A 62526-nucleotide genomic window follows, 5' to 3' on the forward strand; every position below is an offset into this window, starting at 1 on the left:
CTGTGCGATCGGGATTGTGGGTGATCGATTCGGGTTGTGTCCTTTCGTATCCTGCGGATTGAATTGCGATTTACTTACGGCAAGGATATGGGCCGCTTTGTCCATTCGTTGATTTTTTTTCACCCCCTCTTACCGCTCGCCGATATTTGCTGGTCGTAAAAAGAGAAGTTCAAATATCCGTCCAGAAAGGTCGGGAGAGCAGGAAAAAAACGCAGATTGTCGTTGTTTGATTCCATTTAAATGAAAACCTCAAACGCCCAGCGATGGCAAAGCGGAGCGCCAGATTTCACCGGCAGTCGAGAGCAGTTTCACTTTTGTTTGTTGGAAAACTTTTTCGGCCAGAAATACGCGCACAGGAAACGAGTTTTTCAGCAGGGGGAAAGAAATACATGGCACAGACCCAGGGCTACCGGGAGAGGCAAGCATAAAACTTGGCATTCAGTTTCACTTTCGTTTCGAAAAAAAAAGTTCAACTCCACGCCCCACCTCTCGGGCCACACTCGGTTGCGCCTTCCTTTTGCCAGCGCAAAATTTCTTCCGGGATCGAAATGGTTCACATTTTTTGCTCCCTCGCATGCCACGCCAGTTCTTTTGAAATCGCGCCAAAATGCGCTTCATGGAAATGTGGTATTTCTCTTCAGGGAAGAAAGAAAAAAAATACACCGCCTGAAACTTTCATTTTCAATCCTACTTTTCCCATAAAAAATATGCTCCATTTTATGTTGAGGTCCAAATTTTGTTTTTCGGGCCGCATCATACTCTAAAAAAAAGTCCAACATTAAGCAACGAACAATTTTCACCTACGGCCGCCTAACCGGCATCATTTTTCAATCTTTCGTTCTGGTCCAGAAAAGCGCTGCGAAGCGGGCCAGGAAAATTATTTTACAAAAAGTGAAAAACGGACGATTGGCGATCGATGATGAGATGAAAAATTGTGTGAAAACACAAGTTTTCGGCGGCGCCGTGCGGACGCGAAACGGTAGCGCTGGAAGGAATCGCGCGTGAAAGGGCTCCCATAGGGCAGCGCAACAAAGCCTTTCCATTTTTTCGGGAGATCGCACGATCATCCCGAGTGTCGGTTGGACTCCAGCTGACCAGAACAGGTTGATAGTAGAAAAACAACATGCGTGAGAAGTTATTTGGTCCAACGATAAAATTGGTTATTTTTATATTTCACGAGTTGGGAAAGGTCAGCCGTTTGAGATATGGACCTTATGGATAAGGCCTGGACCTGGGTCAACTCTCACGTTCGAGGTTGAGCCCTCTTGAACTCTACTCGTTCTACTTCACTAGCCGAACACAACAAAGTCTTCGCAACTGGCGTCTGCAGGATGTGTGGTATGGATTCCCGGAATCGGTACTCCGATAATGAGTTATCCTTCAAGCCCTCGAGCTACCTGTTAAAGAGCAAGAGGTTAGACAAAAGGATACGTTCCTGGACGCAACATTCGGTGCAGTTTTTTTAAGCTACCGAAGCCGCCACTGCAAATCCTGGCTTCGAACTAATGATCCCCGGCACCGGTAATTAATCGAGACGATCCCGACGCTCCATTCGGTACCCCCTGGTGTGGGTGCGCCCCTTCCGTCACGCTCCGGAAAAAAGGAACCATGAAGCCGTCGGTGAATTCTGCAATTTTTCCAAACCAAAAACCGTATCGGAAGGATCAACACCTTTCACGCCGTCTCGGACCCGGCTCGGGATCGAGGTTTGGATCTTGGCCGGCAAGTTCCTTTGAATTCCTTCCGAAACCTGTCAATCAACGGCCCGGTTACATCCGCTAGCTGCATAGGCCGCATGCAGGGCAAATGGGTACTAATCTCACCTTCGAACGCCGTTAACCCGTAACATGTCGATGAGAAATTGCAAATCCTCGCGCAACAACGGCACACCATAGGTCAGCGCAATCCTTCGCTGCTCGCAGTTTCCCAGGGATGGGCAGCAGGAAGTCACTGCGTTAGAGCTCTCGAGTGAGGAGGGCTTGCAGTCGTAAACCTTTTTGTTTGCATCCTCCAAACAAGGAGCTAGCAGGTACCGGACATCGGAAAATGGTCGGCCGGTGGATGCTATATGAGAAGATTTTTCAACCATGCGTACGAAGGAGTCTGGGAAAAGATTGCGTCCTTTCAGACCAGACCAGACGAAATCCTTCTGCAATGGACGAGAAAGTGCCAGGTCCAGCCCATTGGCCAAGTGTTTTCTCCCGAAGGCCTCGAGTGTTTATTATATCTAATGTTTTTCACAGGGAGGACCGACTGAAAGATGAAACTAGAGGAAGCGAAAGAGCTGGGCAAGAGGTAGGGAAGGCTTCCGTTGAAATTTGAAGCTAAACCTCTACAAGACACTCCCGAAATGGTCCTCTGGCCGCCAGGCCTGTCCAAACATCCTAGTCCAAGTCCGTTTCCGGGCATGCACTTGCCCGGGTTTTGTTTTCCAAACCATAAAACACGACCAAGTGGTGCTTCAGATTTAACGAGTTTAGCAAACTGTCAACTCGATCTCTTCTAAGCAATGGGAAATGCGAGACCAGTGCGAACCATGGAAAGCAATCGGCTCGGGCGAAGGCATGCTTCCGTCTAGATTCAGGGTCACGATCTTATGGTGCATCAAAGCAAGATGCAAATGGGAAAACACTTTGACATTAAACTATCAGTTTCGTTCAAAATGTTTTGGTTGGTGAAAAAGCGGAATATAAGGAAAACATTGTGTTTGGGTTGAATTGGGAACCCAAGGCTGGATTCAAAAGCGTCAAATTTTGAAACGATGCTTATTGCATCCTCTTAAGGCAAATACAGTTTAATCTGTGAAAATTATTTTGCATGTATCGCTTCATTTCAAGGGCATACTTCAGAACCCTTCAAAGACCTAATTCCTTTTACCTTCTGTAATAACACATACCATTCTTCCAGTTGTGAGAGCACTCTCAATGGTATTGCATGTTGTATGCAAATTGTTATCTTTTGAAATGTCCTTCAAACATGAGCTATCAAAACTGCTTCCAGAGCTTCCAAGAATCAGCCTTCTTTACTTTAAGTGTGCCATTTCTTTGCCATTACAGGGCAACTTTCTCGACCTTGCGAATTGTTCCAGATTCACAGTGGGCTTCACGTTTCCCATTTATGATATACGGAAACATAAACCCACACGCTACTGAGCCTCACCTTCAGTTTCCTTCTACGTAATTGTCCCCTCGGAAGATTGCGATCCGCACGTTTACTTCGGTGTCTCCTGTTGCACCCGATTCTGTAAGGTTATGCAGAACCGACCGATCATCTTTGTGCGACATCTGACAAACTCCTACGATCGGCACCTTCGACTACCCAACACGCCCGGGGTTCAGCTGTTTCGTGAGGCGATCGATCGCTCAGGTCGTCTGCATCTGCGCCCTTGCGCTGTGGTCGATTACCCTCCGACGTGGTTTCATCTTTCCTTCCGTACGCCCGGTTGCCTGTACCTGAACGTTAAGAAATCCCACATTGTCGAACGGGGAATGAGTTTTTCTTACAGTTCTTAAGTAAATTGCAAAACGTAAATTACTCCTTTGCAAACGAGCTGCGAGTGAAAGAAGGCTTCAACTGATCTTCTGATGAAGAAGGAGAAGGAGGAGGGAAAAACAAAAGAAAACCATGAAAGGCACCGAATCGGATCTCGTTTCTCTCGAAGAAACGGTTCCGTTCCTTCTACCAGAGATCCAGTTGTCAATCAGTTGTTGCAGTGAAGGCGGTCCGTTACGCCGACTCGTTTACGTTTTTTTGAATAATAAAGCCCCGGCTGAGGGATTGAAAGCGATTAAGTTCGCACCTGCGGACCGGTGGAAAGTCTGCTTGCAAATTTTGCGCCAAAGAAAAAACAAGAGAAGAGACAGGCAAGAGATGCTTGTCTTCACTGGCCACACTCACTGGTTGAGGCAATTAAGACGCAGAAGTGTTTGCTCGTGCAGAAGTTTGCAAGATCCTTCCTTCCTCGAGGATCCGGGTGTACCTTCATTACCGGTTCTTTTCATCGGGGACAAAAAAGGCTGCAGCAAAGGTTTGTCTTAAGAAGATTAACCAAAATGGCTCGAGCGTTGCTCTCCTTTCAATCTTTTCCCGGTATTTCACCGGTACCACCTTTCAAGCGGACGATCGGCACGATCCGAAGCTTACGGAGTCATGTTTACCGAAGAAATTAGTTTTCCTCCGGCTGCTGAGATGCTTGAGATGGCCGAGCGAGCTGGAATTCTGCGATTCTATAAACTTCGGAGGAGGATATTCTATCACACACAACAAACAAACATGTTTGCCAATGGAAAAGTGCTACCATGTGGGTGATTAAATTTCAGGAAATGTCTATTATAGCCACCGCAATTAAAACGAGCGATCGACAGTTAATTGAACATCGACGATTCTTGACTCGAACCGGGTGGCCATGATGGGTTCAAAGAAATGAACTTTTGAATAGACGCTTCTAGATCGATCCTCCAAAGACGGTCGCCAATACTTGAGTTACGTCTTTATGGCCATCCACTGCCAAATGGTACAGCTCTGGTCCCGATATCTTCCAGGAAAAATTCTCCTTTTTCGAGCAAAACAGGAAGAACTTCGAAAAATAGTATCGAATCATCCTTTGAGCGTGCATCCTTTGGGTTGGCTGAAACACGAAACGACCCACTTTGAATTGTCCATTCCGTCCCAATTTTCTTCTCCAGCAGAGATGCGCTGCTGTGGAAATTGCATCCACAAGTGGAACCTCAGGGCGCTCCGGGAACGAGCGTCTGGTCGTTCGATCTGGATAGACCTTTCGATAGTTTCCTTTTGTTTCGATGCACTCCTTCCATTGTTCCGGAGCATCCACAACCCATCTTTTGTGAGGGCCTTTCGCTTTGTTTTTTTCTCCGTTCGAATCTTTTACCATCTTCCAGAGACGAGTCCTGCTCATTACGAGTTCGGCCAACGTCCAGCGCCTGCGATTGCGTCTGGACAGTGCGTGCCGATCTTCTTTCGCCACAGGTTTCGGGTTGCGTTTCTAATCTGTAATTTTCGGTCGAAGCAACAGGCCGAGGAAGATTTTGCGCCTCTCCGAAGCCTTTTTCTCCTCCGAAGCACACGGAAAAAGCTGCAAACGAAAGACACACGGGACAGGACGAGTGAACGACAGTTTTCTTTCATGTGTCCATTCGAATGATTTATATTTCGCCCGCTGTGGGGCCTTCGGTCCTTCAGTCCCAAGAGCCGTTCATTTTCTGCAATTCTGCATCGACCTGAACCGAACCAGAACCCGAAAAGGATCGAAACACGGGAATTGCATAGCATCTTATCTACCCTTGCCTACCAAACCTTTAAGCAAGTATTACAGATTCCCACAGCACACATACACGCAATGTGTATTTTGGGAAACAACGGAAAGGATAATCGACGAGCAAAGGTTCATCTCAACGTCGATGGGAAACGATTCCAGGCAGGTTTTCGCAGCAAATGAGGAGCTCAAGGAAAGAGTTATTAATCATGTCGATGGATGTAGTAATCTTTCATTTACCGAAGGGTTCGAAACGAATCCTTAGTTCAACACAAACCAAAGGAAAATTTTTCAAAATAATTATCAAGATTATAATAATTAACCGGTCTCATTGAAGTAGAAAAATTACGAAAAAAACAATGATTTATAAAACAAGGATTGAACAAGCAAAATTAACACCAGCTAAGGTAAAGGTACCAATAGTGGTGCACTTAGTACTGTAAGTAACAATATGATGTAATTTACAAGTGTTAAGAACACAATATTTTACATATTTGTACCTGTTATGATCGAAACACGACTTTTCTTCTGGAAACATCTATTTTCACCGTAAAACACTAAAAATAGATGAAAAAAGTGTATATTTCTTCCGAGTTGGTTGCTCTTATAATGGTGGTATGGTTCCTATAGTTGTGGTATCGTGTTTCTATTGTGGTAGTAGTACTTGCAAATTACTGAATATATTTTGAGTGTGACTTATTTTTTAACCATATTTAAAACGGACTGGCCAAATTACTTAGGCAAATGCATTTTCTTGGTCATAGACCAATGGATTGGCCTCATAGACCTTTTATAAACCAATGCATTTTGCAGTGATTTATAGCCTTAAGGAAATCATGGCGTACCTGATAAATTCTTAAGAAATCCAGCATATCAGCGCAACCTGTTTGGAAAATATTAATTTTGGAGCCTTCATTTATTACAAAATGGGAAGGTTTATCGTTTAAACACTTCGCAGAAGATCAATGAACATTTCATAGAAGAACAAATATCTCCATTGTATTTATTTCGTCGCTGGAATTTTGTTCCACTATTGGTACTAGCACCACTATAGGAGCACATACCCTAAATATAAGACTATAAAACAACTAAATTTTTGAAGAATACAATTTCTGGGCATGACTTTTCACGTACACTAAATTTGACAACATGCTCATATGGTTTTCCTTTTCCCAACGCCAACGGGAACCATTTTGCAGTCGAAGGGAAAACATAGCCAAAAATCGACACCAAAGCAGAAACTGACCAGCTGATAGTCTCTCGCAGCCATCATTTCCCGAAATCGTTGCGATGGACGATGCATTTAACGACCCTTTCATAGTTCAGCGCGCTGATGTTGTCATTGCTTTTCACGATTATGGCACTATCATCCACCCGGCCAAGCCTTCGGTACATGTGTTTGTGTGTCTGTGTACGGGTTTTGATCGGGTTTATTGTTGCCACTACGTTGGCTACTGAAGCCACCGCGCAAAAACCTCCGACATTAACCGGCTGGCGGGAAATGGATGTCCATTCGGGAGAAAGTGAAAAACTATAGTTTGAAAAATATTGCACCCCTGGCGCATTTTTCCCCCTTTTTCCTTCTATTTTACAACCGGACCGAAGGCGCGATTGCGTACGGTTCGCACCGGATGGCATCGGGTGATTTTTATATTCGCTTCGAATGGCCGGACTTTGGCCAAAAGCCCACCGACTGGACCCTTGTTAAACATATGTTTCGACTCATTTCTGCGCGCGTTTTTCGATTTCTCGTCCGTTTTACCTATCCTTTGGGCTTCCAATTATCCTTACGCCGGACTTTGTCGGTGTTCGAATGGTTACTTTTCGGGTCCAAGGGTTTTTGGACAACACAAAGTTCTGCAAGACCGTTTCGAAAAAAAAGGATGAGAAAAGGCCACACTGGTCAACACGAAAAGGGCTCGAGGACCAAGGTTTTACGCAAAAGGATGGACACATGGAGAGGAGGGCGAAGAGATGGTAACCTTTTCCGAAGAGAAAACACTCTGGACAGTCTCCTTCATTCAAGGACGATGTCGTCGCTGCTCAAGCCAAATGACCACCAAAAAACTCTGGTCAACGTCTGGAATCGGCGTATCCGAGGCGTTCTGCTGCTATCGATTCCTCGAAATTAGAACTCGAAGCTAATTTATCGTTGCCCGAAACCGGCGTCACGGCGTGGAAAAGGGATCGGGAAAGGGTCGCAGATCCTGTTCGGCCCACGGTTCGATCGATAATGCAATCTCCGCCGGGAACTCGGCAGACTCGCGCCACGCTTCCAACTTGCGCATCAAGGAACACCTTGCGCCGGAGGGACATGTGGACAGAAATTAGGACTGTTGTGTAGCTGTAACTGGACTGATTACAACACGATCCTATACCAGGACCCTGTTTCGACAGGGTGTTAGTCCAGGTGGTTCGAGGTTGTACGAGACCACTCGAAAAACAGGTTAACATTTTAAAATAGTCAAAACATGTTGAGAAAAACAACCACGTGTCGTCTCATGAAGCAAAAGAGCTTGCTCTAAATTTTCTTAAAGGAAAAAAGTGTGGTGTTTAAAACATTAACGGCAGAACAAAGACAACTCCATGTCACGATGGCACGGATAAGAAATATAATATAAAAAGCATCCAAAGAAAGGCACACTTGAGGGATTTAATCATTTCACACAATCTTTGCATCATCAACTGTTGCTGATTGATTGGAAACCCAATTTGGGGTACCCGGGTGTCCCTGGAACAAGATGGCTATCCCAGACTAGTCTTCCAGTCGCTTTGCTGGAGTGTCCACCTCTTTCAGGGCTTTTTATCCTTGAAAATATAAAATGGCCCTTTCACCCATAAATAGGGCATCATGACGAAGCCGTTTCGCATTCGGGGCCCAAGTTTTTGCTTCGATTCCTTTTCCGAACTCATCCAAACGCACACACTAATGTTGGCTGCCTAGGTTTTTTTCTTTTTTTGTTGTCTGTACCAATTTGGGTGTGTATGAAACTGAAAGCCAATGCCTTTTCCACCAACAAACCAAGAAAAAAGAAACCAAACTCGGTGCGTTGGCGTAAAAAAGCAAAGTCCTCATCATCATCATCATGCGCTACGGGCGCGATTGATGAAATCATCTTCAATCACATATTTGCTGCCGGCCACTTGAACATCCAACACCAATCCACACCCTCCCCACCCACTCGGGATACCAGTACGACCCGTGGTAATGCCTACCAACCCAAGACCAGCGTGGGGGGGGGGACAGAATCGATCCGCCACGGAGGTAATGGTGACAATTTCTTCTTCTCCTATAAAAAAAGAGAGCGATTCGATCCATTTTGCGGTCGATCCGTTTTTTGATGGATAGCAAAAACCAACACACGGCCCCCGAAAGCCGCACGAAACGACAAAAAGGCGAGCCACAGCTCGTCGACGAAAATCCCAGTTTCGGTTAAAAAAAATCTCCAGCGATGGAAAATGTGTGCACTGATGCCGTAAAGGAAAATGATTGTCATCAATTGGATGTGTTCCTCCCGGTCCCGGTGGAACAAAAACGACGGAACGAGCAAGTACAGTACGGCGGCCAGTGGAGTGGATGATTTATTGCTTATGCCCTGCGCACAGCATGTGCCAACATGGACGGAAAGCGATGCCGGTGTGTGGTCAGCCAGTCCCGCCACGAATCGATCACGAGCTGGTGGTGGTCGTCGGCTCGAGTGCTGAGTCTAATTTGTTTGTCACCAAATTGAGCCATTTTGAAAGGACATACACACACAGAAACGTAACAGCGCAAGGGAAGGGGTAACTATTGCTTTCTTGTTCGGTTCGCCATTCTGGTTGTTTGCAGAATGAAAAGTAAGATTTTTCCTGAATGAACGCATCGCGATTCGAAACGCTCCTCGAAGTCATTGACGATTCTGAAGGACTCCTTTCAACTTTCAAACCTCAAGATTGGGAAGTCCTCGAGCAAGAGTTTGGCACAGGCATCCGCACATTCGCTTCGCTCGAGCTGATTAACTCGTCATCGATCACCGAAGATCAGCATGCCCTTCTCTCGTCAGTCCGTCGGCGGCAAACGTCGCATTGAATTTTCGAAAATGGACGGCCCTGCTGACCACCCAACCAGCGCTGCCGTCCAACGTTCCCGTGCCAGAAGGGCGCACTTAAAACTGTGCAAATACTGCCGTTAATCACTCGAAAAAGCGCCGATTGCAACCGGAGCAGCATCAGAAGTCGGTACGGGCCCGGACGGTCATCAAACACTGATAAGGACCACGTCTTGCGTGAGAGGTGAACCGAAAACCGAACCCACCATCTTCACTCCTTTATCTCCACCACCACGGCGGGACTTTCAATATTTGACCGAGCCGGACTTCATGATTCGAAAGGGCAGCGAAACGGAGGGTAAACCGGAGCTGGTGATAGTGGGACGACTGTAAGCAAACGTCACAATCTGACACGGCGTGACATTACTGACCAACATAACTGTCCCCCTCGAGGGGGGCCTTTTAGGGCGCTATCAGAACCGCCGGCCCTTCATTGAACACTTATTGACGTATTGTTTTCATATTCGGTGGTTAATTACGCCGATTGGGGGCGATGAGGAGGGCGTAACTGGGAAGTCTCTAGCCGAATAATTGGCGATTCCACGTAATCGCTTATGTCTTCCATTGAGAATCACCCACCTGAAGACTGTAAGATTACTTTGTCTATTATACAATATGTTTACAAAAACACAATTTCTGTAAATATCTCCCTGTTGCATAAAACGCATCATACGTTATTGAGAAGTTCATTTGTTGATACCAAGAACAGGTCAAATATACGTGTTAATGTTGGCTGGAAATTTGTTAAAGTATTTTTTAAACCAGCCGATAACAGATGGCAACAGGTTAACGTTTAACTACTCTTCTAATTTCTTAGCTGCTCAACTTAACAAGTGTTGCTAAATCTCTCTCGAGACAAAGATTGCAAAACAAATGCGATTTTATTACTTTCAACAAGCATAGTGCAACAAAAGTGTGATGCATCCTCCAAAGTGTTGAACAAAACACATTTATAAATGCTTGAGATGATTCTAATTATCGCGCATGTTGAAAACACTTCATATGCAATCCCGTCCGGTGGCAACATCCGTCATTTAATTCCGCGAACACTACACTGCAGTTAATCAAGCATGTCGCAAGTTCATATTTGCATACCCCCCGCTTCGTCGTAACTCGTTCTGCTCTTCTCCTCTGCATGGACTTATCTTCAGAATAAACATATTTGAAAGCAAAAATAAATTGCCTCCTTTCGCAACGATTTGCCGCCCGGATTCGTTTGAAATTGCCAATCGACCCATCAAACATTTCGTCGACAGCCATCGCCGGCGGCCATTGGCAATTGTGTATGATCACAAAATTTTGCCTCTTTCACCGGCGTGAAAGGAAATTGGAAAAAGGCTAAAGTGCATTGGCCGACCTCGCTGATAAGTCCCACACACGCTCCCGGGTGCAGCCCGCCGAAAGCCGTCAAACTTCATCGTCGAATATCGCTTGCGCATCAGCTCGAGCCGCCATCAGGATTTGCGAACGGATGCAATTAAACCCTGGCCGCAGCGAAAGGAACCGAAGGAAACATAAAACAAATGGACGAAAGGCGCGCTCATGCGAAACGGTTGATCTTTCGCAACGTCTTGCGGTGGAATATATGTTCCTTTTCCCCCACATGTGTGTGTGTGTATCTGTGTGCAAAACCTGAACTAAATCCATCCAGGGGTCTGTGTTGCCCCTTTACCACGCCATAAGATGACGCCTTGCCGTTGGTTGCTTCGCGTTTGAAAAGATGGCCAGTTCGAACGTGATAAGCCCGGATGCAGCAATGCATTGACCCTATTTTTTGGAGTGCTAAATTTGTCTAAAAAAATAATAAAGTAGAAAACAAAAACCGTGATAAGAACATTACTTCAGCCAAATGGCCACCAACAGTCGAAACGAAGCGCTCTGTTGTACGTGATCGTTTGATTTTGTATTTCTTTTCAGCATGAATAAATGATACCTCTTTCACTTTCGCAAACCATGTATTATTATTTTTTGATTTGCTTTTGGTTTGACGCTAGACTGAAATTGAAACCGACCGGGAACCCAGCTGCCGCTCGGTTGATTAGAAGCATTTACAAGGAAAACAATCAAGCCAAACGGGTTTGGCCAGGGTAATCAGAAGATCGTGAATTGGCAAGCGATCGTCATTCCGTGCATTGCATCATGCTACGATGACTTTGGAGGTTTGATTAATCTGGGAGTTGTTTTTTGTTACAACGACAACGTGTAGACGAAAGAGTTTAAGAGTGGAACGCTTACCCATCATTAGTAGCAATGGCGGGAAGTTGTAAAATAACCTCGAGAAGATGATTAAATGCCAATTTTATACACGTTCTCCCCTACATTTTTCTGCCTTCGATTAAAAACCGATAGCTCTTCCTCGATGGCCTACCAACCGGCCCACAATGATAGCGCTTTGATGTACCTACAGCTGTATCTATGTACTTCCCGAGTGGTCTCCTCCTGCCACTCGTCGACGGAGACCCTTTTCCAAACGGTACATAACATAACTCAAAAAGCCGGTTAAAATAAAACTACCCACCACTTTCGGTTGGCGTACGCCAAAATTGGCGAGGTGTCACGTGGCTCAAAAGCAGAAAATAAAACCCCTTCCCAGTAGATCCACACCCAGCAAAACCCCTAGCGTGGTCTCAAGGGGGCAAGAGAAAAAAAAAAAGAAAATAAAACCCCTTCACAGAGAGAAACCAAAAAAAAAATCTGCACGGCGACAACATGCTGGAATAGGTGATTTGTCGTTAATCCATTGCCGATTGTCCATGGTCTCTCTATCATCGGCGGAAGGGATTGAGTTAACAAATATACGATCGGTAAATAACGGAAGCAAGAAAAAATAGAACGAACGAACGGATCGAAAAAAACACACACACACGCAACCCTTAATCGATAATGTTGTGTCAATTTTTCTACAACGCAATCATTCGTCGATTCCGGGGTGGCTACCCGATCGCATCCCTTTCGGTTCACGGCGTTGTTGTCAGTATTTTTTTCGTTCTGTTTTCGATTTTGATCCTGTTTTTGAAAATTTTGGCACTTCTATTTTTTCCCTTCTATTTTTCCAACCCTAATTTCCAGCGGAAAGGGGGAAACGAGTTGAGCGTAAGGGTTGTTCTTATAGTGTTTTATTTTGCGCTCGCGCGAGGGGTTGTCAAACACCGTTTTCTCCCATGTTTTATATATATTAGTTGCTGTCCATGGCCTCGTTCAATTGTTACCGAGCGGTGTCAGACAAAAGAAAGCTCTTCACGGTTTCCGGTGGTTTTTTTTTTCAAAATTTTGGAAGTAAAAATTTGTTGAAAATTTTCGAAAAAACGGATAATTAGTTCGGGGCACGCGCCACCCCGTTTGTCACCGTTCGGGCAGATTGTCTGTCGATAAAGGGGGAAAATGGATTTTTCCGATACCATGGTGCTGGTGAACGGATTTCGATATTTCGGTTACGAGTTAGAGTTTCGTGTTGCATTTTTTTGTGTTTAATTTTTGGTCAACCCTAGTCTTTTTTTGAAAATCTATAAAATATCACAGCGTGGGTACAGTGTGGAAAATCGATGAAAAATGACAGCAAAAGCGGGTTCTTATTTTGTAACGGTTTCCATTTGTAGAGCAAAACGCTTCTATAACGCAATTGGGGCTAGAATGAAAACCCGAACTTAAAGCTGGTCTGTTTCAGGAAAAAAAATTAGAGGAAAGTTTTCTATTTAAACGTTTTATGAAACATATAACATCATCAAACATTTGATTGAAACATTAGTAGAATAGTTTAACACTTCACTAGAATAATCCATAATGAAAATGAAAACCAAATTAAAAGTTCATCAATTGATTGTGAAAAATTCCGAGTAACACATTGCAATATACGAGAGGAATTGAGAAGACATCTGCGAACAGAGCTTAATCCCTGAATTCTATTCTATTAGCATGAATTATTTTCCTTTAAGTACGGGTCAAACCAGATAGGTTCAACATTCATTTTACAAAAAACCCAACATCTCTAAGTGCAGCTGACAAGATGGAACAAATGTTTTCATCCAACTTAAGAGAGCCATATTTTTTGGTACGTGCTACGCCAAACCCAAGCGAAAGCTGTTTTTTAAGTGAGTGTATGTCCAACAGTAGGAAAACATAAAGAACGAAGTCCGCCATTCATCGCATCGCTTCGACAACACAGGAATTAAAACATCAAGACCTTCCGGAATGCCACCTTTACAGGAGGTCAATCGGAATCGGGCCCTTAACGGACACCGGACCGATACAGCGCCCTACTCAGGGGCTGGAAGGACCCATCGTCGGTAAATCTAATCTTTTTTCATGCTTCCGGAACGCCATTGGAAGAGCATAAAGTGCAACGGTTTAAATAAAAAGGGACACAAGGGCGAAGGAAGGAACACCAAAACCCACATCTTAAACAGATCGAACCACTCGTTACGCAAGATGTCCAAGTCATCCCTGTTTCGCTGTCCAGCTGGGCCAACCGACCGCTGGGCCCACAATAAGAGGTCGCTACCATCTTGGGGTGGAAAATCTTCCACTGCTGAAGCGCGTTTTTATGACAAAAATCAGATGCAGCTTTTCGTTTTTGTGCGGAAGGGCGAAAAAAAGTGGACAATGATCGGGATTAACCGTTCGAACCTCTTGGGGTCAGTCCGAACACCAAACGGTAGCCGGTAACGATCAGCAAAATCCAAAAAGCAGGGAAGGAAATTTTACTTTTGGCGCGCATTTAATGCAGTTGTTAACAAGCAGCACACGGGGTTTTCTGGTAATTTTTGCGGCATTTTCAGTTCAAATGAAATTCTCGTAGGGTAAAAGAAAGTCCAGCGGGAAGATTATGATTTTTCGATTTCGCTCTCACCCGAAAACCTTGCGCGTTCTCACGAACGCCACGGGTTCCGTCAACGCTAACGGTTTTGACCAGAGGAAATGGCTGACGCGTGGAAATATGCATGTACATAATTTTCTGCCCTTTTCCGCATGCAGAAGAACACATTTTGCCTCCCGAAAGGGGACTGATTTGGTTGATGAAATTGTAATATGATATGATTTTCCCTGATGATGACGATGACGTGTGAACGCAATAATCACGCCCGGAAAAGTCCGTGACAGACGTGCGAAAAATTTATAAAAGTAAGCAACACGCTAAAGGGTCACTGAGAAAGTGAACAAAAAATGTGTGGACGTTTGCTAAAAATGCTATGAAATCTATCGTTGTGTTCAGCGGAAGGTTATCTGTCCATTTTATTTCTTAAGCAAGCCGGATTTTCCCGAGTGCATTCCCATTCGTTAGCGGAAGGTTTTTTCTTTAGCGTGCGACCAAAATGGTTGGATCCACTAAAATTGAACCTTTTTCCAGGTCAATAGGCGCAAAACTGGGCATCACCGTTGTTGTCCTTGAGGCAGCACCGGTGAAGTGTAAATGACAGCTTCAAATTAATACGGAGCGCAGAAAAAAGCACACGTCGTCCAACTGGTTTCTCCGAGGAAAGTGAGAAAAAACCCCTGCTCCATATGTGTGCGATTCGACGCAAAAGTTGAGCATAAATTTTCGCCCCAACGGAAAACTCCTTCCACCTTCCGAAGTCAATCCGGCCGCTGATGATGATAGTCCCCGGAGGTTAAACGAGTTCCATTTCCGGTTATTTTTGCCTCCCTTTTGTCAGCGAACACAGCCGCGCATTGCGGGCTGGAGTGGAAAAGTGAAAGCGGAAAACCTCTTCAGCCTCTATCCAATTGCGGGCGAGGCCCATTTCGACTCCTTGGACTCCGGGTCGACGCAAAAAAAATTGTAACATTTAAACCATTTTCGAAAGGAAAATATCGAAATCAATTGAGCAAAATGTCAACAACACTTTCCCAGATCCACCGCTCCGTTCCCCGGCCGATGTCCTTCCACGCAAAAGGACAGCAAAATCCTTGACCGAGACACTCATCAAAACCTTTCCCGAGAAAAAAAGAAGAGAAACCGTTGACCGGTGTTTTTCCTTCCTCCTCCTAGCGTCAGCAACTCGCTCTACTTTCCCGTCACGCCGTTCTATCCCTTCCATCGGTTTCATATTTTTCGGTGACGTTTGAAATAATATTATCATTCACTTCCGTTCCATTTCGGAGGTCACCTCGAAGGACTCGGATGGCATCAGCGTTCATGGTGATCGTGAAAGGAAAAGGAAAACCCGGTAGGTGATTTAACCTTTTCTTCATCCCTGGCCGCATTGTCGTTTGGGCTAAAATTCCGGTCAGCTCTTTCACCAATCCGTCCGGTTTTTGTCAGACATCCAGCAGCAACAACAAAAAAAGGGAACGACATTGACGGAAGTTATCCGGTTTCGTTTGGCGAGAAGAAAGGACTGGCAGGATAAAAGAAGGAAAAACTTAGAGCAAAAGGTATGAACACTTTTTAAATCGTTTCATATTTGGCCAAAAATTTAGCCATCCCAAGCATGTGTGGAGGGTGGTGTATGACAAAGAAGCAAGAACGACGGAGAGTGAGACAGGGCAAAAAATACTGGAAATCAATCAACAACAACCCTCCATCCCGTTGAAGAGCAGGACCTTCCGGTTTCCTTAATCCACTTACACAATACTTTCCCCGCGCCGTGGTCAAGCAGTAGAAATCTGAAGAAAGCGAAATCCTCCGGCCGGATGGATGGACCGGGGAGGAGTTTTAACCGGGAACAAGAGCCGGCAAAAGTTTCCCCGATCCGAGAAAATTGCAGGCGCAACACCTTTGCGTATGCTGACGGAGGATGTAATAATTGATAAACGAGTGCTGGCCGGTGTAGGACGTTGAGGGCAACGAAAAGGAGGAATGTTTAAGCTGGCAGGAAGGAAACCCCCTGACGAGTTGATACGGGGACGGGGGTGTGGGTGCGTTTTGGTGCGTGTAAGGAGCTGACACACAATCAGATCCGTCCACTCCATCCGAAAACGAACCACACCTCGAAGTGGTTCCAGAGCTTCGTGCGCGGAAGTAATCTAAGTTGGCACCTTCTGGACGGACATACCTACTCATACACACAAACACACACACACACGCTGCCCGTGTCAGTTCGTTTCCGAGCACACACGCAGGGTTTTCTCTGCTGACACTCTTTCATTGAGGCCAGGAAATGTAGTTTCCGTAGGCCTCGTGTAGGTCGATATGTCAGATGCAGGTATGTACGAGATAAGAGACTTTGAATGGACTTGGATTATCACAATGGTGGGCGAAGGTGGTGGGATATCTATTGAAGGGAAGGTTCTGATTCATCGCTGAAGTATTCAATCCTGAAGAATACTTTCTAGCCACCAAAGTATTTATTAATTTTTTCTATGACAGTTCTTGGTCATTTCCAACGAAAATTATATTTATCTGTCAAGGTTGTAAGAAGTTCGAATTCATGATATTCTTGGTAGATGATACTGATTCGCAAACTTGGGTGTGTCGTCTAGAATAAGATCACCCTTTGCCCCGTGATGAAGACCCCAGACCGCAAAAGTAACTACCGATTTTATTTTTTCTCGCAGTGGTACACATACTTTGATCAAAGTTATTATAGATATACTTTGATATTAAATAAGCATTGTTAATCTTCTTTCCTTTTATCTTAACATGCTCTCAATTTACGGGCCACCAGCAAAAGCATTGTTACTTTTTAAAATTGTTTTCTTCGTCGCTGTTCAATAATGTAAAGAGATTTAATAATTTGAGAGGGATTTAAAAAACACTGGCCTCGAAAAATGAAATTCTCACACTGCAGCTATTTTTATATATAAAAAAATCTATTAACTGTAAACTGCATTTGTATTTACATAAAAAAAGAAAAACATAACATTTATCGCAGAAAAACAATAAAATGAGTAGTTTTCAATAGGTCTGGTTGGTTTAGGATTTGGAGTCCATAATTAATAGAACAAAAGAATTTTATTAACTTGTTCAGATTGCTTAAATCAGAGTGATTATATTCAGATAATGACATTTTGAATATTGAAACATGTATAAAGGATTGCAAGCTGTTTTAAAGAATAAGTACAATTTTGGCCATAGGAATAGAAACATTTAGAACAATGGAAATGTCTGGAGGGCCCCGATTATCCAACCGCTTGGGGCCCCCGAACGGATCCCCTTCTGCATTTTGCTTCCTTTTTTTGGAACCCTACAGCAAATGCTCTCTTTTCCAAGAACAACAAGTGATCCGATAAGCTCGAGGAAGATGCTTTTTGCCTTCGAGAGGGAAGAAATTCATCCTCGGAAGACTGCAAGACTCATCCCACCGAGGACAGAAGAGGTTGGAGTTCACCTCGGGGGCCTTGAATTGAATTGTACAAACAATAATCTCCAATTCGAAACCGCATTCTGCTTGCACTCCCCCTCCTCCTAGAGCAAACGCATTATCAACCGGTTACTCAAGGCGCACTTTCGGCTTTCGGGTTCAGCCTCCAAACGGAGTTATCAGCGCAAGCAGCGCTGAAGGCACTCTCGGGTTGGAAACGGATGCATTCGTCGCGGCGGGTAAGCGCGAAAATTCACTTGCCCAACCACTACCCCAACGCTTGGGCGGCTTATCATCATTAACAGCTCACGACCGTGCCCATCCATGCCGCCATGCACTTCCCCTTCGACTTGCCGACTCTCCGAAAAATCAACAAAGTCGTCGACGACGGCGAACGTAGTTATGTAAATGCACCAGCAGAGCATGCACCTTTATCAGTGCGCACCACAGTGGGTTGCTTCGCTTCGCTGGTGAAGACGTTCCAGAATCCTGTGGCGATATTTAGTGCCGAAGGCAGCCCCATTCGCCCCTTCTTGCCACCTGCGTACCGCTGATTAACAACATATTGCGTCCGACCAGACCGATTTCTATTCTAATACAGCGCATTCGCCGAGCGGTTCGCTTGACATTGACCCCGGCCGTGGGTTTTTCTGTGCGAGTTCAACCAACCTCGGGGAGGCTATTTTTGTTCCACGTTCATTACCGTGCTTCCATAGATAGGAACACTCCGATTGCGATATCATTCGAATTGAATCTTCTTTCTGGTTATGATGTTTCGATTTGGTTCAACAATTGCAGCAATTCCACGATCTTCTCGAGCAGAGCGCCCATTGCTGACACTTGTTTAGTTGTCACCAGTTAAACGGAAGTTAGGTAAATCACTTTACCAGTGGCCGATCCTGCTGGGCGCTTTTCCACTCCTCGTTCCGATTTTCCTTGCACCGTTTGCAACCAAGCCACCATCTGCCATCGATCAGCAGCAGATCGGCTCGTGTTCAGCATCTTTCTTCCTCTCGACAACCAAGAGAGAAAAGTAGGCATTAGAAAGAAGAGGAAACGTCATTAGCTGTCGATTCTTCCGCATCCCGTTCCGTGTTTTGTTAAGGGTACCGTTTTGCCCCCTGCAATGGATGGAATTTTCAAAAATATTTTTTTCTTTCATTCGATGTAACGTTGCCGCATAACGGGGTACTCGTCGAAGTGAGAAAACAGTAGGAATTCAAGTATTAGAGTGAAAGAGATATGAAATTGGAGAGCTAATATTATGACCAAAAAACTTTATGATGCACCTATTCTTAAAATATAAAATAATACTATTAGAATGAGAGTATGAGGGCGATTCAAAGAATATTTAAATATTTACTTTTCACGTTAACTATAAAACAGGAATATGTTTAATCCTGAGATTCTAAAAAGTATTAAGCAACGAACGTTACGCAGTCTACATTGAAACGGGAAATGAAATTCTCCATGCTTGCATAATGCATTAATTTAGCAATTTATAAGTAATCAATACAGGCACAAAACAATTTCCTCTTTTAACTATTTAAGTATATTATTGATCGATCGATCACAAAAATTTAAGCTTGCTCAATCTTATCTTTGGAAATGATTCTTCATTATCTTGTATAACATTGTTTGTAACAATCATTAAAAATGCCATTCTAAGATTGTTCAAGAATGAAATTCCAAAAATAAAAAAATATGGCTCCAAAATTGTGGCGAAAACATGTAGCATCGACCGGAAACTATCATCAAGATGATAGATGAGATGGATTCGGAATAGATGTGAAACAAATTTGAAACATTTGAAAAATACACAAAACAGAAGCTCAAATGATTTACTACGCCCTTCCAAGCATTGTAAAACAAAAGTAAAACAAAAAAGTAGCACTTAAGTTTTTCAATGTAAGATTGCCCTATATTCGATAAAATACTGCTTATGAGAAAAATTACAATAACCTTTAAATTATTCAAGGGTCATTTAATCTAAAACCTAGTGTACGTAGGTACGTTTGTTAAAATTAAATAACGTAACTTATTTACTCTCAATTCTAAATTGGCTGACAAAACGTACATAAAAACCATCCAAAATACTTCGTTTAAAACCCTAAAAAAAACAAATGACAGCAAAACACTCGGCCTCAAATTTCAAACTGCATTCCATTTTTTGCACCGCTTGCAGTTGCACTGCACAGTTCAAAAAGTGCAGCAAGGATGCGCTTTCCTGTTGTTGTACGCTTCCTCAAATCACTTTCGGAGTGGTCCTTTTTTGTCTATCCCTCTCCCCATTGGTTCTTCTGATCTGACTACATCATTTTTTATGCTTACAGTTAAATCTAGTTTTTCGTTTTTTTTTTCAAAAATATTCAATCCACAGCTCCCTGTTCCCCCGCCCTCCTCGTTCAGCAGATCCCTTTTAGAGCCTTGATGGGTGCTCGAGTGATCCCACCTGCTTGCTGTTTGTTGTGTTCCCTCCGCTCGCGTTCCATGTCAGTCTGCCCCTGCACTCTCACCTTACGATGCACAATGCACACCCATCCTGTAGAAGCACGCGCGCATCACACCGTTTGTTGCGTATCAAACCCGGCAACGAGGACAATAAATGATTCGATAGCGACGCATCCTTGAGACAAACTCCGAGAAGGAAAGGCAACACCATCCGCCTGGGGGAATACGAAAGGATATACACACAGACAGCCACACATGTGCTCACAGTCAATCAATTGCTTTCCCGGTGTCATCGGCGGAGAAGATTCCCGGTTGTGCACGCTTGCTCGTAAGGCCAAAAGGCAGCAGAAGGAAGATTCCTACTTGGGGCAGCAAAAATATAAAAAACAGGGAAGAAAAACAACCCCGACGAAGGTAGCATTAAAAAACGATCTGCCGTGGCACGAGGATAAGAACACAAAAAAAACTCACCGCGTCTCGGAAGCAGGGAGGAATTAAGAAAAAAGGAAGGGAAAACACCACGCACCAGACTAGATCAAAATGAAGAAGCCGGTAGAGAAGCGGCAAAGACAGTGAGCACGAAAACGGGGAGAAACGTCTTTAGCGTGTGCGCGATGATCACGTGCGCGTGTTCGCATTCGATCTTTTCCCCGTCTGTTTTCCCGCTCCCGGTGTTCGCCACAACGTTGGGGTTCTTCGGTTGATATGTTTCCATGTTGGATGTTTTTTTTTATAAACGCTTCCCTCGATCTTTTTTATTTTTATGTTCTATGCTCTTCCTTCTCCCCACGAGCTCGGGTTGCGCACGTGTGCAGCTCGATTATGTAGTTTTTATTCCTCTTACTTAGTCCATGATGTCTGTTTTTTTTTCTTTCCTTCTCGCATCGCGACGATCGCGAGGTGAAGATGCTTCGACCCTCCATTCGCCGGGAGGGAAGAAGCGAAGATCAATGGTGGTCGATTCGATGAAGATTTAGATTCGTTCGCTCGTGCGATGGAACGAAAGGAAGGGTTCGCCTGTTTTCGGGTGCCGCTCGCGACAAATAACGATAAATAGTTTGACACTTTGAGCGGCGTTTTTTATTAGCCACCGGCCGTTTGATTTCTCGTGCGGAGAATTACTGTTTTATGATGCTGCCAATCAGATTACGGATCGTTCAGGAGGGTGGGAATAAGAGATTTGGGAGACAATCAAATGTGATTTTACGTCAGAAAATTCATTAATTGTTCAGTTATTTTCTCTATTCAACATTTGTATTGAATTTTATTGTCATACTGATCGCCATTTAATGGTATTAAATGGTGAATGATTTGACGAAGCTTGTTTGGTGAAAAGTGTAAACAGTTATTTGCATGTTTATCAGTTTGTGTTGTTAGTTCATATACGAATACTTTGATAATATTTTGCTTTTTATTTACTGTAACTTTAAAAAATCCTGGGTTTTACTTTGAACAAATCGTAAACATTAAATTGAAAAACAAATCCTTTTTTTATATTTGTACAGCCAGGTCGTATTGTACTTGTAGTATCATAAACTTTTAATCTTTTTTTATAAATGTTCAATTTCTAACTAACATTTTATTTTGATTTATCTTTTTACATAAATTTAAATCATTACGAAAGCCATGATTATTTTGAAACAATGTAAAGTCGAGCTGTAAAGTAAACTGTTTTTAACACATGTTTTATAAATCTTTAGTAATTTTTTTTATGTTTTTCACATTTCACACAATTGGCAGAAACCTATCACATAATAAAAATGAGTAATATCTGTAAACGAAAGGATATTCCATATGAGTCATTTCATTTGACGTTTACAATGGAGTCTTATTCAATTGTGTTAAACCCTTTTTAAAAATCTTCAATAACCAGAAGGCAACTATTTAGGTTTCAGGAATTACATCACATCTATAGAGAAATAGGAAAATGAAGAACCAGTCATCGATAGTTGAAAGAACCGCATAAGAGGTCTAGTTTTCCACATCGTCATGCTGATGGCACATTTCAGCGTGAGCGATCAAAAAACCGGTCACCATTCGTATGCATCGGACGGATGGAAATCCTCATCGCAGCTGTCGTCTTAAAAAAAAAAGATAATTCACTCTACGCAAAAACGTTAAGAAATTTGACCGAAAATACTGGAACGGAAAATGGCTGTCCGAAAAAGGCGACAGCACCTTGAAAAATCGCGCGCCCGCTGCACGGAACGGAACAAACAAACCTGTCCAGGCACGACGACAGGCTCAAACAAATCCGGGCCAGCGGACGGGACAAAAAGTCGCCGCCAAGCCGACCAAGAGTGGCCCGTTTCCTGCCCGGAGAACTATTACGTTTTACGATATTTGTTTAAATTACCGCACCGTTACGCGCTTTTCGTTCGCATGTTCGAGATGGTTTGTTAGTTTGGTTTGTTTTTCACTGCTTTTTTGCTCATTTCTCCTGGTTGTTTTCTTTGCGGCTAGCACAGCGCTCCGGGGCGTGTGGGGATATTCCCAGGACGGGCCAGGAGGGTATGGCACTAAAAATGTTTCACTTTCCTCACTCTGGCCCGCAATAAAACAATCGGGCTCGCAAAAGTCCGAGTTCCGTCTGCGCTGGTTCGTCACAACAAGTCCCTTCGATCTGCGGGCGTTTCTGGCGGGCGAGAGGTTTTGGGAGGCTGGTTTGGTTTATTATTTGTTGACCCTTCGGTGCATTGTTTCCAAATTTTAATCCTAATTGTAGGCCCTTTGTGCCGCCTGCCAAATTCGGGCCGATTTTTGCGCCCACCGGTTGGCGGAGGATACCCCGATGCCCTCGGTCCGTTTTCCACCCCCGACGGCCGAACTGGAAGGATCAAGGGTGGAAAACCGCTGGACGCCCGAATCCGGCCGTACCGTTTGTGTTTGTTTTTATCTGATATTATTGGCCGGTACCTCCTCCGGTGGCCGCCCTTCCCCAGGTCACGGTACCTCTCTCTCTTTCTCTTCCGTCCTAGCGTCTCAAGGGGTTGCACCGGTGGTGACGGGTAATGAATGTCGTAATTCACCCCGACAGCACCTACACACGTTCACGAGTTTCACGTGAACTGGCCACATTTGCCTGCTCAATTATGGCGGCGAGGCGAATAAAATTTCACCCTGGCTTTCTGCTACCCATTCGACTTTCCCGAGCATCGTTTCGCCGTTCAGAAAATAATCATAAAAAGCCCGCACTGCTTCTCGCTCTTTCATACTCTCTGTTTTCCTCACACACACACAACGCACCACACCGGAGGGAAAAAGGGGGAAACAGGGCAAACGGTTTACCCAGCCTCATTGGTAATAAAAAATACCTATTCGGTGCGGCCATTAAAAATCAAACGTCAAATTTGCAAACGTCAAAAAAGCATTAGAGCATTGGACGAGGTCTGGCCAGAACCGCTGTCCTCTAGGTGTCTCGGTTTTCGGAACGAATCCCCGGAGCCGATTGCCGCAATAGATGGCCGATACGTTTGGGTCCGATCTGGATCAGAACCCTCTAGCCTTGGAGGGGGCGTATTGGAAGAAGTTTTGCTAAAAGAAGGCAGCAAAAAAGCAGCTTGTAAAATCATAAAAAATGACCGGTTGTACCGAGGCAGTGATTGAATTGCGGATGGTTTAATTGCCCTGCGGGCCATGCGTTCAGCTAACGGTTCGGGGAAAGGTGCATTCTCAGACACGATCGGGCAAAAAGGCAACGGTTTTTTGATGTTTGACTAGATTGCTGGCAATGTTTGAAAACGGAAAATTAAAGTAAAAAAAAATAGAACAGTTTAAATCAAGCTAAAAGTCACCCCGAAAATACCCGAAATCGAGTCGTTGTTAATCTCATTTGTTTAGGTTGCTCTTTCGCGAGCAGTTGAATTAATTGCAAATTTATGAACCAGAGCAACTCGATCAACACTATTTGATCTACACTAGCATACCCGAGAAGAGAAAAATCTACCTCTCCAAGGAAACCCGTCATCCTTTCCCTTCAACCCCGAGCCGAGGGGCGTGGGTAGGACAACTCCTTCCCGTGTACGAAACAGTTCGGAATTCGCTCACATTTCTGCCCGCCGCGGGCCGATCGTGTTTTGAAAACATAATTACGAACTTCGAAAACAAACTCCTAAAACCGATTGAGATCCGTAAAAGGGGTCATAAAATTAAATTAGATGAAAAGCAAACAAGAAGGGCAAAAAACAAACTAGACTAGGCTGGTTGGAGTTCTGGCACGTAGAAGGGTCACGGAGAACGACGGGTAGACGGGTTACTTCTCGAAAAGAGACATCGTAACTATCGCTCGGGGGTAGATTGTCCCTGCGGGAGATGCCAGAGAAATAGTTTACGTAGATCGAAAACTGGAAACACACTCCAGGAGGAGGAGGAGGAGAAGGAGGAGGAGTAATGGGAGCAGGCAATTGACCATTGTTTTCCACCGCCGAAACGACCGACCGGCCAAGGTATGTGTTTCCCGTGCGGAGATTATGTTTGTTTTGCCAAAACAAAACACCCTTTCGTTTCGGGTGGCCCAACCCCGTTCGGGAGGACGCTCGTTTGGAGGGATACATTTCGCCCGCAACCATGTGCGGGTATGTGCGGGAAGCGGTGGTTTTGCCGCTGCGGGATACCCGGACGAAGTCTTGACCGCCGCCCCTCGGGTAGGAAAGCTATCTTCTCCGAGAGATTTGCGGAAGGGTTAAATGAGCGCTAACGACGAGTCTGGGATTATCCTTCGGTTGGCTCCTTTTTTGGGATTCTTCAAACTCCAACTGTACACAGTAGCTGGCAATGCGACCTAAGCTCTGAACGTAAACCACTCTACGCGGCCGCAAGATGTCTTCCCAAAGAGACCCTACCTCACGGGCGAGCGTTGGAAAACCGGTACGCGGTTATGACTGATGGCCAAAGGGCGATCGATTTTAATTACAAAACTCGGTACTTCGGGCCGACCTTACGCACAACCGGTCCACCGAACTTCCCGGGTTTTTGGGTACAGTGGAAGACCTTCGGTTCAGTATAGTTTCCCCAAAACGTTTCAAGGTGGAACAGCGAGAATGCCGCTGGCCATTTTCGACCGTAGGTTTTGCGTAAGCCCTACGAACCTATGGACAAACCTATCCGCCTCATCGCTTCCTTCTAAGGCCAGCGGTTTCGGATTTGAAAGTTATTGAAAGCGCACCAAGAACTGGACATGCTGAGCTTTGTACAGGTTATTGAATAAGATTGGGAGAGTTGATTGAAGTGATTCCACCCTTGGGATGTATTTGGTACCATGTAACGATAGTCATAAGTCGATGGGGCTCACTTGTTTCACTCCGGTAAAACCAGATGACGCTATCGAACATCATCGAACGGCGTGCCTTCAAGCGATTCGTACTCGTCACTCCCAACTGAAAAGTAGCTCAATCGGACGAAAGACATAAATCTAACAGCAGGAAAATCATGCTCGAAAGTAAACGACCATTTGACGACGGATAAAGCCAGATTTTCTCTTCCATCTCCCGCGGGTTATAGTCAACAAGACGATGACGATGTCGACGCGTCCATAACGTCACGTCCCACGCCTAAAATAAAACAAAGAGCTGCCTTTCTCTGCGCAAGTACTACTCGATTCGGGAGCAATTAAAAATTTGAATACCAACGATTAGAACAAGAAATATGGCGCCATGAAATATGACAGTGGAGACGGGACGGGGAATCGTCCGGCTTCCGAAAATGAGGAAAAGCCGTCCATCCGGAAGACCAGGCTGGGGAAACAGAACATTAAAGAAAAGTGACAACAAAAACCCTACCGACCGAGGAGAGGGGATAAAGTGCGTAAAGTGAAAGTGGTACGCATAATGGGACATCTATGCTGACTGTGTGATGAAACGAGACAACCGGTTGCCTACTTTGGGGTGCATTTTTTTTTTGTTTTGTTCGGTTACTTTGTTTTATCCAACCTTTTCTCACAACTCGCTCCCGAAAAAGGGAGTCCTTTCATTTCATCCTTGTTCCGAGAGCGAGCTAGCAGCTCCGGTTACGAACCCTTCTCGTTGGAAGAATCCGTTCAGTTTGAGTATGTGTTAGTCGATGTGTGATGGTGTTGGTGCGTGTGTACCAGGTAGGGGAGGGAAATGATCTCTTTTCGCTTACAAGAGCAGCAAGGATCCGTCTGAAGATGACGATCACCAGTTGAAGATCTTGATAGGGAATATTACCGAACAGCATCAAACGAAGAATTAAATTGTCGTTCAAACTCATTAAATACATTCTGCTCTTCACTAATCCACGCACCCCAAGGACGAAAGAAACTGTTGCGAAGGGAGCAGCATGTTGTGCTAGGTCAGCATAAACCACATCGGAACTGAATTCAAACCGGGAGGGGAAAGTTGACGAAGCAACAAAAAACTGAAAAGTACTGCGTTAAAAAATGAGAGAGAATTCGTTAGTGTGTGTTAGAAAAAAGCGGCGTGTGAAAGCGGGGAAAAGTGAACTTCCCTTTCGAAAGGACAACGAAGTTCCCTTTTTCTCTTCCACCGGGACGGCTTGAACAGTCAGGGCTTCAAATACACAGTGAAAAACTTTTAATTGTGTGTGAATAGCACGCATACACGACGGGGCCCCTCTCTCCTGTCCCCTAGAATCCGTGAACCGCTAGAAACTCGTCGCTTGGAAGCGAATATTTTGGCAGACTGCGATAGCGCCAACGGGAACGAAAAAGAGCAAACATAGCAAGAGGGGAAGATGACCCTTCATTTTGAAACATCTTATGCTAGAGGGAGATGGTATGTGCGTGTGTGGAACAAAGACCACACGGTGTTTGGCTCGATCCCGTTTGTCAGAGCACGATGGAAAATAATCACGAATGGGTAAGGTACGTTCGTGTGCGTGTGTGTGTGTGTCTAACGGCGATGTACGTGGTTCCGAACGGTTCGAAGGTTTTGCCGCTAGACAGTGTCCTCTCCGACGGTGTCGAGCGCAGGCAGAAGTGAACGAGAACGCCATACACGCGCGGTCCCAAACTCGTTCCGACGGGCTTTTCGTCGTGCGATTTCCCTTTTGATTTCTGACGTTTTTCGCCGCCGCCGCCGCCGCCGTCAGTCGTTGTTTTGCACCCTGTTCCCCACCCGCCGCCGCGAACCGCGCACGAAGGGTCCAGGACTTTTTTGCTTTATTGCTCACCAACACCCGAAGAAGCACCGGCCCGGGGGTAAAAAGGAACCGGGGTGGGTGCGAGGGAGAGCGCAAGAGCGCGGTGCGACACGGACCGAGGGAGAGGGAGGGGGTTGTGGTCCCTTCTGCTGGTGCCTCTTCATATTTTTTCTTCACCCTCTCTTGCGGAGTCCCTGTGTGCAGCGCTTCCTGGCACCGATTACGTCGTCTGACAGTTCATTCGCGTGCCGCCACTCACAGCCGACGGTTGTGCGTTTTCCAAACGAGCGAGTTTTTCCTGCGGAAAAGAAAACACTTTTCCTTACGCGCGCCCAGCATCCCGGCAGTCGTCGGGTGTGATTGTTTTAACGTCGAAGTTTTCCAGCGCTTGTGTGTGTTTGTGTGAGTGTGTGGTGACATTCCAGCAAAGGGGGCAAACCATCGTCAGTCAAGAGGCAGCAGTCGTCAGTCACGAATCGGTTGCCTTCCCGAGTGGACGTTATCCTTTCCAGGGAAGCTCAAAACCCGGTGCCCGGTTAATTATTTGGCGCGATTTTATTCCATCGAGAAGAGAGACAAACAGTGCTAATACAGTGCTAATACAAGCGTGTGTACCCTTCGACAAGTGCTACCATTATAGGATGTCGTATAACATCCGCTTAATATACCACGAAAAATAAATCAATCCCGGACATCGGTGAGTCGTAACCCTACAGGTGTTGTGCACCCGAAGCAGAAAAGCAAGTTCCGGTGAAACGGTGACAATCCGCCCATTTGTCCAAACACGAACAAACCGCGCAAAACAAAGTACCTTTAGTAGCTTCCCTCTGGATCCCGGATCCCAGATGCATCCTCTGAAGGCGGTCGTGTGCAATCGGCAAGGATTCAACAGCGTGCAGTGCTGAGTGCCGCTCAGAACGAAGCAAAGCGAAACTAGTGCAAATATAATCAGTGACGTGGTTTCCAACAAGTCGTGTGGAAAGGTATCCCAAAAAGATATCGCCAAGAAGAACCAGGCAGGCTCGAGAACTGTTCGCACAGTGTTCACAGCCCGGCAACGGAATTCTACGGAACCGGCGACAAAGCAGTTATGGCTTTGTCGCTACTACAGGACGCCCAAACAGCAAGAGGTAAGAGTCACCAGACGCAGCAAAGAATCGAGCTACTTCTTGTCTTCGAAACAAGCATCGTGGGGGGAAGGTGTCAAAAGGAGTTAATTTTAATTGGTTCAATTAAAAGCTACGGGTTTAAGCCAACCATTGCCCTTCAAAACGCACGTCAAACTGGGGGGTTTTCTTTTAAATGAAAATAAAGCGCATCTAGCGTCTTTCTTCCCGGTCCGCTCATTAATAATGGTCGCGTATTCAGGATGCTTCAGGGGCCACCGCCGATTCGTTGCATGCGCAAAGGCACCGCCAGCATCCAACCAGAATAGAAACACTCACACACTCGCATAAAATACTATAAGCAAGCAAGGTGCTATGTAGTATATAATGGAAACGATAAATCCATTCCAATGCCATCGTGAGTTTTCGCGGAACTTTCACTTTCCATCGACGCTTTCACTTTAAAAACACATTTCTTTTATTTGTGGTGGAAATTTAGAGAGGAAGCAAAATTTAAAATGTTTTCAATGAGGATGAATTTAGAAATCATTTTTGTAAAATAATAAGTGATTGAAATTTGAAGTAATGATGAAAACACAGAACGTTTGCAAAACGCATATGAACAAATTTTCAAAAACAGAATTGAGGAGAAACAAAACACTAACAACTCATTTAAAAGCTATTCCGCGCTACTAGACTACATTTGCACTAATTTTTTTTCAATACTTGCAGCAAATTGCAATAAATTTTGTAATAAAATCTTCTAAATTTCGTATTCGTAATAATAAACTTGCTTTTTAATTGTTTTTGAAGCAAATAATTTAGCTTTTACATAAATTCATTCAAAACAGTTAAATAGAATAATATTTCTATCGACCTAGAATGAGTACATTTCTCAACCCCGTCCATCAAGGACCCCTTTTATTTTCATTTAATATTCTTCCACCCTTTCCCACCCAAAACCCCGTCGGAGTGTTTCCTTTCCGCTCCGTTCCAACTCCGTGGCCATACAATGCAATCAAGCGACTCACAGGCCGGGCTTGACGATGGGCGAAAATAATACAACATATAAACACGCAGAAAGTAAACAGAAAGTAATTCCATCCTTCCTGATCCTTTACCGCGCACGCACATCACCATCCTCCCCTCACTTTCCACGAACGTACATATGTGTGGCGTTCATGCTTTTCATCAAACAGAAGTCCAAACAGAGGAGAAAAGCACCAGCAAAAAAAACAAACAAACAAATAAACAGAAAAAAGGGTTTCGCAAACTCTTTCACTTGCTGCCCGGAAGGACCCCTTCATGGTGTGCCCCTCGTCGGAACGGGGGTAGTACTCGCTACCTTCTTCTTTTTGAAAATGAAACCGAAACGCAAACAAGCGTATAATAAATACGTTGTAATAAAAAAAATGGTTATAAATAAAGGATTAGTTGGCGTCGTTGGCGCCGAGAGCACGAAAACGCCGGCTGTCCCCAGTTCCCCGACGGCAAACCGGAAGAAAGCGAAAGCCGTCTCTCATTCGCGCCACGGAAAAGCACCGAGAGAAGGGGAAAAAAGAAACAAAGTGGCAGCATACATCAAGAAACCGCACACATGCAAGCAAACCCGCCCCAAAATGCGCGCCAACGCTTGGGCCACGTGTGTTGCCGGAGCAACCAGTAGTCCCAGGCATCCTTTCATTGAAACCCATTCAATCGTCTCGCCGACGGTTCGGCCCGACGCAGACGATGACGACAAGGACGACGACGACGACGACGACGGCGAGCCGCGTGTTGCCGCGTCATCGGCATCGTCCTGGAGCTCCCCGGGTTTTCCTTTGCTTTATTTTTACTTTTCCATGGTTCGGTGAGGAGGAATCCACCCCACCGGAGGGCGCGGGGCTTTGTTTTGCTTTTCCACACACATGTCGGTTGGATGTTGATCCTTTCGTTCCGTGCTTTGAGAGTGTGTGCGCTCGCCCCAACGAAAGGGGACGATACGTGAGTTTATGCCGCCGGAGCATAAGGACGAGGAGAGTTTTTCAGTCACTCCATGTGAGCGTTTATATGGCCGGTTGGTTTTTCTTTCCGCCGCGACTCGAATATATATGTGTGTGTGTGTTTTATTTGCTCTCAGGGGTTTTTTTTCTCGATCCCCGCCGGCTTCGTACACTTCGGAGTAGTACCGGCATTCCGGGCGGATGTTTGTAGTATTTATTTATGTTTTCCCTCTCCCCCCGATGGGCGCGTGTGGTAGTATCCGGCATTGATGAATGAATAGCGTACGCGTACGAGAATACTTGTGCTCCAAATCAAATCTTTTTGCTAATCCGATTCCTTTCCCTTTGCTCTCTCTTTCTCTCTCGTTGCCCTCTAGGATTAGTCGCCGTCCGTACGTTGCAAGATATGAACCGTGACGAAGAACGTAGCCTTTCCGTGTCACCGCCACTGACCGGACAACGTCAGCAGCATCATCTCGGCATGAACCTCCACCAGCACAGTCCCTCGCTGTACGGAGGGTTCCATCCAGCCACCGCTTCCGCCATGGGCATGCTCGCCCCACAACTGTTAGCCAATCAGACGGCGGCCGCCCTGATGGCCGCCGGGCTTCCCATGTCCCTTCGGGCTTCCCTTGCGACGGGACTTTTCCCACCGCACGCGGCCCTTTTCGGCGCCTGGGCGCCACCGACACCGACGAGCAACAATAGCAGCCCACCTCCCCCTCAGAGTCCGATTTCACCCGCGCTCAGCCATAAGAGCTCGAAGTCGCTCAAGCTCGGCTCGCTGAATGGTAGCACCCACAACAACAACAACAATAATAGTAGTCACAATAACAACAACCACATCGTGTCGACGACGTCGGAGATTTTGCCACGCGAGCAGAAGAAGCAGTCGAAACGGAAGTTGCAGGCCCGCACCAAGGATCTGCATCATCACCACAATCTGATGCGATCGCCGAGTCATCACCACCATCACCATCATCACCACTCGATCCCGATGGACATTCCGAGCCACGAGACGATGGTAAGTCCGGGACCGATCTCTCCCCCGACGTCCGGTTCGTCCCCACAGTCGAATGGCAGTGTGGAGTTGCCCGCCACGATCACAACCTCTTCCTCGACGTCTTCCTCGCGCGATCCCTCCCGCGACAAGGTGTTCACCTGCAAGATCTGCAACCGATCGTTCGGCTACAAGCACGTCCTGCAGAACCACGAGCGGACGCATACGGGCGAGAAGCCGTTCGAGTGCCCCGAGTGTCACAAGCGGTTCACGCGCGATCATCATCTCAAGACGCACATGCGGCTGCATACGGGTGAAAAGCCGTACTCCTGCACGCACTGCGACCGGCAGTTTGTACAGGTGGCGAACCTACGGCGCCATCTACGAGTGCACACGGGCGAGAAACCGTACGAGTGCGAGATGTGCGAGCAGAAGTTCAGCGACTCCAATCAGCTGAAAGCGCACATGCTGAGCCACAACGGGCAGAAGCCGTTCCACTGTGATAGGTGCAACTCGAGCTACCGGCGGCGGCACCATCTGCTGCATCACAAGTGTGGCATCACCAGCCCACCGACGCCGGCCATCAGCCCCGCGATGAGCGGTCTCTACGACCACAAGTCAGCGTGCGGGTCCGACGCGAGCGACATCTCGATGGAACTCTCCAAGTCCGACTCCTTGATGCTGCACCAGAAGTTCCCGGGACTGACGCTGCCACTGAACTTTGGTCCACTGCCCGTGCCGGAGCCGCTCGCCAGTCCGACGGACCTCGGTACGCTCGCACACACACCCAACAACACCACAACTACCATCACCACCACCGGCAGCACCTCGTCGCCGTCGGAGCATGGTTCGTCGGCGATGGATCTACGCGCCGGCAGCCGATCACGAACTCCGCAGCAGATCGTGCACATCAAGTCGGAGCTACCGGAGCAGACGGAACCGGAGGACCTCAGCATGCACTCGCCCCGCTCGCCCGTCTCGATGGAGGAACTGGACGAGCTGGACGACGCCGCTACGCTCTACCTGAAGCAACGCCAGCAGCAGCGCCAACTCCTTCAACAGCAGCAACAGCAGCAGCAGCAGCAGCTACGCCACTCCGGCATGGAATCGTAAGCAGGTCTCTTGGAGGAACCCTCCTGTACACCCTCTTGCACACACTCTTAGTCGTTGTTGTTACAAAACCAAAACCAAAACCAAACTGAACCTCAAGATGCCAATCCCTCTACGGAGCTACTACTAGATTAATTACGATGATCATTCGGAGAGTCTTACTTTGGAGCGGTCGATGTACAAAAGCGAACAAAAGAAGCACGAGCAGATGCCATATATAGAAAGTCCCTTCCAACACGCTCTCCTCTCGTATACACAACACTTATAGTTATATACATTATCTATATACACCTACAACCGTTTGCGGAATGTAACCTCTAGATGTGAGACGTCGTTTGAAGAGAGGAAGATTCACAGCCGGGTTTCCGCATGGCCCGCAGATCTTTTGAAGAGCTTCCTTGTCCGTTTCTAGAACGCTGTATTTTACCTGTACATAGTTAGTCCTCGGTAACGAGCGGGACTACCGGGAAAGACCGGGAACCACCCGCTCAGGCACCGGATGTTCGTCTCCAAAAATGGCATCCAAACCCATTTCTCCAAAAAGCTCAGGCAACAGTAGGACACCTTCTGATGAGTTTGTACAAAGTAACTTAATTACCCACTTCACCCGTCCGAAGGATGAGTCCACGGTTCCCTTGTGTATCTTTCACCCCACCCCCTTTCCCCTCGGTGTGGATTCATCCTTTGGACTCCTATGCCTGAACTGATGCCCAGAAGAACGACGAGAAGATAGCTCACATTCAGGGAGGTACTACTATTGACTAGCTTAAGGCCGGAATTGCAAGGCCTTTCTCCGATCGGAGAGTACTACGAACGGACGGTAAATCGTGTCCTAAGAACTGTTTCCTCGCCCCTTCGGTGCAGCACTCGTATTCTGCCTGATGCCTTTCGTTTTTGGTTCGCAATTAATTTCGTTGGTTGTCCGTTTGTCCGATGGGGGGTCTTGGTGGTCACCCACGTTCAAACGGCAATTGGTATACAAGTTCCTCCTCAATAGCAAAGAAAAATCCAGACGACGGCACACGACTTAAAAAAAAGAGAAAAGAAATGATGGTAAAATGAAAACGGGACAAAAGGCCAAAAGAGCTCACACACTTCATTAACACAAGATTTTTAACAGCATCCATCGTTAGTCAAAAGGAAATGGAAACACATCATTTTTAGGGAAATCATAAAAAACATTTACAACATCCCGTTAAGAGCGTGTCGATCTTGTTCTGATTGTTCGTTGTCGTCGGTATCATTAAGCCTTCCAATCAAAGCAAGCCGGAATTAGAAGAAGGATCGATCGGAAGACCGATCATTGTTTCGTGGCTGTTTGTAACTTTCTCGAAGAAGCGATAGCCCTAGCATATTTAGTAGCTGAACACGTTCTCCACCTCTCTCCCACTATTCTCGTTTGTTGGTGTTTTATCTTTTATTTTTTTGATTTCGTTTAGTTTGTAAGTTCTACTTTTAAGATCTAGCGAAGAGAAAACGTCAAACGAACAAAGTGTTTTTTTTTAACTGAACTGGAAATCGCGGCTGTTTTCCGAGTCGAAATCCAAACCTGACGATACCATGTAAGTCAAAATGCGGCAGCAAATCAAAATTCGTTTTTTAGTTTAAATCGGTTCGGTAGACGGGTTAGACTGTTTAGCTTAAGGTGCTGGCAGAGTGGGTGCGGTTCGTTTATAGATATCTATTAAATATTATTTTTATTTCGAAAATAAAACATATTTAAAAAAGCCGTATGGTAAAAATCAATACAAACAAAACTTCTTTCGTTTCCTTATTTATTTCTTTATATATGATCATTATCACGATATCGTTCTTTTTTCATTCGTTTGTCCACTTCGGAGGTTTTACGTTTGATTTTGTTGTATAAGTTTCTTTTTAATTTACCGTATAGCATTAAATCATATCGGATGCTGCAATGTAACTTAAATCTTCCAAGCAACTGTTGAACTTCCAAAACCCAGCTCCCTCGGGGGGAAAAAGGGATCAACTCTTTCCTTTCACTTCATTGCATCCGCATCCTCCCCACACAATCAGCAGCACCATTTCATAGACTCATTCCCGAGGCATCCTTTCTGGTTCGGTCGACAAACACTTGAAGAGTTCATCTTTTTTTTTTCTTCCTTTAAAATTCCATAGCCTGCAGAAATCGAGATACAAGATGTAAAACGCATTCTTAGGATGAAGGAAAAAAAATTTGTCCCCCTTCCGGGCCGGTCTGGAAAGCCGTAAATTCCACTCGCTGGCCTTTGTCCACCGGCTGGATTAAGGACATGTTTTACATACGGTTATAAAAGGTCCTCTTATCGCTGGCTCAATAAAACTTCCTCCCCACACACGGGTGTAGGGATGTTGTTTTTTTTTATTTTTTCAAGCTCCGACACGCCAACGATAAATCCCTCGATTTTCCCCCCGGCGCGGAGGACCCTTTCGGTTTGCGAGAGTTGCTTCCTCGAAATCCCAAAAGCCCATCGAGCCGTGATTTTCATTCAATAAAATAACAATTTGCCATAGATCGTCGGCTGGGCGGAAGGGGGCGGAGGTGTAGAATGGATTCCGCATAACAACCGAAAAGGGTTGTTTGACCAGAAAAGGGTCAAACCTCCGAAAACATCGCCCTGGAGCCGTGTGTGTGTGTGTGTGTGTGTGTGTGGAGGGAAAGAGATTTCTTTTTTTCCAAACGGACACTTTTAGGGCCATTCCAGAAAGACCAAAAGTTCTGACCAGGGGTTGATGATTTCTTGATAAGGGTGTGAATTAGGGTTGCGTCGGGGTTGGACTTTATTTTTCCTAGACGTAATTTACACCCTTCCGTGTGATTTCGAAGAATCTGTGTCAGATGCAGGGCAAGGTTTTCTCGATTGAATGCAATTAGCGAGTTGGCCATGACGTGGCCGGAAGGATCTATCGGAATCATGATCCTTACGGTGCGAACTAAGACTCCTTTCCTCCGCAGAAGAATTCCTTTCACACATCAGCACGTTGAAAAAGGGTTTGAATGGTCGAAAAGGGGTTTTTCTTGAGTAGCACTGATATGGGATAACAATATACAGGGCTGGAAGGGTTTTTACACTCAATTTCACACTCTGGAATCATTTCAACCATGGTACGGAACAATGGAACCCAAGCATTGAACCATTTAATTTAATAATTCGAAAACGAATAATCGTTTCTACAAACACACACAAAGTGTAGGAGTTGCAAGAAACGATGTGCATTTTTCATTATGTTCGTTCAGGGACAAATGCACTCTGGCCTTTTCTTGCAGTGCGTTCCAAGTTTGCAAAAATTGGCCACATTGGGCTTTCCCTTTTGTTGCCACAGGGAAAAAAGGGAACGTTGAACGAGAAAATAAGGCGAGTTGCAAAAAAACATAAACCAACACAAACCTTCACGGTGGTGCCCTTGCAAATTTTAAGCAAACATCTTTGCCCTTTCTTCGCTCAAGGCCGTGACCAGGCAGTAGTGTCCCTCGCCGACAGTACCTACCGGCATATGCGTTTCTGGTGTTTGCATAAAATCTGACCAACGAAAGCCGTCCACATCGATCAAACCTTTGCAGCGACGGAAATGTTGGCAAAAATTTCAAGCAAATACCTAGTGCACAACTGTTCGCGTCTCGATTGTTTCTGCTAGTCCCTTCGGGGTGTCTGCTCCAATTGTGGCCATAAATATCGACAAAATAAACCATAAACCGATCCATCCTCGACGGGACCGCTCGGAAACCATTTCGAGGTCTTTGATCCGTTCCAGGTCTCTTGCAATGTTTTTGGCCGCGAAGCCGGAAAACGAAAGATGGTTCACCGTAAGGATTTTACAACCCATTTGTGTTGCTTTTCAAATTTTCCTTCTACAACTCGCATGTCCTTGAGTGATTTAAGACGCACAAAACCATGGGAAGGCCATACTTCACAATGCAAACCTCCGCATAGTGGAAATAATTACATGCATCTAATCTGGACCAAGAACTCTGGTGACAGTTTTCGTCCGAGTGGCTTGTGTTGTTGTGTCATTGGCCAGGTAGCGGGAAAGAGTGCCCAGGATGTTTCAAAATGGGATAAAGCTTTTCCTCTTTACATGCAAGCAAAGCCGACAAAAACGAACGACTGGGTGCGACGATCGATAAAGCTGGATGTTTGTGTCTGTAAATAGTACGAAAGAAGTAGTCAATGTAAAAATAGATTTAATGTAAACTGTATTTTAGTCGAAATTGTCTCAGTGCTAGATGTCCGTAATACCAGAATAAAAGTAATAATATAGTTGTTAATGTTCTCGATGAAAACAAAGAAAAAATTGCTGCTAGTTATGCCAGCATGTGAAAAAAAACTCGATAGTAGATAATTTATAAAAAATCATGCCAAAACTGTGTCCCTCCTCAAGTCGTAATCAAATGTTAAGGACAAATGTGCAATCGAAAGCCGTTTCGGTACAACAAAATCAAAAGATTTAACAAAATTTTCCCCTTTTCTGAAAATCTTGTTGAGTTTAAATTGCGTTCCTGCATTTGAAGTAAGATTGTTTTATCGTCTCTCGAAATAGATAACTCTCGAAACAGATATGTAGGTTTCCTGTATAACTAGATGTTGGATAAAGAAAACTCCAAACCCACTGAACGGAAGAGGCACAAATGCTGCGACAAACATTCCATCGAATAAACCGTACCCGGCAAGCAGATGAAAGTAACACAAGGACAAAACATTAACAATCACAGTACAAATTTTATGCTCTAGAATCGCAAAAAAAAAACAAAAACTCTATCGTTCGTAAGCCAATTACCCGCGTACTAAACGCCACTGAAGAGAGAAATTGTAACTACCTCAAGGGATCGAATCAGATAGATAAAGATGTATGAAAACCAAAAGGGGAAAACGATGTTAAAATTAAACCATGAATACAAGATGAATCATTTACTTTAACAAGGAACAATGAAATAAAACTACCTAAAGCAAGAAAAATATATCCTGGTAATATGTATACTCCCAAAAAATCTTATCCATTGAAAGAAAAATTTAATACCTGGTTAACTTAATTATACAAGAACGATGGAACCTCGCAACAATCAATAACCCTGAAACAAACAGCAAGCAGCGAAAGGTTTGCTATACGAAAAGAAAGTGGAAAGGAGCAAGCGGTGTAGCGCACATGACGCAGGGTTATGTACCAAAACGGAAAATACAGTTACCTGAGGAGGACAGAACCCGGTGAGACGTCAGCCAAGGCAAAACCGGTAGCAGAGGAAGAAACAAACGAAATGAAAGAAAGGGAGAAAAAAAGTGGGAATAGTATGGACAAAAGGGAAAGTAATAAAGCATGCAAACTCGAGCGTGGTTCATCAGCAGGCAAATGGAAGTTTAAAATGTTGCAATCGTCCCTACGCCCGGGGGACGAGGTGAAGTTTCCGAGCCCCGAAAGCAAAGGGAAGGTTGCTCATCCACTTCTATTCCCCGGGCGAAGAAGCGAACGGTTCATTCGGGTCCATGCGGGGAACAAAGCCATGATGGTTTCGGTGTAGGTGGTTCAGTAAGTAAAATGAGAATGGCTGGCTGGGGTGAAAGCGTATGTAAATATGATAAAAGGATAAAACGATCCAGTCCCGCGGAAACCCGGATGTGGCGACGAAACCCTATCGCGCACGTAACCGAGCGCGAATAAAGTAACGAAAGGGATAGATAATGGGTAAATGAGTGGGATTAAATGAGGCCATCAGCCAGCGCAAGAACGAGAGCGTTAAAGATGGGGCAGCGATGAACAGTTTTCCAAGCGAAGGGGCCACCATCGCGAAAAACTGCGCGCACATGGTGCGGCGTAGGAGGCGAACGCGACCCGAGTGGCAGCCATTTAATTTAAATGACTGCCTCACGCACACCAGCGCATCAGCGTTCTCGCTATCAACGACTAAGGGCAAAAAGGGGTGCAAACTGTGATGGTACAAACATGGAAAAACTCCCCCCTTCGCCAGTAGGCTTTTGATGTGCCTTTGTTTTGTTGCGCTCTTCAAGGACTCTCCTTTGTTTACCGAGCGCGCTCTTCATTAGTGTTTGAAGCGAAGCCAACAACACATTCAGACACACACACACAGGAGCATCGTAGCCGGCAGCAACAGAGAAGGATTGAACGACTCCCCTGGAAAGTACGGGAAAACAGTATCAAAGAAGGCGAATGAGAGTGAAGGTGCACGAGCGAAACGCGAGCTGTTAATGAGATTAATGTTAAGGGGTTTCCACGAAAGATGTGTGTGTGCGTGTATTTTCTTCCTTGCTCACTCTCGCTCATTCAAAACATCCCCGTTCTCACTCTCGCACTCGCTCGCCGAAGGGAGACGAGAAAAACGGAAGCGCCATCTCGCGCGTGTTGCTTTATCAGCGTGCTCTGATTATCCTGTCTGGAGGTTGGAAAATTTCGCGCGTTCTTTCACGCCGCGCGAGTTTTCTTCCTTCGCTCGGTCATTTTTGTTACTTTTCTCTGTGTTTATTCTCTTGTTTTTTTTGTGTTTTTTATTCACCACTTTCAACCGGTTGTACATAACGCGGCGAAACCTCTCGATAGCAAAAAAGGACAATAATGAAAAACAATAACAACACAGCGTCGGTACGCACGTACACTGGCGAAAAGCGTCGGTACTTTCCACCCCCGCCCACCCTCGGTCAGGCAAAAGGAAGTGAAGGAATTAAAAGTAGGGAATTTTATTTTACAGCCCTGTGTCCAGTGTATCGGAACGGCCGACACTGTCGTGGTGTTAGTGCGGTATTTTCCACTTGTATTCTTTATTTATATTTATTTTATTTTTTCGTTGCCTGTAGGTTTAAAATAATCCCGTCCCGTTTTCGCAACCGCAGGGAAAAGCATTGTCTCCCGCACGCTCCTGGTGCGCATTCCGGCTAATGAAAAGTAAATACACCCCTTTTTGCTTGCTTTACTTGTTCATCCCCGAACGGCTTTTCTTTCGGGGGTGAGCGCGCTCGGCACATTGCTCAATTCCGCGGATGTTTCTACGTAATAAAACCGCCACGCGAGGAAGGAAGAATGGAACCGGGGCAGAGGGGATGTTCAACATTAACCCGCGGCCTCCCACACACACACAGCTTCAGCAACCGGAATCAGGCAAGCGAAACGTACATACCAGGGGTGCGGTGCGAGAAAAGAAAGCGGACCGAGGGAAAACCTGAGCCGTCGTCTACTTGGGCGCTGTTGCTGTTACTACTACTCGTGCAATTACTGCTACTTCGCTTCCTTCGGACCGAGTTTGAGATGTAAATGAGATGAGAAAACTCTTTCCCTCACCTCCCTACCTACCGCCTGCCTTCGGGGAGGGGGAGGGAAAACGGGGTGAAGGACTTTGTCGACCATCTTTCTTCTTCTCTTTTTTTCACTCCGGATGTTGGTGTACTTTTTCTTCCGCGTTCCGTTTTCATCCGTTTCTTCTTCTTCAGCCTGCTTGTTTTTCCAACGGAATCCTTTTGATTTTCCAACCGCACCCCCTCGTCCCCTCTCCCCGGAGAAGCTGGATGCTGTTGGGAAGGAAAAAGAAAAAGAACTTTTCCAACTCACCCGCTGCTTGGTGCGTCGAGTCTAAAGTCGTTTGTCTTCTTTACTCGGCCGTTTTCGGTCGTCGAGAACGGAATTAAGATAGGATATTCTTTTTTATTTTTGCTTTTGCTTTCAGCCTTCGATCCTTCGTCTACTACTCCAGCAGGCGGCACACCTTCCCTCATTATGGTACGAACGAAACCGTTGCAAGCCTCACCGCCTACTACTACTACTGCTTCTATCAACGACCGTTTCCGTCTCGCTTGCTTCGTTGCTCGGTGTCATTGAAACCGCTTCTGCCTTTGCGTTTGTTGGCGGAATTTGATCCACCACCACCCCCAGGATTGCTGGCGCGGAGGGGTGGCGGTTGGCGGATGTGGTGAGGTATTCAAATTTTTTCTTTCATCCCCCTTCTACCTACCCCCACCACACCAACGTTCCTCATCACCCGTGGTGATTCGTTCGTTTGAGGCTCATTTCTACTCCTTTCGTTCGGGAAAAGTGGCGGGTCTTCTTTTTCTTTTGGGAGGGATGAAACACCCCCTTTGACAACTCAACTCGCTTGCCGTTGCATTTCGGCTAGATGTCGGCGGTAGGGCGTGGGGGAAACAACGGGCTTTAAGAGGGAATCACTAGAAATTACACTCATTAAAACCCGAGCAGAGCGCAAGCGGAGGCTTTTGGGGAAGGCTTTTCGGTGTTCGCGGGGGAGCCAAGGGCTGGGCAATGAGTGTGTGTGTGTGTGTAGGGAAGCGGTAAAACGAAACTGGAATGAGGCATGAAGGATTGGGTCATGCCAGAAAAGCGCGGGGGCTTCTAATGCGGCTTTGACTAACGCCGGCACGACATCCTTCATTTTGGTAGCTTCAATTTGTTTCCTTTCTTTCACCTTTCGGTTACATACGTACAGTAGAACTTGGTGAAAGTGAAGAAGGTTTCTGGCATCAAATAAATTTCCTATACATGTGATGTTTCTTTGATATTTCAGGTGGAAAGAAATTTTGTAAACCCCGTTGTACCACTGATCAGGCAAAAATTGACATTCAAACACGTAAACAAAAACATAGGCAATTATGGCAATTACGGCCATAATTGATTTATAGGGCCGAACCCGTTACGTCAAAAAGGGGAACTAAAAGGGAGTTACAAAAAGGTTATAAAAGATAGTTGCAATAAAGCAAAACTCTCTCTTCCACCAAAAATCACCCGGGTAATTATAAAACGCAGCTGAAGCCATCCGAAACATACCCCGAAAGAAAACTCGCGCAAGAACATTGGTGCCGTGACCAGGATTCTTGAAATACGAACGTTGGTTAATTTTATCTTCGCGATTTCGGGCCGTTTTCATTGCGCGATACCATAAACGCTACGTACGCCGTTTTTCGATTCAAAATGCCCGCGGAACCCATCATCCTTTCGTCGAGAAGAGCGATCCTTCTCGTTTCACTCAGCCGTTACGAAAGCTTCGTTCGCGATTTTCAACAAGACCGTGATCTTGTTGAAGTAGAAGCCAGAATATCCAAGTTCGAAAGGTTATGTGAAGATCTTGAAAAGCTGCAGCAGGAGCTTGAAGACGGAGCTACAACCGAAGAGGAGGTCAAGCAAAATGAAGCTCTTCGCGCCGATTTCGAGCCTCGTTTGATACGGGTGGAAGCAGAACTTGACCATCTTGGGGAAAGGACGGATACATGGGGTGTTTTGCTGGAACACTTGTTGTGCACCAAGTTGCCAACAAGCACACTGAGGGACTGGGAGGAGCACGCATCAAACGAAGAAAGCCCGACGTATGCTAGCCTGATTGTTTTTTTGCAGCGCCGTATGTGAGTGCTTGAAACGCTATCGGTGAACAAGGAGCAGGATGTCAGTTTTAGCGAAGCGCAACATCATACAAAACGGATGCCACCTACGCGGCTCGGAAGCTTTGCAGCGGCATCAAATGCTGTACGCAAATGCTCTCTGTGCGATTCAGAGCATTTTATTGCAAAGTGTTCCCGATTCATTGCAATGAGCCCGAACGAACGCCATCGCACCGTATTGAACGCACGATTATGTTTGAATTGCCTTCGAGACAATCACCGCGCCCGCGACTGCACTTCGCAGTACAAATGCCGCCACTGTAATTCACAACACCACACTATGTTGCACTCACACACGTCACAGGATCACTCTGCCGGAACATTCTCCACTGCCATGCCAGCTGCGAGCATTGGACCAGCCACTAACGATCACACGGCAAATCTTCAGCGAACTTTCGCAGCAGCAATGGAGCGAGCACCAACGCAGGTTTTGCTCCAAACTGCCATCATCAATATAGTTGATTCTTTCGGATTAGTTCATCCAGCTCGAGCACTTTTGGACAGTGCCTCGCAGCCTGATATGATAAGCAGTCAGCTCGCTCATCGACTGAGGCTAAAAAGAAAGAAGGTTAATGTTATGCTGCAGGGTGCAGGCCAATCTACCCGTCCGCTGAAAGAATCCGTTCACGCGAAGATTGCCTCACGAACGAAACAGTTTGAAGTGGGTGTCGAATTTTTGATTGTCGACAAGTTGATGGCTAATCTGCCGCTGCGGGACGTTAACACGACGAGCTGGAACATCCCGTCCGAGTTGATCCTAGCCGATCCAGAGTTCTACAAATCTTCGGCAATCGACATTATTCTTGGCGCTCGACATTATGCTGCTTTCTTCGAAGGTAGCGCCCAGCTCAAACTAGCACCTACCCTTCCAACTCTGCAGGAAAGCGTATTCGGATGGGTCGTCACTGGTTCGATTGGATCGCCGGAGCCTTCGGAAGGCACTTCTAATATTGCTCACACGACAGCTGTAATTTGTATGACAACTCTAGAAGAATCCATCGAGCGGTTTTGGAAATCAGAAGAGTTATGGTTCAACGATGGCTACTCACCCGAAGAACGCCAATGTGAGGCTATTTACCGAAACACAACCCAGCGGGATCCATCGGGTCGATACATAGTTCGTCTTCCGAAGCAACCAGATTTCTTTGACAAACTTGGACTGTCAAGGGATATGGCTTTGCACCGCTTCATACTTCTCGAAAGAAGACTCCAACGTGATCCAGACCTAAAAGAAGAATACCACAAGTTCATGAAAGAGTACTTGGAACTGGGGCACATGACTCCCACGTCTCCAGCAGACAATGATCACGGGTATTACTTACCGCACCATCCCGTTTTGAAAGAATCTAGTACGACGACAAAGCTCCGGGTCGTTTTCGACGGATCAGCGAAGACATCTACTGGATATTCGCTAAACGATGCATTGCGTGTCGGTCCAGTAGTGCAAGACCAGTTGCTGGATATAATTCTTCGTTTTCGCACCTACAAAGTAGCGCTCGTTGGTGACATCGCGAAAATGTACAGGCAGATAGAAGTCCATCCTGATGACCGTCGGTTTCAACGCGTGTTGTTTCGATTCTCACCGGATGCTTCAGTGGAGACTTACGAGCTGAATACGGTGACCTACGGGCTTGCTCCATCTTCTTTTTTGGCTACGCGTACGTTGCTGCAGTTGGCCGAGGATGAAGGCACGAACTTTCAGCATGCTGCACAAGCTTTGGTTCAAAATTTCTACGTGGACGACTTCATCGGTGGTGCTGATTCAGAGGAGCAAGCAAAGCAGCTACGAGAGGAGCTCGATGAATTGTTAAAAAAGGGTGGATTCTCTCTGCGAAAATGGACCTCTAGTAAGTTGGCCGTGCTCTCTGGTTTGACGGAGGATCAGATCGGAACGCAGTCAACGCTTCAATTTATGCCCGACGAGAAGATAAAGGCACTCGGTATCGCTTGGGAGCCCGAAGCTGACGTTTTATCCTTCGAGTCGCGGATCGACGCCGACACTAGCTACCCCACAATGCGGTTAATATTCTCTGGCATCTCCCGAATGTTCGATCCGATAGGATTGATATCGCCGATCATCATTCGCGCTAAGTTGCTGATGCAGGAATTGTGGGTGCAGAAGCCTGGCTGGGATAATCCTGTTTCTGACAGCATCTATAAAAAGTGGACATCCATTAAATCCGACTGGCCAATTATTTCCGGTTATAAAAGTGATCGCTACGCTCTCTTACCTGATTCTCGCGTTCAGTTACATACGTTTTGTGATGCCTCTGAAGCCGCGTTCGGTGCATGTATTTACTCGCGTTGTGAAAACAAACAAGGACACGTACGAATCTCGCTATTAGCATCGAAGTCACGTTTAGCACCACTAAAACGGGTTACATTACCGCGATTAGAACTTAATGCAGCCGTTACAGGAGCGCATTTATACGATCGTGTGAAGCAGGCGATGGGACTCGAATCAGCGGAGTCATATTTTTGGTCCGACTCGACAGTTACGCTGCATTGGCTGAGTTCATCGCCCAACAATTGGAAAACGTATGTAGGCAATCGCGTCGCGGAGGTGCAAGCCTACTCACATCTCCATCCCTGGAAACACATTGCGGGATGTTCGAATCCTGCTGACTTGGTATCACGAGGCGTGACCGCAGCAGATTTCGTGAAAAGTGCACTGTGGAGCAGCGGTCCAGAGTGGTTAATTCGTCCAGCGTCTGAATGGCCAAATTCAACACCAACGGTTGCGGATGGTGCCGAGCTAGAGATTCGTCAAGTGAGTGCAGCGGTTGCCGTCATCGAGACAGTGCATCCTTGGTTCGAGCGGTACTCATCATACACCAAGCTTCTACGCGTCATTGGGTATTGCCTTAGATTCGTGCGCAATGCTAAGGAGAAGTGCCGTACTCGCCGCGATCCATTGGAGCCCCCAGCGTCATCAACTATCACTCCGGACCTCATGGAAGCTGCTAAAACTGTGCTATGCAAGCTGGCACAGCAAGACGCATTTCCAACGGAGCTCGAGCGGTTGAGGAAGCGTGAGGTGGTTCCAAAGCGCTCACCACTTAGACGTCTGAGCCCGTTCATCGACAGCGAAGGAGTTATGAGAGTAGGAGGGCGCCTCAAGCTCTCACAACTGCCTTATCAATCGAAACATCCAATTCTTCTGCCCAAGAAGCACATCTTCGCACGCCGCATCGCAGAGCACCTTCATAGAGAACTCATACATGGTGGCGGAAGATTGCTGCTTTCCCAGATTCGCGAAGAATTTTGGCCACTCGACGGACGACATCTGGTGAAAAGCGTCGTTAGGCACTGCTTACGATGCATTCGCCAACAGCCCATACTTGCGCAGCAACAAATCGGGCAGTTACCATCATCGCGGATCACACCGAATCGACCGTTCGCGACCATCGGAGTGGACTATGCTGGGCCGATCTACCTACGACCGATCCACAAACGAGCAGAGCCCGCCAAAGCATACCTCTGCGTATTTGTTTGCTTTGCTACGAAGGCTGTTCACCTGGAACTAGTGGGTGATTTGACCACTGCTGGTTTCCTAGCATCACTTCGACGGTTTGCATCGCGCCGAGGACGTCCGTCCCATATCTACTCGGACAACGGTAAAAACTTCGAAGGCGCAGCCCGGGAGCTTAGTGAGCTATTCGAGATGTTCCATGATGAGGAGCAAAGCAACATCATCGTTTCGACTTGTGCTGATATGGGCATCACTTGGCACTTCAGTCCACCAAGGGCTCCACACTTTGGCGGATTGTGGGAAGCTGCAGTGAAGACCGCCAAAAGACACCTGTTTCGCCAGCTGGGCAGCACGAGACTGCCTTATGAAGGATACATCACTGTGCTGCACCAAATAGAGGCAGCAATGAATTCGCGTCCGCTGTTGCCTATGTCGGACGACCCCAACGATTTAGCCGCTTTAACACCTGCACATTTTCTTATAGGCACATCCATGAACGCCATCCCCGAGCCGGACTATTCAAACCGAAAGACGTACACCCTGAGCGAGTGGCAGAAGTGGCAACTGCTCGTCCAGCGCTTCTGGAAACATTGGGCCAGCGAGTATCTACAAGAGATGCAAAGGGATACGATGAAGACCTGCAGCAATTCAGATTTCGCACCTGGCAGACTGGCAATCCTGATGGACGAGGCTCTTCCTACAACACAATGGCCACTCGCGCGGATAGTTGAGACGCACCCCGGCACGGATAGTTTGACACGTGTGGTAACATTAAGAACTGCAAAGGGAATTTCGGTTAGGCCAATCGCTAAAATTTGCTTGCTACCGGAGGCAACAAACTGAGCTTATCACCACGTGGAGAATAATTGTTGACGAGTGTCAAGGGGGCGGAGGATGATCAGGCAAAAATTGACATTCAAACACGTAAACAAAAACATAGGCAATTATGGCAATTACGGCCATAATTGATTTATAGGGCCGAACCCGTTACGTCAAAAAGGGGAACTAAAAGGGAGTTACAAAAAGGTTATAAAAGATAGTTGCAATAAAGCAAAACTCTCTCTTCCACCAAAAATCACCCGGGTAATTATAAAACGCAGCTGAAGCCATCCGAAACATACCCCGAAAGAAAACTCGCGCAAGAACAACCACTGTTGTGGGAACTACAATCGTAAGTCTGCTAATGTATGGAAATGCGTGTCTATAGTTTGGTTGCCTTCCACACTAAATACTTAAGATACTCTTGGTAGATAAATATATGCTAAGTTTACCTTTTTTCTAGGGTTCAAAATTAAACGCTATTTTAGTTATATAACATGTAAATAAACTTGTTCTAGGTAATTGATTGACCCGTTGGAATCATAAAATAGCATGTTTAGTAACGTAAGGACATATTTCGAGGTAATTTCGATCCGAATGCATGGCAGGTGGACTCTACCCTACGGAGGTTAGACTGTACCTTGACGCCATCGGTAGAAAAGAGTTTCGTTTTTCGAGCAAGTTAGAGAAGAAAAATAAACAGGACCAAAAGAAGACATTCCCAAGCAGCGTTTCTCTTTTTTTTTTGTTAGCTTCTCGAAGCTGGTGGAGCTGAACAGGATCGATTGCCGTGGAAACGCGGGCCAGCGGAACGGGCTTCGTTCGCCATTAAATGAGAATCCGCCCGGAAGGATAATCCAGGTGGAAAAAGGGCACCGAACAGAGGGGGCTAAGCGTAGAGCATGGAATTCAATCGCAACATAAGACGAGCTACTTTACTCAAAGCCTGCTTCGCGGAACGGGTGGAAACTGGTGGAAATTAATCAAATACCTTCCAGTAGAACCGATGGATTGGTAGTGCACTAACGGAGTAAAAACAATCGAAGGTGAAAACAGATTGAAGTTTTATTTTGAATACTTTGATGCTGTACAATCCGGCCGGTTACATATATTTTTAAGTACCATTTTTGCATTTGGATCTGCCATTGCATAAAACTGCGCCTAAATTCTTCATCCAGAAGATTTAACTTGGTTTTATGATTTATACTCTTTGATTTTATGTTGAATAGATGTTTTCTGTAATAATTTAATAGAAATAAGATTGTTTAATGTAATGTGCATATTATTCCAATTTCGGAATTTCCTATTCCAGAACTCACATATTTCTGTCTCACCCTTTCAATTTTCTTAGAATCATCTTAATAGAAAAACAAATCGTGGCTATAAAACTGTGAAAAACATATCAAGTCAACTACATACACAAAAAAATTAAAACGATCTTGTCATTTCTATTGTAAATATTTCAAATCTTACATTATCTAAATATTCTTAAGCAGACCGACTTTTACAGATTTACTCTTCATCAAACGTTTTCCGGTCGTATCTCCCTTCAGGAAAGAATGTGCGTTCTAACCCAACCTCGGATGCAAATGAGCGCCTTGTTCACCCCGCTACCTTAACCTCCAACCATCTAACCCAGTGCGGGGACGCGAAACTCTCGCACGACAACCGAGCCACGCTGCGTGTCCAACGGCGCCAAAATCTAATCACGCATTCACGTGGAAGCATTAAAAATTTAAATTAAAGAAGTGTGAGGGTTTCCCCAAACGAACCCGCCGAAAAATGGATGAAAAAGGCCGAAGGGAAGGTGGCTCCCGTCCCGATGGCACTAAAAACTTCCCAAAATTACCGACAATGACGCTGATCCTGTCGCCGGAGCCGAACGGTGATGATGATGCTGATGACGCCGAGCAGAGTGATCTCGGGGTGCCATCCCGGCGTATCCTGACGCCAAAGGCGTACGATTTTACAGTTCCCTTTCCATGCTGAGTTTCCGGCGCTCCCTCCCTCTCCGATGGCGCTGTAATTGGACGCAAGCTGGAAAGGATACGGCAGGAAACCACCGAAAGGGATGAACGACGACTACGACGATGACGACGTCGTGACTGCCTTTAAAAACTCACTCCGATGAATATCCTTCCGTGCTCGCTACTTTTATATCCTTTTCTACCCTCCCTCCCTCTGCTCCCACCAACGGAGCTGAAACAAGGTTGGCGCGGTTATTTCGCAGGGACGGAATCCCGCGCACTCCCGCACATCACGTGCTGGCGCAATTCCCGGCGACCCATTTCCATTAGCATCTCCCATCGCCAGTGCCTACCTTCCGCTTGCAAGCCCGCGGCTCTCCGCCCCACCCCCGGGATCTGCACCCAAATGGGACACTTCTCCGATTTCTGCCATCTTTTCTCTTTCTTTTAATTCGTCTTATCGCGTTTCATTTTTATTAGAATTTTAATGTATCCCAACATAAATTAAGGATAACAAAACGAATGAACGCACCCTCCTCGAGGACCTCCCGGTTCTCCGGGGATCTCTTTTCCGGGCTACTCGGTTATGTACTGGCGGTTTTAAACCTTCCCTGCTCTTACATTCTATGCTTTTCCATTCTCCAAGATGGGTTCTATGCAGGGGAAAGGATACGCCACTCGGATGATAAAGGTGAAATTTGGGGCACACCAAGGTACGCCTACGCATACCGACGCAACTGCCGTCCGATGGTCCGATACAGCCGGGCAGTTCCATCCCTCGGGTTCGGTTTGAAGTTTGCAGCGTGCTTAGTATATAAGGCGGGAAAACGAGGCCGAAAGAGTAGAACATACCGTGGGCTGGACGCTGGAGGGATAAAAGTGGAAGAGGTAAGCGAAAATAACGGCAGAGGTTGAAATTAAAGGATCATCAGGCGTGGAAAAGAGTGAAGAACTCCAGATGGTACAATAAAAGGCAGTGATCTAAACATTGATACGGAAAAAGTGTTGCCATTGAAAATCGGTTGATGTTTAAATTTGGAAACGTTTTAATTCAAATGTTACCAGGAAAAAATATTATTCTTGTTTTGAATATCATTTACAATTATTTTACCACATTAAAAAAGGAGGTCATTTGCGAACAACAATAGATTTTCAACCCAAAGTCATTCTTCTATCTCAAGGACAAGCAAGCGAGCGAGTTCCGCTAGTGATAACCTGCCCGGGACCACCCTTCTATTTTTCCTTGTGTGCGTTCGCTTTCCCTTTTTAATGTCGTGAACCAATGCGCGGTCCGGCGAGCCACTTCCTTCCTTCCCATTAGCGCGATCGGTGGATGGAAAGTAAAATTACACCGACAGCATCCGATACAAAAGCAAGCATAACCCATCTAAATGGTGAAAAATACCAACACGGAAACACAAAACAAACCCCCGCGATGGTTGTGTGCGTACCCGCGAAACACTACCAAACGGAGCAAAAAACGGACTCGCAGCCTTTCGTGGCAACCCCTTATTTTCGTTAACTGTTTTTCTTTTCACTCCTACGCCGGAGACCGTTTTCCCGCGTTGGTCGGTGAGTGCGCAGCATCCGTGAAAATGAAACGAGTGGCTGAAATTAAAAAACACGAAACCCCGGACGCAGGAGGGTGGTGCGTTTCTAGGGTCGGTGGGGAGGTGAAGTATTCAAATTAAGGCCGCCCGGCGCAGCGAAAGGATATCAGCAAACCGTCTATCTCGCTCTCGGACTCTTTTTCCGACCGGGAAGAGCGTTGTTTACGGAACGAAATTCTACCAAAATGTTCTTTACCTCGAAAGTTATTTTACGCATTAGTTACCAAAAAATATTTCACAGCTAAAATGTTTTAACAATTTAAATTAAAATCATATAAAACTGATCTTAACGTTTTCAAGAGAATAGAAGCTTAGGAAAGCTTAGGAAACAAATTCTTCAATTGTAGTCCTTAACAAAAAAAACTCTCTTTTCTGTCCACCTCTTTAAGTCCCTCGAAAACACAGTTGAGTATCGCTCGTTCGCGCAAGAGTGCTGGCCATTTCCGCTTCCGCAGCACGGCCGATTGTCCTGTGCCCCATGCACCCCGACCCGTGACCGCGTCGTCCCGCCGAACGAGAAAACAACTCTCGGAAACCAATTTCGTGTTTTCATTGCTTTTTATTGCCCTTTCGGAATTGGTGTGAATTTGTGCGTTTTGCAAAACGCACCGCCGGTCCGTCAGGTTCCGTTTTGGTTGTCGCGCGCGCGGAAATCGGAAAACGGGACCACCCCACAAACTCACCTCACTCTCTCTCTCTCTCTCTCTCTCTCTCTCTCTCTCGGGTTGAACGGCGAACGACCGTTACGACTGTTTCGCATGCAACAGAGTCATTAAACGTCTACGAAGACAATCGAACGGCGGCGACAAGGAAGGTTTCCTTTTTCCTCCAAAGAAGTGTTGCATTTAAAGTGGAGTTGGATGATAAAAGGAATCTCTTGCTCTAAACTCGCTAAACAAGACGAAGAAGCAGAAAAATCTTTTTATTTATTTTCTTAAAATTAAATATTTTTGGTAGAAAATAAATAGTAAACTGAAAATTTACAAATTTAAATAAACATGAAAAAGAAACACTTCTGACTTTATTCCAACCACGTGCTGTATTTCATCAAAACGTACATAAGTCACCCTTACACTGTTTTCAGGGCCAATTCGTCGGCATCAAGCTGCTCTTTGTTGGTAGTAGGCAGTGAATTGCACGCGCAAGGTTTTTGTTTGGCATCGTTAGGAACCAGTTTGGGTTTGTTAAGTTTAACTTTGCCATTATCGGTAGCAACATTGGCGCGACGAGAAAATGTCGCGTTGTTGTCGCGTCAATGTTGTTACCGATAATGGCAAAGTTAAACTTAACAAACCCAAAGTGCTTTCTAACGAAACCAAACAAAAACCGTGCGCGTGCAATTGACTACCTACTACCAACAAAGAGCAGCTTGATGCCGACGAATTGGCCCTGAAAACAGTGTATCAATCCCGGATCATTATCATTTTTTCCCCGAAATACGTTCTAGTCACGTCTGTTTACTAGCGGGAATTCGTTCGACTCAGACATTTAACGATTTTAATCCATCGATTCACCGTGCGCGGTAATAATGTTGCAAAAGTAGGACTGGAAGAAAAACGAAAACACACGTTTGGGGATTTACCTACACGCACCCGGTTGAAAATCCTTCATTTTGTCTAAATAAACATCGATTTATGCTGGCTGACGTTACCCTACCGTTGCCTTATCATTGCCTCTGCGCGCCTATCTGTCTGTCGCAAGCCTTCTTCCGGCCGTATCGTCTGCGATGCTTCCTGCTGGGGTTTGTTCTTGTTTTCCTACCTCTTCCCATACCTTCCTCTTTCCAGAGTGCGCCTTCTTTGGGGAGCAACGAGCATCGAGTTTGCTTCTTATTTTTTTATTTAACAGGCAAAATTAATAACCATAAATCTTACCTTTGATACATTTCTGCGTCTTCTACGTCTCTTTTTCCTGCTTCGTACCGTTTTCTCGCCCATCACGTGTCCCGCTCCCCAGAGGGGGCCATTCATGCGCACCGGTGGGCTGAATGGTGGATGGGTGATGTATGCAAAGCGCCAGCAGGGCTTCGTTCAACCCTGCGAAACCCCTTTCTGTGCGAAACGTACGCGAAACTCCTCCGAATAAACCGAACCGCATCGTTTTCCACGACCATACGTCGGGTTTCCCTTCAACAGTAAATTTTCTCTTCTCCGACTTTGAGAATCGTTTAAACGTAAACGTAATCATTCCCGGCAACCCCGGCTGGTAACAGCTTGGAGTGCTTCCTACATCCAAACGAGTCGAAGGAGTCTGACACTCTTCATCATCGTCATCCTGACGTCATTTATACCCCTTTTTTGATGTCTTTCAACTGGCGTAACTGTTTCAACTTTTGATTTCTCGCATGTGTTTCACTGGTTTGTGCTCGTTGCGATCATAAATCAAATGTATTAGGTTTACTTTTACTAACAAGACTTACGCGATAGAGTATCAAGTTTTTCGTTCAAGTACAAATCATATTTATGCTATACTGTTACTGACAGGTGATCTGAAATAAAACCTAACAGTTTGGTTCTGAATTAAATATTTCAAAAAAGAAAACACAACATCCGGTAAAGTTCAATTCAATATGGTACCTTCAAAACCTTTAATTCTAACCAAAATGCGAACCAATATAGCAAACATAGAAAAGGTTTTGTTTTGTTTCTTCTCCTAATCCTTCCTCTACAGAAAAAAAAAATCTATTTCACTCTTTGTATCATCCCAACAACCGTTACAGATTTACCGCTAGGCAGACAGCTCGTTCGAAGCGCTACTGTTAAGCGAAGGATTAATATTACACCACACGATCCTCACTTTTCTCCCTGTCGGAAAAGGTTTTCTCAAAAGATGTTCATTTTTTAACGCGCACCAAACTGCATCCGCTCGTCTGGCTGCAATGTTTCGCGTTACGTTCTTCTATTCCTCCACGCCATTCACGTGCAACAACATGTCCCGTTTTATTGCCTCAAATTTCTCGCAATCGAAAGGCCCTGAAGGATATGTTTTCCTTCACCTTTTCTTCCTTCCCCGGTTGCTTTCGATCGAATCCGTTTGATTTGCGGTTGATTGATTGTCCGTCAGGTTTTATTTGAAAAAAAGAATGCAACCAGGTAAGAAGGATAGCATAAAAAACTATTAACTTAGTGATACATTTATAGTTTGATAAAAGAAACAAAATGCTTAAAAAGTAAAGAAAAGCTGACATCGTTGTGCCATGATTAAATCAACTTTAAAAACACACTATTTTTCGAATCATTTTATGGTAAGACATAAAACAATATTTATTTACTGCAAAGGTAAAAGGCTTCTTAGTCAATGAGTTAATTAGCGTGGATCTACGGTGTTAACATTCCATTCCCTGGTCATTAAATAATCAAACACTTCGTCGATTAAGTGGTTATAAAACTGTACCCTTTCGAATACCTCCGCAAACACGCTGAGCATTCTAATGAGCCATAAAAAATGCACCTTCCTCAGAGTGAAAAAAGGGATAAACAACATTGACTCGCGGTTAGTTTTTTGGAAAATAAACTTAATCCTCACGCGACGATTGCTTCGGCGCGTGGCCACTTACTACCACCGATTGCCCGTCATTAAACATACAGAGAGCGAGGAAAAAAATATAGGAAGGTGTCTCTAAACTCGAGAAGAGAGAAAATATATTACATCCGTAAGTGAAACCAGCACCTTTTGAACCCTTGCCGAGGGTCCCTACCCCGAGTTGTCGCTTTTCAGGGAAGGGTGAAAACCGGAAGGATTTCTTAAGTTAGAAACGAAGAGAGAAAAAAACGTCTTCCTTTTTCTATCAACCAGAATTAAGTCTGCGTGCGTCTCAGCTGAGGGTAATAAATGGGAGAATTATTTTGGAAAAAACTAGTTCTCAAACAAACAAAAAACGAGACGCCATAAACTGTGACGCACTCAAGAAAAAGGGTTCCTTCATCCGTGCGGGTCTAACGAAAAGGAACAAGGGGAAACATAATATCGGTGTAAAGTAACCGCTTAAGTGGCTTTTAAGACGTGGTTATATACGATAACATAATCAACCGGTGAAGCTAACAACAATAAACATGACGCCTGACATGCACCCAAGAGTGCACCAGAAGGAGTTACTTTCGACCCCTTTGCCGACCCCAGGGTCACCTTCGCGGCACGCGACATCCGCGGATGAGTTCTTAAGAATTTTTCCTCGGAGCGATGACGATCGTTGGCTGATCGGTGCCTCAGCGAAGGGCAGATGGGAGTTGGGTAACAGATGTCATTCCTCGGCGTTCCGATGCGCAAGGGGTGCGTGATTTGTTGCGCCCGTTTTCTTCCCGTTCTTTAGGGTTGATCGCGAAGATCAAGATGAAATGCAACGGTCGGGAAAATGTGAGTGATGCCGTTAATTTTCCGGCACGAGACATCAAGGAATTGCCACCGTTGCGTACGTGGGGGAAGAGGTAATTTTTCTTGTCTCCATGCTCGGTTAATTAGACGTCACCGGGAGTCATGCCGGGAGTGAGTTTGAACGGAGTGACACAACTGTCAACATTCAGTTGGATTGGTTTGCTTGGATAACGGGACTGAAATGACAGTTAATTTCAAACAAACTTGTTTCCAGCCAAACATTTTTACAGCCGATCATCGAACCTAAACGTAACTCATCGTGGCTAAAAATGGTATAGAAAATATCGTCTTTACAAAAACAAAACTCGATCATCTCCATCATTCAACCAGAACTGCTGCCCACCCAAGAAGATCGGTAACGAGAAATTTTTAGAAAAATTGAGTAAAAGGATTAAACATCGTAATCCTATTTATCGGCTCGACTTAAAGAGGTCATATCCTGAACCATCGTACCAGTGTTAGTCATGCACCTCATGACCTAATTTGCTATTTTCAACCAACCTATTTGCTAATTTCAACTGAAGTAATATTTTATGTCATGCCTTTAGAACATGTAGTGCAATCCTCGACATAAAAGCACAAACAACGCAATCCGAGCGATAAATGAATTCATCTGTTATGATCTCGATGAACGTAGCTAACGGTTTAATCTTCCTTACTTTTCTTTCCACCCGATGCGTGTTCGTTGTCAGCAAGAAGCGATAGACAATCTTAATTTCTGTACGGGTATGGTATTAGGCTCACGCCAACTCCATACGCGTCCGTAAATGGTTTGATCCTGCAGAAGACCGATGCGAAGACTCCTAAATATCCTGGCCGGGCCTTCACTCTCTCCCCTTCGCACCGGAATCTTCCTTGTGAGCAGGTAACGTAACACGGTTCGGAATGTTTGAATTCCGTTTCGCTTGGCAGCATTGAGCCCAAAACCACAGCTTTCTTTTTTCCCATTTCCTACTCCATCCGTGCTTTTTATCCTTCGGTGGACCAGCGCTCAAACCTTCCAAAGCAAATGCGATTAACACCTGTCGTTATTTATACGCGCCTTTGGGAGATAATTAGAACCTCATTGAAGGGTCCCGATCCGTCTGCCCGGTGTTGCTTCCTCGTTCACGTGCGTGCCGCTTGTCAAACATACGGCAGGCACCGTTAGCGAGTCTTAAGGTTAAGCAGCTTGCAGGGTGCGAGGATAAAAGACTGAATCTGAAAGATGGCATATAACTGTATTAAAGGTCTGTTGGATGGTTGATGTTTTTTCATCAAATTAAAAAAGAAAACATTGTGCCATCTTTCCTGAAAGTAAAAAAAAGAAAACAAAACAAAACATGATGTCTCAAATCATAGAAAATCAGAAATAAACCCTCCAGAAAAGGTGCTAAAGGAAAGACTTAAAATTCACGCTTGCACTAACATTACTTTACATCGGCACCAACAATTGTACGCAGCGGAATCAGTCCAAAGGCCGTTGCGAAACACTCCGAAAAATGTCTGGGCATGTTTGCTAATGGATTGTCCTAATGGACAGTCATAAAGTGACCCGAGAGCCAGTCTGCATGTCTGGCGCGTGGAATGTGCAATCCCGTCACCATCAACGTCACGAGGCATCAGAATATGCTCGGTGCGTTAAAAGCCCGTGTTTGGAAGATGTGACGTTTAAATCTACCCCCAGCGATGCACAACAAATCTGGCGGATTGACTTTATCAGCATGCTGATGGGTTACGGGCAAATGCTGGTTGCATTTGTGGCCACTTAAGGGCTCAATATTTCTACATTTTGTTTGTGTTTCTTTTATGCGCAAGAGTGTGTTTTCTGGCGGAAAAATAGCATGTCCATGTGCTAAGGTAAAACGACATTCACTTTTACAACCCATTTGAGTGTCGTCGTTACTTTCCGCCAACGCATTTCCCAGGTGTCGATGTCCCGTTAGCCTTCAATATGAATGCAAATCATACCTGCTGGGCCAGTTTACAACGAGGGTTGCATTCCGAGGCTTAACTCTTCCGAACGACCATTCGGGGACTCGAAACACTCCCAACACTGAGCACCTTGGCGAGGCAAGGGTATTTCTGCTGGAACGTTCCATTCAAAAAAACAAAAAAAAAACAAGAAAGAAAAACAACACAAGAAAATCGAGAGCCTCTTTACATTCGAACAATATCAATAGAATGCTACAATAGCCGCCAATCTATAATTTATTGCTGCTCGATTGCGGCCATTCCCCAAGTGCTCGCGCGTTATCCCGGAGGTGGCAAACGAACAGGAAAACAAAACATACCAGGATCACCAGGCCAAACCACACCAATGTTGGGAACGTTTGGAAGGATATTCCAGCCCCCTTCGTCGATCATAATCGTAACCAAATACAACCGTTTTCATGTGCGCATATTTATACCGAATATCTTATTCCCCTAGACTTTGCATTTATGTTTTTCTTCAAACCGAAAGAAAACGACTAACTTGATGAAGTTGAAATATTTTTTCTTATTCTTAAGCAACATAATTTAACAAAAAGTTACAATAAAAAGCGTCTTATTGAAACTTTTGTCACAGATATCCCTAAGATTTTGTCACTTTTCTCGTATAGAGACTAACGTGTAACGCTCGCTTCACATAAGCATCTTTAACACATCATTACGGAAACACCCTCAACATCAATTCAAATAAAGCCACCGACGGCTACGTTGTGGGGGTGAACGTAACACATCCTGCCACCGAGCCCACCCTCGGCAACCCATTTGCAACCGTTCGTGATAACGTATGGCGTCGCCGGAACACACCTCTTCATCTTCTCCGTCAGTGGCATCGTCGAAGACGGAACCGAGAGGACGCTTGTCGAACGACGAATAACTAAATTTGGTTCCCTGTGTGTATTTTTTGCGGGATGCTGTTTTTTTTCTTGCTACCTTCCGCACAGACGAGCAAAACATCCGTATCAACATCAAATTTTACGATATCGCTATATAATTTCCCATATTTTGTTTTTCTTCTTCTCCTTCCAGCAAGCCGAAAAAAGGAAAATAAGTGTACACCTTATTATTTAGCTCATTGTTTTTATTTTTGCAATTCAGAAAGATCAAAATCTTTAAATACTTAATTTAGAATAAAATAGAACATGTCTCATGAAATTAAAAACAAAACTGGAAAATCAAGTATTTTCTTTTTTTAACATTTAGATTTTCGCATTATGAGTATTAGGCTTGTTTCTGAATTGAAATAATTGACAGTATCCAATAGTTCTATTGTTTGGAGAGTGGTTTGTATTTGTATCTTTACCTTTATTTTCAGTCTAAGATTTTTTTTAACTTATCCCCATTTCAACAAAATCATCCAAACGTTAAAAATATACACGTATTGCTTCTTGTTACTTATATAATATTGTATGTAAATGGCGCTGGATTTTGAGACTTCCCCTTACAGTTCTCTACCACAATCGCTATCAGCTTACCGGTTTACTCTGGCGGAACTCGAAAAAATTGTCAACAGCTGCTTCTCTAATCCATTTTACAACCGAGCCACGCTTCCGTCTGTTTGCACCGGAAGGCTGTAGTTAAACGTGAAATTAGATGGATATAAGCTAATGCAGCGTAGGGCGAAAATAACTAAAAGTAAAAAACGCAAAACCTTTGAATCAAGAGGACAAACAAAAAATCAGCATCTATTCAACCCCGCACAAAGGTCACTTTCTCACCAACGGGTTGCGTATGACTCCGGAAGCTTAAAACCTCCCGTGACAAAAAACTAAAGCAACCAATAATCGGGAGAAGAAAAAAAGACCCATCCAAATACGAAATTCAAATTCGACCCACGAGATCCAACGGGACCATATTTCAACAAGGATGCTTCCTGGTGGCATAAAAAATACAAAAGAGTCGGAGATGCAAATAGCCTCCACTGTACTTAATTAAGCCAAAGCCAACCAAACTGCGATCATCTGAAAAAACAAAACCGAGTTAGCAGAGGTGGTTCCAAAACTTAGGGAGGTTACCGCTAACAGTGTTTGTGTCTGTTCCATAAAAAACGTACTGTTTGCAGTTTGTCGTTTGCTTTTCCGTTTAATAATTCCATTTCCTTACCTAATGGAGAGTATGCCGCCGGTCGACTTCTTGGAGCGCCACGCGGCTTTTAAGCTTTTCCAGTGTACAATGAAACGGATAGAAAAACTTCCTAGGGATGTAAGATATTTTTAAAAACATGTAAAGTGATTTTTTACCAACCGGTTGAATTGAGATTGATGAAAACAGGCCTAAAAAACTTCATCAAGAATAAAAAAAAACCTTCCCACCTCTAAACGTCACCCCTCGCGATGAAACGCGAAACCTAGGCAAAGTAGGCGCCGAAAACGGGTTAAAAAAGGCGACCCTCGCTCGTGGGCACGTTCCACGTGCTGCCTTTGTGGAAAAAACGGTCCGGTTTTTTTTATTATCAGAACGAAAAAAAGGGTCACCCCTTTCGGTGATGCAAGTTGAGGGTAGAAAAATTGGCTACACAAAAAAAACCCTTCACCCCTAAACTCAACACTAGGTTCGTTTTATTTTTTACTGTCCCATCTTAGCCTTTTTTAACGTAGATTTTTAACTGCTCTCGCGCTTACGTTTGCTTGCTCGGTTTAAAAGGAAATTCTATTTGAGTTTGTGGATGAAGATGGATTAGAACCGAGCCGAACCGAAATTGAAGCCGATGTTGGCCGATTTGGAGTGTGTTTGCGGTGCGATGTATAAAATGCATCCGGCAACACAATATCGCAAAGTTGTTGTTTGTTCTGAAGAAAGGATGAAATATCATATCGGCACATGTTTGCTGAACGCATTTTCTGGACGCACTTGTTTGTGGATGTTTAACAAATATGAAAAAACAATTATGTCCACATTGAATGAGCATTTCATATGAACTTGATTAAAATAAAGTAATTATTGAGAAGAATAAATTTCCAGTTTAAATTTCATTATTCACAGGAATATTGTTTTTCCTGCCATCTGATTCTTAGTTTCCTTTTTAATTAGCAAATTTCTGTATCTTGCTCCCGTTTTAGCAAATTGTAACAGCAAACCCATCCATTCAGAAGGAATTATCTGTAAATTAGCCCAACCATCACATTCCTTGAATGTAAAACAGCAATAGACATCGAAAGGTAGAAAAACTTTTGCAAACAAACAACAAGCAAATAAGAAATAGAAAAAAACACAATCTCAAAAAAAAATCTCAACAAATACCGACTGCAGTCAAAAGGTAACATCCACTCAAGTGGATGGTATTATTCAGCAAGCAAAAGAAACGACTGTTTGAAAACATTAGCTGTGAGCGAGGTACGGGGGCTGAAAAATCTCTTTTAATTTTCCACGATTCCATTTCAACTTTGTATCAAATGGTTGTACAGCCTTGGCGCGGGGTAAAGGAATATCGGAGGGTGTTTCCGAAGGATGCGAGAAATCGACCGACTCCTGAGCGTTTCGAGTTAACCGAGCTCGACCTTTGCTGGGAGTGGGAAAGCAAGTTCAATGAATTCCAGCCAAAAGCACAGTCCGAATGGCCAAAGCAGACTAATTTAAAATGCTTGCCTGTTGCGAAAATGTTGTCTTTTCCATGCAACCTTTACCCGGTTGCCATGGCTTTCCGCATTACTTGTAGGAACAAAATCTTTTCAGCAGGTTTGTTGCTGAGCGGCAAAGAGCAAACAAACAAATCCAGTTAATGCGGCCGCGAACCCGGTGTGTGTATGTGTCTCTACTTGTCGTCGGCCCTAGCAACCCGAACGCTGGATGGGTTTTCGTGCGACTTCCGGTGTCCAATTCCGCACGGCCGGACCATGGCCGGAAAATGCACACCGCGCACCTTCTGCACCAACACCGAGCGCGAGAGCGGAGAGACAAAGTTAAATTACAAAAGTTTTTTAATAGCCAATCAAAGCAGGTTCGATTTTCCTTTGAAATATTTCCATTCCTAACCGGGCTCCTGGGTTCCGCAGCGTGGCTGCATGTTCCAACCTGCAGGGCGCTTTGCGTCCACGAGCATACTGCGATTTCCCTTCGCCTTTCCAGTGTTTGTTTTGCAATCGTACTCCACTGTCGCGCTCTATTCATTTGCTCACAATCGGCGCTGCCCTCCACAGGGACATTCACAGATTCACGTGGAGGCAAGATTTTGTTTTTATCTCCCTCATCAGACGAAAACCATAAACACTTCGCTAACGGCAACGGAAATCGAAACGACAGAAAAACAAGTGTCAACGGAGAAACGGCCACAGTAGTCGTCATTCCACCGTCGCTTGCTACGAAAGGATGACATTCCATTCAAAGATAAAAGAGAACCAGTTCGAAAATTAAAACATATTCCTGTTTACATTTTGTGATGCAACAATAAACGAAATAAATTGTACAACTGGAAAATGTAGGAACTTTATCATAATGGAGACGCCCAGTCGTTTACCTTCAAACCATCCAGACGTTGCTGTCAAATTTGTCTAATAGTTTTCAGAAGTTTTACGATATACTTTCTCCATTTTCTTTCAACTCATATGCAGAATGTCTTCTCTTATCGCACCTAGGACTAGCATCTCACTGCCGGAAGTGCATTAAAAAAGCAATATATCAAAAACTCCTGCCTACACCACCGTGAAATGCGACGGGATTTATGTTACGTACTCTTTTCCCCAGACCCCGAACCTGACAGCCTCCGAAAGCTCAACCCTTTGGCTACGCACTTCCAAACGACACCGCATCCTTCCATGTCGCACCACATAATCTGCTATCTGTCCCATGGTCCCGCGAGGGGTTATAATCTTGGTGCACGAGCCGGTGAACGCAAAACATTCGATACCCACGTCCGACGGGCGTAGAACGAAAACCAAGGAGGGAAAAAAATGCACGAGGGTCAGACAGATGCGAACGAAATCCTGACAGTCAGATTTTCTGGAGCAGACGGTGAAGAAAATGAGATACAAAAAAAACAGGCTTCACCCTTTCGATCCTATTTTTTTGTATTCCTGTTGGTGTACCGTTACGACTGTTCCTTCCGTTATCTGGGTGAGTTTCGCTGGGACACGCGTTTTTTTTTTAATCAAATCCTTTCTTCTCCCTGCGCGATGCCGAGAGGATGGAAATTTAATTGCAATTATTGTAATTTATAACATTAAAGCGGAGAAATTTCAATTCCAAACCGGCCGACTCGCCTGCTTCGGTTCGGTTGCTCCGACAGCCGCATCTGGGGACCCTGGAGCTGCGGGGAAACTCAAACCTGAGGCGAGAGTGCGCGGGACGGAAGTGTCCCGAGTGGCACGGATGCAAATAAACCTCCAGGCAATTCCCGAACGGCATGGTTTTAAATTCGTTCATGGACATTTTTTTTTGTGTGTGTTCCCTTTTTCCAACGCTCGTGCTCTCGTTTCACTTTCATGATTCCCGTCTTTTTTTTTTCTACATTCATTCTTTCACTCGAGTAATTTATTTTTTACCCCTCACAAGCGTGTGCCATGATAACGAATGGTTGTTGCAGTGAAAAAAAACCGCTCTGAGGGTCTGCGTTGGTTGTTGAAAAAAAAACTAGGAAACGGAATCTTCCAAACTTCGCCCTGTCATTTGCATATCGTTTTTATCGAATCCTTTACCTCACCCAGCCATCCTGTTGGAAGGGACGGGGGGAGAGGGAGTGAGGATGCAAAATGCGAAAACCCCTTTGCTTCGTTCGTAAAAAATGTAAATAATAGAGAGGGAAAAAAATATCCCATCTCGTTGCCATCGTAACTTCCATTCCTCGGTCGGCCAAAGGGTTGAAGGGATGCAGCAGTAAAACGCCGGCGGGAATAATATGAAAAAACTCACCCCTATCGTTTTTTTTCTCTTCAACTCGAATGCCATGATTCACTCCGGGCATAACTTCGGGGTTAACATTCTTTACGTGTTTCGAGTGTGCTTGGAAAACTCTTCCATTCATCCATCCATCCATCCATCCATCTGATGTTCAATGGTAACCCGTTCGCTCAAGGCCCTTGCATTCCAATTTTCAATCGAAAATCACAGTTGGCATGGCATCGCTCCGGCCTACATTGCTGAAAAGTTTTTTCAAGGATCAATTTACGAGCTTACTTGATTGGATATTTTATTGAAAGAACTTTATAGAATGTGAAATTTTAAAACTTCACGATATAGATTTCTTTTAAATATTTTTTCAAATGTTACCTTCACTGTTCTGCAATATCTGCTTTCAATAATATTTTGAACAATCAATAAATAAATATTAAAAAATGATTTTTTTCCAAGTATTCTTTTATTTCCTGGAACTCTAAAAAAGAGTTAATATTGATCGACGGTTTTATGTATTCCACTCGCTTTATTCTAGTGAATTTTTTTACAAAATTTTAGTCTAAAGTTTCGGTTTGTTGCCTTCAGCGTGGATCCGGATTTATTATGCCACCCCATCTTGCACCACGTTCGATTTTAAACAGAGGGTGAATTATGTACATAGTGCTCCACCATTCCCCCCGAATCCACCAGGTTGTAGTAGGCGGAAAGACTCTCAAAGAAAATGAAACTCAAAAGCTAAAAAGAC

General features: G+C 45.1%; 2 protein-coding genes across 2 annotated transcripts; both read left to right on the plus strand.

The window, feature by feature from the left end:
• The first annotated feature begins 28260 nt into the window (after nt 1-28260).
• On the plus strand, nt 28261-32371 carry LOC131285590 (protein krueppel). Its single transcript, XM_058314450.1, has 3 exons — nt 28261-28300; nt 30636-31989; nt 32083-32371. The coding sequence occupies exons 1-3, from the start codon at nt 28261-28263 to the stop codon at nt 32369-32371; spliced, it is 1683 nt and encodes a 560-aa protein (XP_058170433.1).
• A 9954-nt stretch (nt 32372-42325) lies between these two features.
• Nucleotides 42326-46063, plus strand: LOC131285591 (uncharacterized). The gene has a single exon (XM_058314451.1). The coding sequence runs from the start codon at nt 42326-42328 to the stop codon at nt 46061-46063; it is 3738 nt and encodes a 1245-aa protein (XP_058170434.1).
• Nucleotides 46064-62526: the final 16463 nt, after the last annotated feature.

The sequence above is a fragment of the Anopheles ziemanni genome, chromosome 3 (assembly GCF_943734765.1).
Source record: "Anopheles ziemanni chromosome 3, idAnoZiCoDA_A2_x.2, whole genome shotgun sequence".
NCBI lineage: Eukaryota > Metazoa > Arthropoda > Insecta > Diptera > Culicidae > Anopheles > Anopheles ziemanni.

What these genes read in the sequence shown, in the direction of transcription:
- LOC131285590 (XM_058314450.1), top strand. Translation starts at nt 28,261, where the DNA reads ATGGCTTTGTCGCTACTACAGGACGCCCAAACAGCAAGAG. An exon ending in GGACGCCCAAACAGCAAGAG is followed by an intron (nt 28,301 to 30,635) that starts GTAAGAGTCACC and finishes GTTGCCCTCTAG; the next exon opens with GATTAGTCGCCGTCCGTACG. An exon ending in CCACTGAACTTTGGTCCACT is followed by an intron (nt 31,990 to 32,082) that starts GCCCGTGCCGGA and finishes CACCACCGGCAG; the next exon opens with CACCTCGTCGCCGTCGGAGC.
- LOC131285591 (XM_058314451.1), top strand. Translation starts at nt 42,326, where the DNA reads ATGCTGCAGGGTGCAGGCCAATCTACCCGTCCGCTGAAAGAATCCGTT.